The following is a 72,089-nucleotide window of genomic DNA, read 5'->3' as shown; positions in this document are numbered from 1 at the left end:
CATGTGTGCTTTACATGTAAATTTTAAAAATGCATTCTAAATGCATTTTTAAAATTTGCACATAGTTACCACCAAGTTCAACTTGGTGGTAATAGCGATTCCTTAATGCCCAATTCGCATTAAGGAATTTCTTCTTACATGTGCTTTAAAAATCGCAAATAAGAAATCCTTATTTGCGGTTTCTTATATAGAGAGTCGCAATTTGCGAGTCTCTAAACAGGGTTGCAATTTTAAGGAATCGCTATTTTATTTCATTAAAATCGCATTCAGAATGCCTTTGATACATTCTAAAATGGCTTTTTGCATTCGCAAACGGGCATTCGCACCGTTTGCGAATGCAAAAAGCTTTGATACATCTGGCCCTTAGATTTCTTCGCACCGTTTTTTCAGTCCCCCTAATGAGGGAATGCCCCCTTTGCACAAATTATGCCTGGTGCAGGCCTAATGTAATGCTAAGGGTTACAAAGTGGCACAATGCGTGCTTTAGGCCACTTTGTAAATCTGGTGTGGCGATTTTGGCCCGTTGGGCCACAGTAACGTAAAAAAAATGATGCTAATGTGGTGGAAGGAGTTCCTAGGGGCTCTTAAAGCTGCCCCTGAATGCCATTACACTGGATGCTAGTAGCATCTGTTACATAATTTATAGATGGCAGAAGCATGTACTTAGGGATTATATAAAAGCATACTATTAATATTTTTCAATAAATAGCCATACCACTAAAATTTACAGTTGTAAGAAATTGTGCACTAGTTGCACACTGTCAAGTTTGATGAATTTAAATCATACTATAGTATGTATTATTCACTGAAATGAAGTTATTACATGGTGTGCTTCAGTTATGTTAATATTGCGACAAAAATGATTCTTCATAACTTATGAATTGTTAGGTGAAGAAGGTTTAACTGCAGAAATATAAAATATTGTGTTAGCTGGTAATCCGCCATATTAAGAAAAATCATGGGTGCGTACTTCACATCAGGGCCAGTACTTTATATTCCCAGACATCTAATTTGCAAAAAAAAAATGCTTTGAATTTTAGCAGGGGTCAAGCAGATGCAAATGTTCTTAATTTAGTTGTGCAAAAACATCATGAAATATTGGATGAAAAATGTTCAATCAAAGCCCTCTCATTTGAATAAGCAGATCTGCCTTGAGCGCTTCTAATTAACACATATGGAGCAAAACTGCTCTTACGCACATCAAATTTGATCAAGCACATCTTGAAAATGCCCCTGTGCAACTTTTAACATCTGTCTCGAAATCAGTTCCAGTCTACAGAATTTTCCAGTACGAAGTGCAGTGAAACCTAACAGGCCTTCACCTGATAGTCATGAATGTACTTGTAGCCTCCAAAATTATGCTTGCGTAATTCATTCCAATGTTCATTTTCCATACCTTTCCTACGACATCAATGATACAAGTATTTACCATTTAATAGTCAAATTCATATATACTTCTGTAGTAATCTTCATACACAGAAGTGTTTCTGCTGGCCCTCAGAATTCTCCCCTCTCCCACATTCTCTATATAACATCATGAGAAAGAACATTCCTACACATCTTCCACATATAGAGATATTGGTAAAATAACAGAAAATTCAGAGTAATTTCCTTCTTACTATAGTTAAGATTGGCAATAAAAAAAAATCGAAAATACCTTATGCATTACACATTGTATCTATGAACCACATCTAAAAGTTCAAGTATATTTCTTTATCATGCATGTTACATCATTCATCTGGTCCATTGACTCTACTACGGCAGCCAAAACTCCACTCCCTTCCATCATCCAATACAGCTACATTTACTTTTACTCTAATTACTTTCCAGGGTTGAGTATATTTGCTTTCTCTTTTTCTTGCAAATCCAGTTTCCTTACCACTACCAAATGTGCACACTGCAGTAGTATTTGTTTTGCAACTTTCTTGTTATAAGCTTGTTCACTCGCTCTCTACATTTTACTCACTCTTCATTGCCCCCTGGTCCAGCCACACTTGACTCTTATTCTGTAACCACATAGGCAATTCTTTTGTGGCCAGTTCCCTTCCCTTGAGAGCAATGAAGGGTGGTATCCTTGTCACAGAATGAGGTGTAATCTGTTAAGCTCAAATCACTTTATTCAACTCCTCCTTCCATGGTAATCCATTAGCAATCAAAAAATTAATGTTTTCAATTTTGATTCTGTTTACCCTCTCCACTAACCCATTTGCCTGTGGTCTAAGCACATTCTTTCATGCTTAATACCTAGATATTTCAAGAAATTCACCATTGCTGACAAAGTAAACTGTACCCCACTATCCTTTGTTATCACATGGGGAATACCTTTCTCCATGAACACTTCTTTGATGAATTTCATGACACACTCAGCGTTTATTTGTTCCATACTTTTCACTGCAAACCATTTCCTGTGAAAGTCCTCATTAGCAGTCAAAAATAGATTCTTCCTACCAAGCTTATCAGCTGGAAAAATAATACACATTGCCAGTGGTTTCTTGGTAATTCTCTATAAGTCAAAGCTGGTTCCATACGAGCCCGAATCTTATTACTATGTCCACATACCCTACAATCTCTCATTTCTTCCTCCACTTCTCTGTTCATGCCTGGCCACCAGAAAAAGTGCTTCATTCGCCTTTTAGTCATGCTCCCACTAAGATGTGCCTTATGTCCAATAATAATCAACCTTCCCTCAAATTACCTGATGGAATGACTCAATCACATGTCAAAATTTTAAATCCATGAATACTCAACTCATCTTTCACCATGCTATACGGCCCCATCATTTCTCCATCTCCACTAGTCTGACTCCAACCTTTTCCTTTAAGTTTCAATTCCTTGTATGCCTCATCATTTTCAGCAGCATCTCCCCATTCTTCCTCTTTCTATGCAAACTCCTTCACAGCACAAATATCCACCACATCCTCTTATTTTACTTCTCCCACACATGAAATGTCATCCAGTGGCAATGCCAACAAACAATTCACCACGTTTTTCTTTCCTTTCCTGCACTCCACCAAAAAATTTAATTCCATCACAGTAAATAACCATCAAGTTATTTTTGGTGTTACACTGCCCTCTAGTTCCCTACCACACTTAAATATGTGGAGTAATGGCTTGTGGTCAGTACAGACAATGAAAGGTAAACCCCACAAATAATACTTGAAATTATTTATCTCCCAATAGCATGCAAGTGCTCTCTTCTCTATAACGGAATAGGTTTGACCTGCATCTTGCAATCTTCAGGAAGCAAACCATATTATCATCTCCTGTCCATCAACTTTCTGAGATAGCACAGCTATTAGACTAGTGTTACTGGTATTAGATGTAACCACTGTTTTCTTGTTTACATCAAAGTGACCTAGCAATAGTGAATTAATAAATTCGTTTTTGACTTAAATGCACTCTCACACTCAACCCCCCCAGTCAAATACACACTTTGGGGCTGATTATGAATTGGGCGGACGGTTCACACCGTCCGCCAAATTTTCGACGGGGGGGTTGCCGTCACAGTGACTGCCTCCCCACCAGCCCCATTAAGCGTTTCCCTCTAGGTCAGTGGGCAGAAACCTGAGTTTCCACCCACTGGCCTAGAGGGAAAACAGCCTACAACATTATCTCTGGCTCGTTATTGAGCAGTCAGCAATGCTGTAAAGCAAAGCAGACAGTGAACATTGCACTGGTGATGGCCAGGGGAGTCCTGCACAGCCCATGCCAAGTGCATGGGCAGTGCAGGGGTCCCCCCTGGAACCCTCTCACCCTTTCTCTGCCAGCATTTTCAACCACTGATAGAGAAGAGAGCCAACACTGTCAGACAACAGGGTTCTCCGATCCCGGCGGAGATGGCAGTTCCCTGGTGGCCCGACCACCAGGGTTGTAATGTGGCGGTCTGACCACCGCATTGGTAGCGGTCCAACGCCATCCGTGAGTCCAGACCACCAGACTCGTAATGAGGTCCATATTCTTTAGCAAAGCACATATTGGTTTAACTTTTTCTGCAAAATTGAATAGAAACATGGAGCAGTATTCTGAGGGAAGATTTTAACTGTTGCATTACTTTGTGGCCTAGGAGCATATACCACAGCTTGTATCATGTCTTTCTTTTGTTTCATTCCAGTTGCCGAAACCTCATGACCTGAATAATACACTTTTTCCTTTTTTCAGCTGACATTTTTTCCTTTTTTATGGTCAATCCATTTTTCTTGCCTCTCAATAAAACTTCCATCAACACTCCATTATGCTACTTTTCAGATTCCCCTACCACCAAAATATTGTCTTGGCTGTATACCCACCAAAAGTTTTTGCCTTATTTTCTGAATAACCTCTCATGCAGATGTGAGTCCAAATTGCATTCTCTGGTATCATAAAGCACCCAAAGGTTTATCAAATGATGCTAACAGTCTTGAATCTTCATGCAGATTTACCTGGTGGTGTGCTGCCGACATATCTAGCAAACGAAAACATTTTGCTTCACCCATCATACTGAACATTTTAGTTATATTTGGCTGCATGTCCACCCATATGTCCTTCTTAAACTCTCTCAAATCAATGCATGAGCATATTTTTCCACCACCTTTTGGAGCCACTGCTTCTGGGGATAGCCACTTTGAGGAATAGCTAGGTTCTACGATTCCTTCTGCCATCAATTTATCAAACTCTTTTTTCAGCAACTCCCTCATCAAGTATGGCACAGATCTTAATTTATGGACCACTAATACAGCCTTTTCCTTCAGAAATAGTTATGGGTGAAACCCTTCAACAATCCTAGTTTGGAAAACATTTGGATCATGTTCTCACATGCCTCTACATTTTCCATTCTATCCTTTTCCTGTACCTTGACTGCTTCTATTATTATGATATGCTCCTCAGCAGTTGGGTCTAAAATCTAAAACAATATTCAGATCTTTTTGATTATGCCACCCCAAAAGATCTGACCCTTAGTTATCTGTACTCTCCCTTGGACTTAATTATCCTTGAGTGCAATATCCATACACTTAATGCCTATAATCTCTATTCTTTTCCCACCATAACTTATAGCTTTCATATCTGATAGTTGCAAAGGTGTTTTGCCTGACGGCAGTGAAAAACTCTCTAAATCTACTAAAACTCAGACAATCATCCCAACCATAGCCACAACAGAATGTGGCTTTTCCAATTTGACTGTGCTTTTCATTTTTACTTTTTCAGTATTCTTAGTATTTCCAATAGAATAGGTTGTTACCTGAACCTCCTCCACAGTTTGCTCCACTTTTAATACCATCTCTTCAATATCTTTGCATACATCTCCCTCAAGCTTTACAATCTGTAACATGCCCTTCATTCTACACTCTCCAGCTAAATGACTCTACTTGCTACAACTTCTGTAAATCACGTATCTAGCCCCACACATTGTACTTGAGTAATTATACCCAGGTATTCCACATCTATAGAAAAAGATGGCCCTTCATTCAGCCACTAAACCTGTACTTACCCCCATTAGTTACTCCACAGTTTGCCCCTCCAATAGTTTATTTTTTTTAATGATATCTTGTATTGCTTTTATAATAGTACAATAACATACACTCAGTAATGTGATGCTGTTTAGAAGGAAAACACCAACATTGTATAGATTTCCTCCTCCCCCCATCTTGCACAAGATTCATTTGTATTGGATCATAGATCTGCAATTCTCGAAATCAAAGCATACTTCACAAATGTGCAGTGTTCTAGGTTAAAGGTGTAGAGGACTGTTCGGTTTCAGATTCCGAAGTGGTGTTCTCTTCTTCTGATAAGGGGGCATCAGCAGTTCTCAGATTATCAAGGATCGCATTGCATTGTGTAACATTATCACTGGGTCTTTGTCCTTGTATAGTTTCTTTCCTCAGCACCGTTCCCTCGGCCTATGCCCATTTTTCCACTGCATTTTGCCACCTAGTCACTTGTGGGCCCATTGCGTTCTTCCAGTGTGAAGTTATCTCTCTTCTAGCTAGAATCAAGGCAAGGTCAATGAACCTGTAGGCTATTTTGTGAGCTGAGGGACGGGTAAAGCCTCCCAATACTACCACTATTGGGGAGGGGGGTAATGTTCTCCCAGTACAAGAGGAAATTTTCCTAAAGATCACTACCGAGTAGTCTTCAAGCAGAAGGCAGCTCCACAACATGTGTAGTAGACCTGCTGCTGGCTCAGTGCAACGAGGACAGCATGAGTTAGTAGCACCATCAAATTTAGCTATCATTAGAGGAGTTAGGTAGGCTCTATGGTATATATACAAATATATTAATTTAAATCTTGCATTTCTCGACACTGTGTATATGTGGGAGGTTATCCTGGACCATTGTTCGTCGTCTATGGCAGTCTCCAGCTCTGTCTGCCACTTGGTTTTAAGCTTGTTTAGGGGTAAACATGTGCTGTTCAGCAGGGATTTATATATACCTGAAATCACTCCTTTTTGTTTCCCATTTGAGCATACAAGGTTGCAACCCTCATGAGTAGATGTTTCTAGTGTGCCCGCTCTCCATTTCTTATTAATAGCTCCAGTTATTGCGCTATGTATGAGGAATATTCCTGGTGGATGGGCAAACTGTTCTTGTAATTCTGCGTAGGTACATAGTCTCCCATCACTAAACAGGTCACCCAATTTTGTAATATTATATGCCTTTAGTTTAGCAATGCCTATTATTATATGGTTTCCCATGGAGTGTGCTAGGTATGTTATGGGGGCCTCAGGTGCGTATGGTGTCGTAGTGCGGGTGCGCTTTAGGTACTGCTCCCAGCAATGTCTGGTTGGTTCCCACTCCATAGGAAGGGGTTGTTTCTGCCTTTTGGGGTTCAGTAAGATGCCCAGGATTTGTGCTAGTGGGCTGTTCAGTGGAATCTGCAAGTTCTTGGGCGCTGGGGGTTCTGTAATTAATTTTGTCAACCATTGCAATTGGCCTGCCAAGTAGTAGATCTCGAGGTCTGGGACTGCCATGGCCCCCCTCAGTGGTAGGTCTCTGGAAAGTGTGCAACGCTATTCTATGTCTACTCGTTCCCCAAAAAAAGCTTGTGACCATGGAATCTGTTTTTTAATACCATTTTTGGAATTAAAATTAGAATAGTAGAAAAATAGTAGAGCAATCTGGGCAAAACTATAATTCTAAGCAGGGCGACTCTTCCAGAGACTGTCAGGGGGAGTGTCCTCCAGAACTGCATACTTGCCTGGAATCCTCTAAGTGTTCTATGTATGTTCCCTTCCAACAGGTCTTCTGTGGTGTGGTATATATTAACTCCTAAATATTTAAATGTATTCGGGGTCCAGGGCAGGCCTCTGGTGTCTGCGGGTTCTTTGGTGTTTTTGAATGCTGGGAAGATAGAGGATTTTTTCCAATTAATGTGGAGACCGGATGCTACCCCGTATGTTTCTAACATATCCATTGCTCTCGGTAGCCCCACTTCCAGGTTTTCAAGAAAAAGTAGCATGTCATCTGCGTAAAGAGCAATATGATGTTTCCAGCGATTAATCAAAATACCCTCATAGTATCCTCGGATTCTGGCCATTTGAGCAAGTGGTTCTACTGCTACAGCAAAAAGAATAGGTGATAAAGGACAGCCCTGCCTGGTGCCTCTACCTAATGGAAAAGAGTCAGACACATTGCGACCCGTTCGGACTTGTGCTATGGGATTTGTGTATAGAAGTCTCGTCCAACGGACGAAGTCTTCTCTGAGTCCCATCTGTAGCATTACCTGCTCCAGATAGTCCCACCTCAAGCTAGCAAAGGCTTTTTCAATGTCCACCGATATGATCGCCATGTGTGGTGTAGTTAGTGGTATGTTGTGAAGGATTGAGAGCAGGCGTCTGATATTTTGTGCAGTGCTGCGTGAAGGAATAAAACTGGATTGATCTCGATGGATCAGTGAGGTCATATGGGGTAGAAGCCTATCCGCTAACACTCTGCTAAGTATTTTGTAATCAAGGTTGAGCATGAATAATGGGCAATACGATTGGACATCATTGGGGGGCTTATTGGGTTTCAATAATGGAATAATTATGGCCTCAGAGGTCGACCGAGGTAGATTATTATTATTCCATGCTTCTGCGTAAAGTATACAGAGTTGTGGAGCTAGTAAGTCCTGGAAACTAAGATAAAACTCTACTGGGAGTCTGTCTGCTCCAGGCACCTTGCCCCACGCCATGCCTTGTATTGCTGATTTGAATCCTGCAATTGAAATAGGTGTCGCCAGAGTCGCGCAGTCCTCAGCTCCCAATTTATGAGGGCGAGGGCTTCCAACTCTCGTATCTGAGTCTCGGTTATTATATCAACAGGGTGTGCATATAATGCTGAATAATAGTTAAGGAAGCTCATGTTTATCTCCCTTTGCCCATAAACATTATGACCTGGGGTGTCTTCAATCTCCACCACGACCTTTTGTTGCGTATGGGGCCTGGCGAGCCAGGCTAATAGGGCACCCGACTTATCCCCCTCCCCATGCTGCCTGCTCAAATAGTGCTTATAATCAAAGCGAGACAGTCTAATATTCACCTCAGTTATCTTATTTCTAGTTTTGAGTAGTAAAGGGGACAGATCAGGTTGCATAGGGTGATTATACACGAGATCTCTAAGGGCGTCTTCGAGCCACTTGAGTTCTATTTCTAACACTTTCCGGACTCCCATATTTTCACTAATGCATTGACCCCTAGTGACTACTTTGAACGTTTCCCACTCAGTGGATCTGGAGGAGGCAGTTCCTGCATTTTGTTTGTCCTCAATGTTTTTATGCAGGATTTATTTAAATGCTTCGTCTTCCAGAGCATCCGCCCTTAGACACCAGGTTGGTATTGAGGGTCTTTCCCCACTCCAGGCTAATGAGAGCATCAGGGAATTGTGATCTGATATGGTGCGACTGAGATATTCAGCTGTCATCACCGTATTATGCACTTCTGGCGACACCAAAAGGGTGTTCAGCCTAAGATGTAAGGCATGTACAGCTGAATAATATGAGTAATCTCTGATGTGTGGGTTAAGTTGTCTCCAGCAGTCTTTAAGGTGCCAGTGTAGTTGCCAATTTTTGAATAGTAAGGCAGTTTTGCAAATCGGTGATTGTGAGAGAGGTGGGTGCGACCTATCCAATTCAATGTTAGCTATGCAATTAAAGTCACCCCCAATTATTTTTGGGCCCGTCATGAGTGGGCCAATGTCCCGTGATACTTTGTCGAGGAATTTCCCTTGATCTTGGTTTGGAGCGTATATTCCACTAATGGATATCTCCCTTCCTTCTAATTTCCCTGCGACTATTACATATCTCCCATCCTTGTCTATGATCTTGTGCAGCACCTGGAAGGGCACCCCAGGATGGATCCATAACAACACTCCCCTTGCAAACACTGAGTAAGTAGTGGCAAAGATTTGTCCTCTCCATCTTTTTTTCAGGGCATTAACTTCTTGCTCTAATAGGTGCATTTCTTGTAAGATAGCTATGTGAATACCCTTTGTTTAAGGTAATTGTGCACTTTGTACCTTTTAGACATATTATTTAGGCCTCTAACATTCCATGTTATACATTTACAGTATATTGTGTAGTCATGGTCTATATTGTTGGAATGACATGGCCCGTGCCTGTATTCCTGTTGCAACATTTGGAACCCTAATGATAAATTAGTTTTTTTTAATAGAAATCAAGAATTGCTTGGGTCATTGCCTATTTGTGCATTTAGTACTCCAAAAACGAATTTAACTAACTCAGTTCCCAACTCCCCTTCCCCAGGACCGGTATCTAGAACTCTCCCCATCCAAACCATATTAACAGTCTTAGTTAATGTCCTATAAGTGGGTGGCGTTTCAAAGGCCAAGAGCTGTTGCCCTGGGCCGTTCCCCGGGCCCATCTGTGCTACTTCTGCTGCCCAGTAAAGTGCATTTTAGAGGTTTCGTTAAGTTCAGCTTCGTAGTTTTTTTCGTCTAAGTTATGTAATAGTTTCGTAAGAACTCAGATCAATGTTCTTGAAGTTTTTCGTTCGTCCAGGGAGATTTCAGATAATCTCATCTGCTGTTCTCGGAGTCACTGGGGGTAAGCTGACAAGAGTGTCTTGCGAGGACCACGAGGACACCTCACCACACGATTCGATATCTGAGACAACGCCAGAGGCTGGGGATAGTGGAGGGGTTCCTCCGCTCAGAGTCGCTGCTGTGTTTATGGCCTCTCTCATCTCCTGTAACGACTGATGTCTTGGGGGTGCTGCCTCAGTAATCTGTTTCCTAGATCTACTGCGTTATCTTCCGGGCGTGCAGAGGGATCGAGGGTTGGGGGCCTGTTTGGTCAAGTCCAGGTTTTCCAGCCAGTCTTCCACTGCTTGTGGAGATAGAAAGAAGTGCGTTGTATTGTTATATTCTACTCTGAGCTTGGCCGGGAAGATCCTCGCGTATTTTATATTATTCTCACGCAGGACCCGCTTAGGTTCATTGAAGGAGGCCCTTTGTGCTTGCGTTCCTCTGGTGAAATCAGGAAATTTCATGATTCTCCGATTCTCATATAGGATCTCACCTCTCAGTCGAGATTGAGTTAGTATGTGGTCTCTGTCTTTATAATGTAATAGTTTTGCCACTATTATTCTCGGTCTGGTTCCAGGTGGTGGTGTTCTGCTGGGTACTCTGTGGGCCCTCTCCACTGCAAAAAACGCAGAGAGGTCTTCAGGCGCCACTGCGCTTCTAAGCCACTGCTCTAAGAAAGCCTCCATGTTGATTGCTGATGATTCCGCTCCTTCTGGTATACCAACTAGTCTGATGTTACTCCGCTGAGCCCGGTTTTCAGCATCTTCCGCCCTTGTTTCTAGTATTTTGACCCTCAATGTAAGTTCCTGAAGCTCTGAAGATGTGGATTTCTGCGTTGTGGTCACCAGTGTAATATTTTTTTCGTTTGTTCCTACTCTTTCAGCTAATCTCCGGTGGTCGTCCCGCAGTAATGAGAAGTCAATTGTTAGGTTGTCTATTTTACTTTCAAGTGCCTCGCGTGACTCCTTAATGGCAAGGAGAATGGTATCTAAGGTTGTCACCTGTAGTTCCTGGTCTTCTTGTGGGCCTGCGGATTGTGATTGTTGAAGCGGTCTGGAGGTAGCGGCGCCATCTTGATGGTGTTCCTCTTCCCCATCCTTGGATCAGGAGATCAGGCCGGGGAAGAGACAGTTTTGTTCATGCAATTTAGTGTGTTCCACCTCTAGATAGCATCATCTGATTGTTCCCCTGGCTGGTTCCGGTGCTCTCCATCCCCCACGTAAGTCGCGGATTTCAAGTCATTTGCAAAAGCTGGTCACTACCCGCTATTTCCTCCAGCTTGTTACGGTTCTGTGGGTTGCGGTATAGCAAGAAAGAGAAAACAGACTATGGGTCCAGGCAGATGTGGGGGGGGGGGCAGCAGGGTATTGTTTTGACTTCGCCAGTGAGCCCCCTGGTATTGATTGTGCAGTCAGTGTTACCCTCTTTTCCAGAGGTGTGAAGCATTTTCTGAATGGAGCGTCTCAGTGAGGGCAATCTTGTGTAGGCTCTCGGGTGTACTCTGCCAGTGCTCCTTTCACTGGGTGGGGCGCTTCTATCACCCGTGTCCCACCTCTGCCTTCGTGCCTTCTGCTGGGAGGTGTGTTGCCCTTTGCTGCCCCCTCAGTTATTAGGTCCCCTTTGTTCTTCGGTCACGGTCTTATGTCTCTGGGTCGCACTCTCACCGTGCCTTGTTGCCACCGTTCGCTACAAGTGAGAGGTCCGCCATTAGCAGGGGGGCTTTTCCCAGGATCGGCGCTGTTTCACTGTCCTAGCGGTGGCCCTGGTCTCCGCTCTTCGCCCCGCCTTCCCCGGCCGTGGCGTCATTTGGGTGTAGCCGCCATCTTGGATCTATTCGGTCGCAGAGAGAGCTGGCCAAGACATGGCAAATTGTCCCGATTTTCTCCACTGTTTCAGGTTCGCGTTGGCATCTCCGTACACTGCCGGTGTTCCGATATCTGGGCCATTAGTTTTGTTTCCAATAGGGCATTATTTGTAGGTTTTATACTGATCGGGCCCAGTTTGCGGCCCCGGGGCTCCAAACTAAGCGTGCTGCTGCATCGGCTGCAGGCCACGCCCCCCTTCCAATAGTTCCATGAGTCTTATTCTGTTTCTTTTGTTTGACTTCTTTCACTTCAGCCACCTCTTCTTTCACACTTAATCTACTTTTATCCATTCCTTTCACCCGCGTTGCAGCATCTTCATTGCTTCCTGCAATTTGAATAATCTCTTCCAAATCTGAGTTTTTTACAAGTAATTTCTCTTTGACCCTTTCATTATTCATACAACATACTATTTGATCATGCATGAAACAATCTGCTAAATCTTGAAATTTGAATGTAATCACCAAGCCATATAAGTTATTATATCTTCATCTTCTTTTTGCATGCAAGAAAAAAACATGTGGCACTCAAAAACTATATTCACCTTCGGTATGAAACATTTATCATTCGTAATGATATTTTGTAGAAATTTGCAACTTGACCATCCCCAACACCCAGTGACACCTCAGGAAGATCATGATACACTCTCTTTCCTTCTGCCCCCAAGTGGTGTAAAATAATAGCTTGCTTTCTCATTGGTCCATTTTTGTCCCCTCCTATTGCCAACAAATAGGAGAAATATATATTTGTCCTTCTCTTCCATGGAATTGCTGGTTGACCTTGCGTTGGAAACAAAGTAGGCAGCTCCATCATACTTTTTTCAGCCATCCTGTAAAAGTAAATGCTTAACACAATAAACTAAAATAATTTGCTAATATAAGTAACTAATATAACAAATTAATATAACTAATATAACAGTTTAAAATAACATTCTCAAAGATGGTGCTTGAAGTTTTTCTTTGATTTTTTCTAGCAGTTGAAGAGGTCCTATGTTTGTCAGTAGCCTGAGTTAGTCCTTCCATTATTGTTGTTCCCCCTCAAGAAGCAGAAGGCAGAGTCAGATGGCAGAACAAAGCCTCCGTTCCTGCTCATTTGATGATTCCTGCAGGAGAGGGCAGGAAAGCTAGCTTCTTTCAGCTCTCTGCAAAATAACCACTCCTGAAGTGAAAATCTAGTGTGTTACATGTGCAGAACATGTTCTGATTGAGGCTCACGCTACAGTCTGAGACCAGATGCTGTCACACTGAGGCCCAGCCGATGCGTCTCCAAGTGGCAGTGCAATACAGATGTCCAAGGCTCGTGCTGCAGCTCATGTGCTGAGGCTTCAAGTGGCAAGGCTGTTTGAGCGATCAGTTTATTATGTGCCTGCAATCAGAAACCTTGCAATATTAGAAATTTACCATTCAAATCACACCCATAAACTTGTAATGTAAAGTCTTACCAAAAAAAAAATCTAATCAATTAGCTATTAGTAATGGAGGGTGGCAACTTTAGTTTCAGAATAAGAGAATGAGTAGATCCTTTAGAGCTCAGCCCAGCTCGCTCACTGAATATGTTAAAAGGTGGAATATATGTGGTCTCTTTCCACGTAGCAGTGGCTGTGGTTGGTAAGAGCTCTCCTTCAATCCTTTCACTGTTCTCCTGTATTCCCTCCACTGTATTCACTCCCTCTCCATTCCTCAGGCACAGAAACAAGGAGAATCCATATCCTTTCTAGTATTGACAAGAAAAGCAAGGACATACATTCAGCTTTTATTTAGCAAGACATCACCTGTTGCATCAAAGGACCTCCAAGTTGAGGGAGCAGGTTATACACCGAAGTCAATGCCAGAGAGATCATGACTCATGGAATTCTTCGAATGGGCAACCACTGTGTCATGGAAAGGGTGAATGCATTATAAAAAGATTAAGCAACTATTGACGACCATCTTGGGAGGGCATAACCAAGCCCAGCAGGAAGATGGCCATTCTTTAGTGAGCTCTAAATGCCTCAGGCACATGCTGCATAGTACTGACACAGAAGTGGCCCATCGGATGCGCTGAGCCCTGCACTGAGAGCCCTCATAAGGAGGAGTATTGTAGTGTGAAGTAGTTTCGGCAACTGAATCTCCTGGCTTGGGAGCTTGCAGAGAGCCAGACAGAGTATTGTGGTTCAACCAAGCTGCAGTTACTCCGAGAGGGCAGCCAAGGCCTGAAGCTAAAAATGTGAAACACCTATAATGGGAAGGGTGGGTGCTCACAAGGTGGTCTGGAAGAGCTAGCTGACTGCTGGTGACTTCAGGCAACTGCTTGTGTCTGCCCTAGACAGTGGAAACACCAGACCACGGCCCACCCATCCAAGAGAGGAGATTGAGGCCTAAAGTGAGGATGCCGGCGAGGCAGAATGTGGTCCCCAAGTTGAAGGGTGGAGGACTGCAAGGTGGTGACTGTTTAAATTGGGACCTGGACATTCCTACCTCATACAAGGACGCTTCTGGTCTCTGAGGGCCCTCTTGCACTGCATTAGTAAATACTGAGTGATGACCAGAGGTGGCCTGAGGGAACCAGATGATAGCAGTGGCCCAAGCTTTGACAATACCTGGTGGGCACAGAAAGGAGTGGAAGCCCCAAGGCTAGGACCCAAGAGAGAAGAGCCACTAGGCCACCTGTGATCCTTAGCACCTGGAGCAAAGACAGAGAGGGGGGCCGAGTGACAAGTAAAGGGGAGCTGCACTCGCACACATCAGGGACTTGCAGCATGCAGATTGGATAGATACTGAGAGGACCCCTAACGCTCAAGATTTCCCTTGTTGAGGTGGGCTTCATCAGTGTAGACAACAGTGGACCTGCTTGCAGTGAAATATGCAGCAGTAACAGAAGCAACACAGATACAGTGGAAGGATAGGCATAACAAACCTACACATGAATTGTTATAGATGCTTTTCACTTTTCACATTTGGCGTAGGGCATGAGTTAATTTCCTGGTTGTATACCTTGGCTCCTTTATAACCAAAACTGACCAGATATATCTCAAAAGGAAATGAGAACCAAAACTAGGTCACAAATTTTGGGACAAGAAATGGGACAAAGTTCTAGAAAATAGCAACACTATATTCTGATAGATGCAGTTTAATTATCACCATATGAGTTATTTCACACTGCATACCTGGAATAGGATTCAATGGATGGTTGATAAAACCTGCCTGAGATGTAAAGAGACAGATGCTGATTATCTTCTTAAGACCAGCTCCTGCCAAGGTTTTATAAGGCTGTGATAGTAAAGCATGAATATTATCTCGTACAAATAGACTTTCTGCGAAGGGAGGTGTGTTTATTAGACCCTTACCCCAAATCGAGAAATCAGAGAGTGACTACCTGGAGGGTAATTGCAGGTGGAAGAGGGAGTTATTGTGGTGGGTGATCGCAGTGTAGGCTACTTTGAGAGAGGAAAACCAAAAGGGGGCAAATGCAAATGTCCAAAGGTGGACAATTGGGTGGTTGTATTGGGCTGTTTTGTGAGAGTGAATGGCATTTGAAAATGTATTCTTACAAAAGGAGGGAGAGAGTGAAACTGAAAAAAGATTGAATCAATAAATGGGATGCTGGTGTATCTATCATCCAACCGTACCTGCTGTGCACCTGCTAGTTAGCAGCCATTTTAGTGTGACAACAGCTGGTGAACTCCGAATAGATGCCCAGTGGTAGTTCAATGTTTATATGCTGACAGTTGAATTAGACCGGCTTTTATTGCTTACTTGCCCAGAGATACAGTATTGTGCCTCAGCTTAACTGTCATGGACTAATGTATAATTAATGTACTGTGCATGACTGGAGTCATTGTATGTGTATCTCTTCAGCTTGAGTAGTGGCATGGATGTATAATGTATTAAATTGAAAAAATGATTGTATCTCAAAAAGTACAAATAGGAAACATTTAAAAATAATTTTGGCCATTTAGAAATGATAGAAAACACAGGTTTTATGAACCTAAAAACAATGAGAAGCATGACTCCTTCTCATGTGGGAAGGGTGATCCACATTGCTGTTTCCTCATCTTGTTAAGCCAGATTTACTGTCTTTCACCCTGGTTTAGTCACATTCCAAAAGAATCAAATGCTTGACAAATGTCACCCTTTATCCTTCACTCGGAAGACTGGCAAAGAAAATGTAGTGTTTGGTGATTAAAAACTGTATTATTGGCTTATGCTGTGTGTGTGTATATGTGTTTGTAATGAGGGGTCATGTATAACTCACACCATGGATGGCCAAGTCCTTCATGAAAAGTCAGTTCATTTTGCTTTTGTGTCCACAAACAATTCTTCTTTCTCACTCACAAAGACAGAGATGTCTCAGAGCATCCTCAACAAGAATGGATATAAGAACATAAGGAGGGTGTGATGGTATGCATACACAATAGGCACATTTTGAATTGTCAAGCAGACAAACAGAAGGGCTATAGCTTCCTTTTTAAAAAATAAAGTTGTTTAGGATCAAGGCTTGTGTCACTTAAAGGCACACCTAGGTAGCAGCTAAGGTATTGTTCAAGGAATTGGACACAAGGCTGTTCCCTGAAGAATTATATATATATATAGATATAAAGACAACTGTGCCAGTGGAGGAGCAAGTGGAAAGCAATGTTTCAGACAGTAATCTTTCTGATGTACCTGACACAATATTGTCTAAAGGTTTAATACCAGATAAGGGAATTGAAAGATAAAATTTTTTAAAACAGTTCCAACTTCTAAATCAGGGACGGACAGAGCAGTACAAGGAATCTCATCCGCAGAAGAGCAGAGGAAGTGGGCCCAGAGGAAGAAGAAGAGGAACAGACAGGCAAAGTAGAGGAGATGTAGAAGAAGATACAAGATCTTTGGGAGTGGTAGCCCGCGCCCGAAAATAAACGTTATGAATGTCATTAATCTCTCCAGTAGAGTACTGGCTGATGTAAAAGAGAGCCTCTTATCTTTGGGTCTTTCCTTTTGCCCGACAGGGTGCTTTAACTATGCTCAAACTAGGATAGATACCATTAAGTTTATAAGGAAACTGAAATTAAGAAAATGATATCAGACTAAGGTAAAGAATAAGGAGACAACCGTAGAAAGACGAGAGCATAGTAATTTATGTATTTCTGATATTGAGGTCCTACATACACTTACAGATCTGTGTGATGGTATAAACGCCCATGAGGATTCGATTTTAAATTTGAAAGGATTGGGCATTTCTTTAGATGGTATATGTTTGAGTAATTCCAAACCTAAATCCACATTTTTACCATCAATTCAGTGTGATGCTTTAGATGTATTTGAACAAGAGATTACGAAACAACTGAAAAAGAGGAGATATAATGTGAGAGATGAGTAAAAAATGAATTTAACAGGATCGCAATGGAAAGCCCTTCAGGATTTGAAAAGAGATTACACCATTGTCATCAGACAATCTGATAAGGTTGGCAATGTAGTGCTACAAGATGTAGTAAATATGTGGCTGAAGGGGTAAGACAACTGAATTCCAATGAATGTTATAGAAAGGTTGGTTATGAAGATGTCAAAATGATGAATGAGAAGTATTATGGTTTGTTGGTTGATTGGAGGGAGAACGGCCTAATAGAATGGGAATAATTGCTATTTCTTAAATGTGATTATCCTAAAATCCCAATACTATATCTTCTACCCAAGATTCATAATGGTAGGATAAGTCCTCCAGGTAGACCTATAGTCTCAGCTATTGGCTCCCTTTTAGAAAATACATCAAAATATATTGCCTACTTTTTGCGTCCCTTTGTTGAGACAATACCTTCAGACTTAAGGATACGATACATTTCTCAAAGATCATTGAGGATATCCAATGGGAGGATGATTATTTGTTACTAACTTTGGATGTCACCAGTTTGTATACATGCATAGATCATGATTTGGGGGTGAAAGCTATTAGACATTTTCTAAGAGCAAGATCGCTATCATTGTTCTTTTACTCTGAAATATTAAGTGATATGATTAAGTTTTGTCTTAGGAACAACTTGTTTATCTTCGATGATCAGCTGAATAGACAGGTGCAGGGGACAGCTATAGGTACTTGTTTCACCCCCAGCTATGCAAATCTATTCATGGGCTGGTGGGAAGAGCAAGTATCGGAAACCATGATTGAATTTGATAGGAATGTGATTCTATGGTGCCGGTTTATTGACGGCATCTTTTTGATTTGCAAAGGGGATGAGATATCAGCAATGCAATTTGTACAAAATTTAAATGACAATGAATACAATCTAAGATTTACGGAACATATGCACCTCAGAAGTGTTTAGTTCTTAGACGATGAGGTCACGGCAACCAATGAAGGTTTAACTCCCAAACTACATAGGAAGAAAACAGCTGGTAATAGTCTTCTCGATGCTCAGAGTGCACATCCAATTAGTCTGATTCGTAGCATTCCCTATGGTGAGCTATTAAGAGCAGGCAGGAATTGTGGAAGTATGTCAGACTTTTATCAAGAGTGTGAAGTAATGTGTGAGAGATTTAAAGAGAGAGGCTATGGGGTTAAGATTATTGACCAAGCTAAACAGAAGGTGGAGAAATTGAACAGAGAAGATCTTCTTTATGAGATTGATAATAATCAGAGAAAGAAGGAAGATAAAGTTAGATTCATAATGACATTCAGCAATCAATCACAAATAAATACAGACTATTTTAAATAAGAGCGGGCACATTCTGCAAACGGATCCAATCCTGAATGATTGTATTAATGAGAGACCTCAAATAACATTCAAGAAAAGTAGATCTCTTAGGGATGATTTGTGTCTTAATGACATACTATGTGAGGGCAATATTAAGAGCAATACAGTAAGGGGATTTTTTTGTTGCATGAAATGCAAAGCCTGCAAGGCAAGTAGTAGTTGTAAGAAGTTGAGGATACCAGGGAGAGATGAAGAGTTTGTCATCAAAGGAAGTTATGATTGTGGTACGACATACTGTGTGTATTGCCTAATATGCCCCTGTGATAAATTATATGTTATGAGCAAAATTCACAGTGCTAAAAAACAAGTTTTGGTACACAGGCCAGTGATTAAAAATCATGACAACAGTTACCCAGTGGCGAGACACTTCTTTAGTCATCATTCTGGTAACAAAATTTTGTTCAAGTTTGTGGTTATTGACCAGGTTGAATCTAATGAACGGGGAGCAACAGAGAACGATTATTGAGACTCATGGAATCAAGATATATTATAGATTTCGGGACATTGGACTCCGTGGGATTGAACTCGAGTGAAGAGTTGAGCATCCATTTGTGTTAGTTGATTGATTGTATGTTGGTTTGCAAATTAAGGTGTTGGTTTGGGTTAATCACAGTTTTTAGATTAATGGGATGAGGACCAAACAATGGGGTGAATGAAGATTATTCTTCGTGATTGTGAGAAGAGATAATAATGAGATAAAGGTCACTTAGAAATGGAGCATGTTCACCATGAAATTAACTCTGCCCACTTGGGCTAGAATAGGCTCAATTAGTGCTGAATATAAATATAGTGAAATTATAGGAATATTTATTGAGTAATTGTTTATATTTTAATTTATGAATTAAGTAGATGAATGTACAGCATATTTTTGAGCATGTTTTCAGTAATTTACAAATAGAGTATAATGTATTTAATGATGGTAATTTTGATTTGAGAGTATTTAATTATAATGGTGCATCTACTCTGTATATATATAAAATTTGACATTTAAAGATGGCCGCCGCTGTTACGAGTTAAATAATGTGTGAGCTAAAGTTAGTCCGTTTTTTATGTCACTTATCTGGGTTATTTGAATGAGTTACTGTGACAACACTCTATCGGTGACAAAGGCTTTGTGCCGAAACGTGCTTGAGTTTGTGTTTGCTTAATTAAACATTGATTTTACAGAGGTGTACAGGTTCTCTTCGTATTGGAAGAGTGTCCACGCTATAATTGATTTCGGGCGTCTCGGAGCCCAGCCAGGACCGCTGTAGAGTAGCGTCCGCACCCCGAGGGAATTCTGTGCGTTTGTGCGATATATATATATATATATATATGTATATATATATAAGGTCAAGAGGAGTCTATGCTCTACATAAATGGGGTGGTGGCTAGGGCTTCAACCTAGGCAGATATGCTGGGTTTTTAATTTATTTTTCTAGTTTCACTTTATATCATTCAAAAATTATTTTTCTTTTTCACTGTGAGATAGCAAATTAAGCATCAGCTTGACTTTTCACACACCTTAACTTTAATCTATTTTGAGTCCAAGGGAGTAATGAACACAGTGCTGAATTTGAGTTGGTGATTTTCGCTGCTCACCACGGCACTTAATTGACAACAACTGCACTTATGATGACAGCCATATGGTGGCTCTGTATGTATAATTTATTGATGAGCACAACAACAGTTGTTAAATAATTATATCTACATTAAAAGTGACTAATACCTGCTGCCGTATCTAGTCTTATAGTTTTGGGCCAAGGAATAGTCAGCATTTTCACACTTTTGGGAGTATGATGGTCAGTAGTTGTGTTAGTATAACATTAGAAAAACCTGCAGGGACCTCCTAGTGTGAGCCCCAGCACTTATTCTTTTACAAATTAGGCACTGCTTGAACGTATACTTATTATAAATGGAATGGAAGCAAATTACAAGGATATACTGTATACATAGAGATTATTGAACAGTTCTCCATTTCACAGTTTCATTGTACATTTAGACTAAATACGGTACAAGATTAACATTAACATTTAACAGTCAGAATGTCGGATTTGCCCCTGCCCAAGTACTTAGAGGTATATTGATCAATCAGTCTCTGTCTATGCTCCTTTCAATGGACATTCTCCTATGCTCTTTACATTGTTCTGTATTTCATTGTCCTGTATGTTTAACTCTATATTTCATGCCTGGTTATAGTGAGTGGTGAGTGGCTCCAATTGCACATGACTGCAGTGATTAATCTTCATAGAAGATTTGAGGGACAGCTCATGTAGTTTGTCCTTTTTCACTACCCTGAAGCTCTTCAAGAACCTGACTCCAAGCTAGATGCTGTCCATGTTGGGCTAATAATAGCAATGGAATGAAAGGACTAGGGCTTTGGGATGAAACACTTTCAGACTACTTTCAAACATACACAAGCTAATGGTCCCAATCTTCATTGCATCTAGACCGAGGCACTTTATTCGCTCTCCTCAGCGCACCTGCATTCAGCAATCACATTGAAATAAGAATATTTTCTCTATTATTATTGGGTATTCGGATGTGAAAGATCTTCTTCTGCGTTAGAAAAATAAAGACTCCCAATAAGATAGTCTGGGGCCAACTTAGAAGACCATTATAAGCGACATGCAACATCCCAGATAAGACTGGTGTTAGACCTGACATCCTTGGTGTGGTATTTTCCCCAAACTTTTGCCTTCACTCCTCCTGTTTGCTGAATTCAATTTTTTGGGCTTTAGTACTCACTTTACTACTGCTAACTAGTGCTAATGTGCTTGTGCTCTCTCCTTCAAACATGGTGAAGAGGCCTATGCTCAATTGGCACATTTCTTTTAAGTTACTTAAATGTCCCTAGTAAATGGTACCACCTGTACACAAGGACTGTTTATTAAACGCTACAAGTGGGCCTGCAGTACTCATTGCTCCACCCACTAAAGTGACAATGTAAACCCTGTCTCAGGCCTGCCACTGCAGTCTGGAGTGTGGTTTTAAACTGCCATTTCAGCTTGAGAAAAAGAAACCTTTTGCAAAGACTAAACATTTCTTTTTAATATTTATAATTCACCCCTATGATAAGCCTGAAAGACTCATAGGCCAGGGTGAGCTGTATTTGAAGGGTAGGACATGTATATTTATTTTTTACCTGTCCTGGCAGTGAAAAAGTCCTGAAGTCATTTTCCACAGTTGTAAGGCCTATCTCTGCCACACAGTAACACTGGGTTAACATATTAAATCCAATAAGTGCTTACTTTAGATTGGGAGCAGATAGGGATATGTTCTTTACTCTCTAAGTAATTGAAATTTAAAATCCCCTTTAACGGTGAAGTTTAATTTAAATTTATAATTCTGAAAATTACAGTTTTAGAACGTTGCATTTTTGGTTGTCCAAACTTTGTAGTGCCTTCTGCCAGTGTTCTGAGTCACATGACTGTGTTGGAGTGTAGCTTTTATAATCAAAATTAACATGAAATATTTGCGAATTAATGCATAATGATGCCGCATAGAAAATGTATTAATATGCTTTTACTAAACGTGTGTGTGAAATGTGCCCACGGGGAGTGGCCACCAATATATACGGTGCTAAATGAAATTGACTAATAATGAATTATTAATGTATTAATGTATGATTCTGTATTAGCATTAAGAGTTATATGTTAAGATTTTGCTAATTAATCACTAGGCCTTAGTTAGCATGAGTCGGGGCCTAGCTGCCCGGTTTCATATTAAATGCGTTTTCTAATGTGCAATGTGCTGACTTGCTGAAGGACATGTAGCCGTACTTTTCCAGAAGTTAGAAGATGTGTGTAACCGTAGTAAATTCTTTCTCATGAGACTCGACTTGCTCAAGGAGACATTCTTGCCAAATGCAACAGTGTAAACTTGCAACAGATACAAGGTCGCCTGAACTGGTAAAGACAATGGAACTACTGACTGGGACAGAGAGAGGACCGCGAGAACAAGAAGTTGTACCTGACATTCTACCCGTTGGAGATGTCAATTACAGGAGTCAATAAACTACGTGAGACCTGTCCTAAAGTAGCAATCTTAATGAGACGACAAATAAATCATTGGATGGAGATAATGATGCACCAAAACTTGCCCAATTGGAAATTAGGGGACTGTACAACAAGATTGATATAATCCTTTGACACAAGGAGAAATCAGCCATTACGTGCCTTTTGCTATCACCTAGCCACTTGTCACTCTGACTTTGCTGTTTGATTCTTCGAACTATCCTTATCTTTGTCCTGCCCTATTAATATTTTTCCTCCTTCTGAGGGAAGTGTCCCGTATTACCTGCCTTACTGATCTTTGCTGTGTTTCCTGGCTGATGGCAAATCAACTGATGTCCTGTGGACGAAGACTGACTCTGTATGCTGACTCATTACGGAGGGTAACTATATGATGATGAAATTGTAATTGTCTGTTTCCCTTTTCTTTCTATGTACCAACTGCTACTTTTGATAGAGGTCATAGCTAGATGTTTTCTAAATTTGTGTTGCTAAATTGTTTTGCATGAAGCCCAACATGCTAATGCTAATTCAAGGTTATTTAAGAGGTTCACTAAACGGACACAAATAGACAAATGACTAAATCTGTGCTTTGTTGAATAATGCGCTATTGATACTCTGCTAAGATTAATCCATGTTGATGTCGTGCTTCGTTCTAATGTTTATGATTTTTGCTTTTATGAAATCTTATTTGAGTTGCCATATTGTGACATCGTTGATGTGTTTCCTGGTATTGAGACTAATAAACTTACTAGTAGAAGTGTAATCAATAGGGAATAAATATCATAAATCTTGCTGATTCTGTGTGGTTATTCGTGACCGAAAGGTCATTGTGTGTTTAAATTCTTATTGATGTTATTGATTAATCCAATTGATTTGCTATTGTGCATATTGATGAGGTTCTTGATCCATTGATTGACATGCTGACTAGTTATCTCATCCTAAGGTGTCTTCAATCAGGGTCAAAAGACTCATCGGCCGAAACCGAGTCCCAGAGTGATTAAATTATCTAGATTGGGATGCGTTATCAACTGTGAATGGCTCTGCTGTTAGGATTTGTGTATTGCTTCAAGACAGTAACACAAACGTGTAGACAGGATTGGACATATTAGCAGAATGGCTGAATAGGGGCTGTACCCAGCCCCACTTACACTTCAAAGGACATTACCTCTTGCACACACAAAAGAACCTGCCTCCCACCCTGCCCTGCCTTTTGTAATTCCCAGATAGTTAGGAGCCTTTACAGGGGGAACAGAAGAACTTTCCAGAGCCAGATGTAGGGGGTAGTACAAGAGGTCCCCCCCTTTCAAAGTATGGCACCATTTGTAATATTGGATCTCTAGATCCACTCACCAGACACTTCTGGACCTGTAGAAGTTACAAAAGAAGGGCTGCCCAAATGCCGAGAACTGTCCTGCTGTTTGAAGGACTGCCTTGCTGTTTGAGAAGGAAGATTGGGCCTTGTGTGCCTTCATCCCAGTCTTTCCACCATGACTCCAAGAGAAAAATGGTTGACCTCCTGTGTGAGCAACAGGGACAAAATAGGCTTCAGAGAGATCTGTGCAACTGTCCAGCTGACCTGCTGCAACTGGAGCTGCCTGAACACTGCTGAGGTAATCTGCTGGAATGAGTTCTGATCCCTAAGAGGTGCCACCCTTGGCTGGCATCAGTGAGAGCTCCTCTATAAAAGAAAAAAATGACAATTCTAAAGTTTATGCTCCTCACAGCTGCGAAGGAGTCAGTTTGTGCGAAGACAACTGCCAACGTGAAGTCCAGTGACCACTGACAATGACTGACAATACAAGACCTGCACTTCTCAATATAATGACATCCTGTGATGGCCACCAATGCAAAGCTAAGTCAACAATTGTTTGGGAAGCTCGACCAGCTCTTCACACTATAATGATGACCATCCACGAAGTCCGACCTTTTCTTCACTCTAATGCAAAAATCATCTGTGATACACAGCCTCCTGTTCGTCACCTCCTCCACCATGAACACAAATCTTTTTGCTGGACTTGGAAGGCAACTTTTTAGCAGGCTAAATTGGTCCCTGTATCTGGCCCAGGCTTCTTCGTGGTTAATCTGAACTTGTGACTTTCCCCCAGTCTGGCATGGTAGGATGATTGTGAGTGGTGCCTTAAGCTTTTTGCTGCCATTTTCACACAAAAAAACTAAAAACTGAATATTTCTGTTCCTACTGATAGGGCTTTCGTTGTTTGTGTAAACACAGCACAGCACTTCTCATCTGGTAACTTCATCTCTTCCCTGTGAACTTACTAGTTAACCATGAGTAACGTGACAGTAGCCATAAATTATAAAGGTGCAAGCCTATTTTCTGTGCAGAACTCACCCAGCCCTACAATGCAAACATTCTCAGTTTTCCAGTGTATTGATTTAATTAGTAAACAGTTGAATTCTTATCACCATACTCTGTGTCATTAACTCGCTACTTAAGACCTAAAGCTGCAAAGTCTGCTTAGTAGAGACTCCACGCTATACATTTCTTTTCTGTGATGTTCTTTTAATAACCCTTTCTTCATAGCAATTCTGCTTTTTTAATCAATTCTAATCAACTGCAATATGTCCTTTCCAATTGCTTTAACGTAGAAGGCATGTCCATTGACATACATTTTATGACTCTATACAGCCATTCTGACCAAATCTATCTTCTGTCACTCGTATGTCACAAAAGCACAAACAAAAAAACATATAAATATCTCATCTAAAATATATCTCCATGCAACCTTTTTTCAGACCAGACACACGCATTCTCTAAAATGCTTGAATCTTAATGTGAAGTAGACAACTGGGCCCGATCCTGCAATTGCCAACCCCATTAGCACATTTAGGTCATAGTGAAAAATAACAAGCACAGTAGCTGCATTGCCATCATCAAAAAGACAGCCTTAAATAAAGATTTGTCCCAAACTCAATCGTCAACACACATGAATGTCTTAATTTACCGTCATATTAGGAACTCCTTACACTACCTAGTTACACATCATGGATCATCCTCTCAAGCTGAAATATAATTTTGCAGGGAAGATCAGTGGCTGCATCCCCTCCTGCCAAATGCTGTCAAACTAAAATATTTATATCCATAATTTTACTTGATTGGGGACATGATAACTGCAAATCCTACACCACCATAACAAATCTGCTTCTCCTTCAAATCACATCATGTTCAATCCCGTGCAAGGCAAAATGTGCAACTACATCATAAATGATAATGGCACTAAACTATATGGCACACCAATCAAAATTGGTTGATTGGGCCACTTCCCATTCCCTTCCATAGACATACATCTATCCCTGCCATTACATATCCTCAACAAGGCAAACTTCCCTAGAGCAGATGCATCAAGACACTGTGAATCCTCTTTTCCCCTGAAGTGGAAAAGCATGACATTTTGGCAGAAGCCAGTGGCAATATTATTATTAACTCAGCAGCCCCTCCTCATCTCAAGAGAGTATGGAAAGCCTGAGCTATCACGTTTTTTTTTCTTTTTCAAAACACTTTGTAATAACAGAAAACGAATAGAAATGCTGACAAAGCAATTGAGAAAAGCCAAATCTCTTATACCTCATACAATACTAATAAAGCCAAGAATCAAGTATAAACTTGCCATTCAATCTGCAAAATCAACCCTCACCTAAGAGCAAATCCTCTCATTTTCAATCGTTGTTCATTTATTCTTCTGGTACATTTGCTCCAACATAACACTCTGTTATTACTTTTCTCTCCTCCCTTCAAATATTAAATGTTCTTTTCAGATTATAGAGCCCAGATAAAATCAATGATAACAAAATAGTTTAAAGAGTGGCTCTATTATTAGGAAGCCGCTGAAAGCTATTAACACTTGGGGTGCCTTCTCTCCTGTCAGCAATGTTGAATTATCCTTAAATAATAAATAGCTCTAACTAGCAAATTGTTATTTGGACTCTGCATGTACAATTGTCATAAAACACAACTTACGTATTCTTGAGTAAATCTATTGTACCTTAATCACGGTATCCATTGACCCAAAAAATGTTCCCAAGCTCTTTAAAACTGTACACATTACTCCTATTTCTCAAAAAGTAAATGTAAACTAGAAGCTACTTTCTAACTTCTGCTTGATATGTAATCCTCCATTGCTGGGTACAGCCATTGAGAGATGTGTGGCTTATCATCTAAACAATTTCATCAGTCAAGATCCATCTACTTACAGGATATAGCACTGCAGCTACCACAATAAAGGCTTCAGACGATGTGCACCACGTCAGATGAGGAATATTCCTAGAGGCTCCTAAATCTAACAGTGGCTTTTAATAAACGGTATCATAGTAGGTTCACTCTAACTGTGGAGCACGCATGGACTTTCAAAATCATGTCCTATGCTGTATCTGTGTACTTTGTTAATAATAGACAATGAGGGGTGAAGCTGTGGAGATTTAAGTGTGGTAGATGTGAGGTGTCCCCACGGATTGATCCTAACTCAATCTGTATAGGGAATCACTGTGCCAAGTCGTGAAGGATATTGCAGCCTCCATTTATGAAGACATGACTGATAGACAGATCTGCTTGAAAACATCAAAGAGCCTTTTTTGAGAACATAAATACGTGGATGTCAGAAAATGTTCCAATATTAAATACAAATAACAGAATTTCTACTCATGTCTCCAAAGCATAAAATGTGACACTTTTCTGGACACGTTGAAAACGTACAGCTTCATGCAATTTTAAAGATAAAATATCTACCCTTCCCTAACCATCTGAAAAATTAAGCCAAATCCTTATTTTGACAGCTTGAGTTGAAGAATAAAGGGCCATATTTATACTTTTTGACGCAAAACTGCAGTAACGCAGTTTTGCGCCAAAAAAATTAGCGCCGGCTAACGCCATTCTGAAGCGCCATGCGGGCGCCGTATTTATTGAATGCCGTTAGCCGACCGGCGCTGCCAGGTGTGCGTGAAAAAAAACGACGTACACCAGGCAGCGCCGGCGTAGGGAAAAATGGCGTTTGGGCGTCCCAAAATGGGGCAAGTCAGGCTGAGGCAAAAAAATCGTCTTAACCCGATTTGCGCCATTTTTTTTGGGCGCCCTAACGCCATTAACATGACTCCTGTCTTAGCAAAGACAGGAGTCATACCCCCTTGCCCAATGGCCATGCCCAGGTGACTTATGTCCCCTGGGCATGGTCATTGGGCATAGTGGCATGTAGGGGTGCACAAATCAGGCCCCCCTATGCCACAATTTTTTAAAAAAAAATACTTACCACAACTTACCTTTTCTTCCCTGGGATGGGTCCCTCCATCCTTGGGTGTCCTCCTGGGGTGGGCTAGGGTGGCAGGGGGTGTCCCTGGGGGCAGGGGAGGGCACCTCTAGGCTCATTCTGAGCCCACAGGTCCCTTAACGCCTGCCCTGACCCAGGTGTTAAAAAGAGGCGCAAATGCGGGGTTTTTTGCCCCGCCCACTCCCGGGTGTCATTTTTGCCCGGGAGTATAAATACCACGCACATGCCTGGGAGTCATTTTTTAAGACGGGAACGCCTACCTTGCATCTCATTAACGCAAGGAAGGTGTTCAAGCCAAAAAATGACGCTAACTCCATGAACTTTGGCGCTAGACGCGTCTAACGCCAACGTATAAATATGGAGTTAGTTTTGCGTCAAATTTGCGTCGAAAAAAACGACGCAAATTCGGCGCAAACGGAGTATAAATATGCCCAAAAATTTTATCTGGTGTCCTACAGTTCATACTCACTAATCAGGACAATTATTCCCCATTCTGCTGTAAGGCACGTCTACAACACACAAAATGACCTTATCACACAGATGTTCTGTTACTGTGGGAATTCATTTCCAATTCTTTCCTCACCCGTGAAGTCATATATAAATATCAACCATTTTGCCTATTCAAATTTGATATAATGTGTGGGAGTCTGTAGAAAAATGCCTCTTTTTGTACAGTCACCCTCATTGCATGTGCTCTGACACCCTAAAATATGATGAGATTGGTTACATTCATGATTGACATATTTAATTTGACTTGTTTAACCTACATGTTAGTCTCTAGTTCATATGATACAAAAGTGAACTACGAGCCTGTAAATTAAATGTCACTGATGGACTGCAGCACATAATGTACCACCACTAAAGTAGCATTGCAAAGCATGTCTTCAGGTTGCCTCTGCAGCGTGGGTAGGCAGTTATAAAACTGCCAATTTGATCTGTCAAAATAAAGCTTTTGCTGGGAGAAATCCTTCCTTTTAATACATCTAATTCACCCCTAAAATAAACCCAAAGGGCAGAGTGCATGGCATTTAAAGAAATGGGACATCTGCATTTTATGTTTTACATGCCCTGGACGTGAAACACCCCCAAAGATGTTTTTTCAGTGTGGCAAGCCAGGTCCTCCCATCGGAAAATACTGGGTTATATTATTACAACTTATACTGCCTAACTTCAGTTTGGGAATAACTAGAATGATGACTTAAGGGCTCATTTAACTTAATGGTCAAGTCAGATTTTGTATTACACTTTTGAAAAGTTGGCATTCTCATGTATGTGTCAAATGCCCCATTCTGCCACTGTTCAATGCCCCATGACTGTTGATGGCTCTCCTGTGGTGAAATGTTTAAGGCTTCTAGATAATGGAAGAAAGGTCTTGGGTGTGGGCAGATGTTTTTCTCCCTGACAGGATGGCCATCGGGGCTGTGTCCAGGAATGAAATTAACGTAAAATGCTGCCTCCACTGTTATAGATGAATGTACCACACATATAGGCCTATGCCCTGTATTGTCCTATTATCTGCCAGGCACCAATCGGTGTAGCAGAGGGGCTGCCTTCAGAATCACCTTTGAGTGGCCATAAGGGAGAGTTTGCTCATTACTGTAACCACACCTCTGGATCGGCACAGGGAGCGCTGCACCAGGGAAGAAAGGTTCTGCCATTTTGGTGTTAGGTAGGGTGGGGTACTGTGGAACAGTTCACATTAAATCACAGAGAAACATACACATGAAAACACAGGAAGCACAGCACACAGGAAGTGCTGAAAAATCGGGTAGGGTCACCCCTTCAAACTTTTACACAATTGATTAGGGAGTGGACCGGAGTTTCCCTAACCACAGGTAAACATTGGGCATAAATGTAGCACTCACAGTATCCTCTGTAGAAGATACTGCTGTTTGAGTTGATTTTGCTGCCTCTTAAGTAGATTTTCTACGCAGCAGTTTTCTCACAGCAAATGATCGCTGTTAGAAATGGGGTTTTTAGTCGGCAGTCAGGTTGCCCTCTGTCCAAGCAAGAACCCTCACTCTAGTCAGGGTAAGTCACACACAATCCAAATTATCCTGTGCCCACCCTCTGGTAGCTTGGCACAAGCAGTCAGGCTTAACTTAGAAGGCAATGTGTAAAGTATTTGTGCAATAAATCATACAATAACACCATATAGCACCACAAAAATACATCACACTGTGTTCAGAAAAATATAGAATATTTATCTGGATATTTGTAGATCAACAAAGAATTTGTAGGAATATCACAGAAAAGTGATATAAAGTGTCTTAAGTCTTTAAAAAGCAAACAAAGTGTCTTTCAAGCACAAAGTACCTGGTTTGGAGTGGAAAATCTCCGCAGAGGGCCACAGAGGAGGAGATGCATGGAAAAATGGTGTGTGCATCGGTTTCGCCCCTTTACACATGGACTTGCGTCATTATTTTTCACGTGGAGAGACGTGCGTCATTCTGCGGGAAGGAAAATGGTGTGTGCGTCGGTTTCGCCCCTTCACACATGGAATTGTGTCGTTATTTTTCACTCGGGGAAGACTTGCATCGTTTCCTGGCACGCAGGCCGACTCCTTCTATGGTTCGCGGGATTAAAAGATGTCCCAGGGTCTGTGTGTGGATTTCCAGGCTTGTTATCCGGCTGCGCGTCAACCGGGAGGCTGTGCGTGGAATTTTGTTTCTCACGGCAGACGGCGCGTCGATTTCCTCTCTGGAAGCTGGCCGGCGTTGTCCATGCGAGGCCGTACGTCGAAGTTCCGATCGCCCCGTAGGCGTCGCGTCGGGCAGCGTCGGCGTGCAGCGATTTTCTTACCACGGAGTAAGCTGTGTGTCGAATTTTTCGGAGCACAAGGAGTCCAAATGAAAAAGAAAAGTCTTTTTGGTCCAGAGACTTCAGGGAACAGGAGGCAAGATCTATCCAAGCCGTTGGAGAACACTTTGGCAGCCAGACAAGAGTTCAGCAAGGTAGCAGACCAACAGCAAGGCAGAAGTCCTTTGTAGAAAGCAGACAGGTGAGTCCTTTGAGCAGCCAGGCAGTTCTTTTCGGCAGGATGCAGGTTCTGGTTCAGGTTTCTTCTCCAGCAAGTGTCTGAGTTGGTAGGACAGAGGCCCTGTTTTATACCCAAATGTGCCTTTGAAGTGGGGGAAACTTCAAAGAGTGGCTTAGAAGTGCACCAGGTCCCCTTTCAGTTCAATCATGTCTGCCAGGGTCCCAGTAGGGGGTGTGGCAGTCCTTTGTGTCAGAGCAGGGCCTCCACCCTCCCAGCCCAGGAAGACCCATTCAAAATGCAGATGTATGCAAGTGAGGCTGAGTACCCTGTGTTTGGGGTGTGTCTGAGTGAATGCACAAGGAGCTGTCAACTAAACCTAGCCAGACGTGGATTGCAAGGCACAGAGATTTAAGTGCAGAGAAATGCTCACTTTCTAAAAGTGGTATTTCTAAAATAGTAATATTAAATCCAACTTCACCATTCAGCAGGATTTTGTATTACCATTCTGGCCATACTAAATATGACCTTCCTACTCCCTTCAGATCAGCAGCTGCCACTTCAACAATGTGTGAGGGCAGCCCCAATGTTAGCCTATGAAGGGAGCAGGCCTCACAGTAGTATAAAAAGGAATTTAGGAGTTTTACACTACCAGGACATGTAACTACACAGGTACATGTCCTGCCTTTTACCCACACAGCACCCTGCTCTAGGGGTTACCTAGGGCACACATTAGAAGTGACTTATGTGTAGAAAAAGGGGAGCTTGAGGCTTGGCAAGTACTTTTAAATGCCAAGTCGAGGTGGCAGTGAAACTGCACACACAGTCCTTGCAATGGCAGGCTTGGGACAAGGTAAAGGGGCTACTTGAGTGGGTGGCACAACCAGTGCTGCAGGCCCACTAGTAGCATTTAATCTACAGGCCCTAGGCACATACAGTGCACATTACTAGGGACTTATAAGTATATTAAATAGTCCAATTGGGTATGATTCAAAGTTACCATGTTTAAAGGGAGAGAACATATGCACTTTAGCAATGGTTAGCAGTGGTAAAGTGTGCAGAGTCTAAGAGCCAGCAAAAACAGGTCCAAAAAGTGGAGGGAGGCAGGCAAAAAGTTAGGGGTGACCACCCCAAAGCATGTCAGGTCTAACATGTGTCCCCCCCAGCTGAATGTGGGGAGAGCTACCCGACCTCCTGGGAGCTCTCATCGCTAAGGCGGAAGAATCTGGAGAGACCATCAGCGTTGGCGTGGTCAACCCCTGGGCGATGCTCCACCGTAAAGTCCATCCCCTGTAGGAAAATGGACCACCTCAAGAGTTTTGGATTCTCACCCCTCATCTGCATGAGCCACCTGAGGGGCATGTGGTCTGTCTGAACCCGGAAGTGAGTCCCAAACAGGTAGGGTCTTAGCTTCTTCAGTGCCCAGACCACAGCAAATGCTTCTCTCTCAATAGCACTCCACCTTTGTTCCTGTGGTAATAGTCTTCTGCTAATAAAGACTACTGGTTGGTCTGAGCCCTCCTCATTAAGCTGTGCTAGAACAGCCCCTATGCCATGCTCTGAAGCGTCTGTCTGCACAATAAATTCCTGGGAGTAGTCAGGGGCCTTGAGCACGGGGGCCGTGCACATGGCTTCCTTCAGAGAATCAAAGGCTTTCTGACAAGCCTCTGTCCAATTCACCAACCTAGGTTGTTTCTTGGAAGTGAGTTCTGTCAAGGGGGATACAATGGTACCATAACCCTTGACGAATCTGCAGTAGTATCCAGTGAGGACCAAAAAGGCTCTCACCTCAGTCTGTGTTCGAGGTGGTTGCCAGGCCTTGATAGTCTCAATCTTGGCCTGGAGTGGCTGCACCTTGCCACCACCTACTAGGTGTCCCAAGTACACCACGGAACCCTGCCCAATCTGGCACTTACTAGCCTTGATAGTCAGGCCTGCCTGTTGCAGAGCCTGAAGCACCTCCTTGAGGTGGGGCAGGTGTTCCTCCCATCTGGAACTGTAGACAGCTATGTCGTCTAGGTAAGCTGCACAGAAGGCATCTTTACCAGCTAGGACCCCGTTAACCAACCGTTGGAAGGTAGCGGGGCATTTTTCAGCCCAAATGGCATCACCTGGAATTGGTAATGGCCATCAGGGGTGGAAAATGCTGATCTTTCTTTAGCCCGCTCAGTCAGGCCGATCTGCCAGTACCCTGAAGTAAGATTGAACGTACTCAGGAACTTGGCAGCGCCTGGCCTGTCAACGAGGTCATCAGCTCGGGGGATGGGGTGAACATCAGTCCGGGTGACTGAGTTGAGACCCCGGTAGTCCACACAGAGCAGGGCTGGCTTCGCACCTGGGGCAGTAGCCTTAGGAACCAATACCACAGGGCTGGCCCAGGGACTACTGGATTTCTCAATAACCCCTAAAGTCAACATCTTGGAGACCTCCTCCTTGATGCTGGCCTTCACCTTATCCAACAACTGGTAAATGTTGTTCTTCACAGGGGGATTGTCACCTGTGTCAATGTCATGAACACAGAGGTGGGTTAGTCCAGGAGTAAGGGAGAACAGGGGGGAGAACTGCTCCAACAGCTCATAGCAGTCCCCTCTCTGGGTTAGAGTCAGGGAGTCAGAGAGAATGACACCCCCCACTGACCCATCCCCTTCTTTGACAGCAAGGAGGTCGGGGAGAGGTTCACTCTCCTCTTCCATGCCCTCATCTGTGACCAGGAGCATGCTGACCTCCGACCTCTCAAAGTGAGGTTTCAGCCGGTTGTGATGGAGGACCCTTAGGGGATGCCTAGGGGTCTTGAGGCCCACTAGGTAAGTGGCCTCCCCTTTACACTCCTTGATCTCAAAGGGGCCAGTCCAGCGGTCCTGGAGAGCCCTGGGCTCCACTGGCTCCATCACCTAAACTTTGTCTCCAGGTGAGAACTCAACTAGAGTGGCCTTCTGGTCATACCACTCCTTCATCACCTCTTGACTGGCCTCGAGGTTACTCTGGGCCTGCTTCCAGAAGCGTTGGGTTTTGTTGCGGAGGGCCAGCAAGTAGCTGACCACATCCTGGGGAGGTTACTTGAGAGCTTTCTCCCAGCCCTGCAAACAATGCTTAGGGGTCCCCTGACAGGGTGACCATAGAGAAGCTCAAAGGGGCTGAACCCCACCCCTTTCTGGGGCACCTCTCTGTAAGCAAACAACAGGCAGGGTAAGAGGACATCCCACTTACGCCTCATGGCATCAGTCAGGCCACCAATCATGCCTTTCAGGGTCTGGTTGAATCTCTCAACAAGCCCATTGGATTGAGGATGATAAGGGGTGGTAAACCGGTAGGTCACCCCTCACTCATCCCACATGGACTTAATGTATGCAGACATGAAGTTTGTGCCCCTGTCGGACACGACCTCCTTAGGGAATCCCACACCGGTAAATATTCCCAACAGAGCTCTGGTCACCACCGGTGCAGTCACTGTTCTCAGAGGGATTGCCTCTGGATAGCGGGTGGCATGGTCTACCAAAACCAGGATAAACCTGTTGCCCAAGGCAGTTTTGGGGTCCAAGGGACCAACAGTGTCGATGCCCACCCTTTCAAAGGGGGTGCCAACGACTGAGAGTGGGAGCAGGGGAGCTTTAAGCCGTTTCCCTGTCTTCCCACTAGCCTGGCAGGAGGGGCAAGCTCTGCAGAAGTTATCTTAGGCTGTCCTCATTCTGGGCCAATAGAAGTGGGTGTCAAGCCTGTTAAAGGTCTTGTCTTGGCCCAGATGTCCTGCCAGGGGGATGTCGTGAGCCAGGCCCAGTAGGAAGTTCTGGTAACACTGGGAGACCACCAGCACACCGGGTGCCCCAGGACCAGGAACCTTACGCTCACTGTAAAGGAGATCATTCTCCCAGTAAATATGGTGAGCGCCAGAGGCGTCACCTGCTGCTTGGGCTGTGGCCTGTTGCCTCAGACCCTCAAGGGAGTGGCATTCCTTCTGCACCTTGCAGAATGCTGCCCTGGTTGCCCCCCCCCTCTACTTGCCAGCCAGCAAGTTCAGGTAGGTTACCCTGTCACGACTCACGTGCTGCTTACACCTGGAATCCGCAGATTGAGTGGCGTGGGTCTTGAATGTTTGGCCTTGGCCCAGGTAGGAGTGACTCTTTCTGGTAGCCACGGCGCTGTAGGCGATGGAAACGCCATGAACAGACCGTGCCCTTCAGAAATAGCGCCAGAGGGAAAAAAAACCTGAAAAGGGGAAAAAACATCCAAACAGATAGATTCCTGAAACAGGAACAAAAGAACAGGAATCAACAGAGGAAAAAACACAGGAAATGCACTGAACCAATGAGAATCTGCACAGGAAGGCAAAGAAACAGGAGCGAAGACACCATCCAAACAGAAAGTGTTGCAGTGCAGGGAGAGAAAGAATCACAGCCCTTAGATACCTACAAACAGGAAGCGGCCGACAGGAAGTACAAGGACACCATCTTAGATAGGGAAAAGATACATAGAATAGAATGAACTAGGAGCCATGGAGAGCAGGGAACAAGGAATGTTGGGAAAAGAAGGGAGATATGGGAAGGAAGAAAAAACATAAAGGAAGGCACAACCAGATAGCCAGAAAAAGCAGAAAAGAAAAGAACAGGTGAGTGGGGGGGTCAGACCTGCCTGCAAGCGCGGTGAAGGAAAGGAAAATGAGGCCCCATGACAAATTTGGGGACTCGGAGAATGCAGAATAGTCTAGGGTCGCGGTGCATCTTGTGGTGGCGTGCCGCATCCACGCACGGCGGCGCAACAGTAGGTCCTCCCCCCCGAAGGTCCAGGTTTGTGAGGAAACAAGTGGTGAAAATGGCGAATCAGAAGAGATCCGTGAACAGAAGATGCATCTTCCCAAGAGCATTCACTGAGAGGATAACCCTTCCAATTAATCAGATACTGAAGACGTTTGTGAAAGATACGAGAGTCACAAATTTCTTGTACCTCATATTCAGGTACATCGTCCACTAACACAGGAGGAGGACAAGGAAACTGACGATAGTAAGGATCAGGTACGTAAGGTTTGAGCTGGGAAACATGAAAGACCGGATGAATTTTCCAGTTACGAGGCAAGTGTAGACTGACAATGAAAGGATTAATCAGCTGAAGGATACGGAAAGGACTGTAGTAACGAGGTGTGAACTTATCATGAGAGAGGCGTAAATGCAAGAATTTTGTGGAAAGCCAGACTTTATCATGAAGGTGATATTCTGGAACGTCCCTACGTTTCCTGTCTGCTATTTTCTTCATATATCTCTTGGTGTTCAACAAGTTAGATCAAATCAATCTATGGATCTGTAGACGTCGGCTGGAAAAATAAATAACAGTAGGCAGAGGAGAGGTAGACTGAGGAGTAGTAGGAAAAGAGGTAGGATGATAGCCATAAGAACAGAAAAAAGGAGTGACCTTGGAGGCACTATGGACAGTATTATTGTAGGAGAATTCAACGATAGGGAGGTAAGTGTTCCAGTTGCTCTGGGTAGAATTACAAAAACATGAAGGTACTGCTCTAATCCTTGGTTAAGACGCTCAGTCTGTCCATTGGCTTGAAGATGGAAACCCGATGATAGTGCTATATTGATATTCAGTGTCCTGTAAAAATGTTTCCAAAACCGGGAGATGTTCTGAGGTCCTCTGTCAGATACAATGTTATGTGGAAGTCCATAGAGACGGAAAATATGATGGATAAATATCTGACTTAGTTCTTGGGACGTAGGTTACTTTTTCAGGGCAGTGATGTGAGCCATTTTAGTGAAGGAATCTATTGTGACCATGATGACCCAGTTTCCTGCTGATGGAGGGAGTGAACACATGAAATCAGTAGAAATGGTGTGCCAGGGAGCTGGTGGAACAGGTAATGGTTGTAGTAATTCTGCAGGTCTGGTACGGGGAATCTTAACTTGAGCACATATGGGACAAGCCTGAACATATCTTTCGACATCCGACTTCCAGGTAGTCCACCAGAAAGATCGCGAGAGAAGTTCTTGTGTGGCCTTGATGCCTCTATGACCAGCAACCGGCGAATCATGGCACATTTGTAGTGCTTTTTCTCTTACTCCTTTAATAGGGAGGACCAACAGGTTCTGATAATAATAATATCCTTGCCTTTTACTTATAAGGGGGTTTAATTTCTCTAATTCTTGATCAGACAGGTTGGAATATTCCAGTTGTACCTCATCATTACTAGGCTCAAGTAGATACTGTGATGGGGTAGGAGTACAATCTGGATAACGGCGAGACAGAGCATCAGCCAGAATGTTTTGGGATCCAGGAATATAGGTGACGTAAAAATCATACTGACTGAAGAAAAAGGCCCAACGAGCCTGACGACTATTCTGGCATAAAAAATTACGTAAACATTGTAGATTACGATGGTCTGTTCTCACCTCGAAAGGCTCCTTGGAACCCATAAGAAACTGCTTCCTCTCTAGGCAGGCTGTTTTCAGAGCTAATAACTCCCTTTCAAGCACTGAGTAATGTTGTTCCGACGCAGAGAGTACATTGGACAAATAGAAAACAGGATGTTCAAGACCGTCATCTTCTTGTTGTTGGAGTAAGACAGCTCTGATGGCTCTTTCGGAAGCATCGGTAACAACAATAAATTGTTTGTTGGTATCTGGGTGTCTCAATATAAGAGCTTGAGTGAAAGCCTTCTTTAGACCTTGAAAAGCTGTTTCAGCGGCCCTAGTCCAAACAAAGCCTTTTTTAAATATTTCCTTCTTTAATGTTTGAGTTATGTGGCTGGTTTGTTTTGCAAAGTCCAAGATAAACTGCCAATAAAAATTTGCCAATCCTAGAAAACATTGTGTTTCCTTAATAGAAGAAGGAGAAGGCCAATCTAGGATGGCTTGTACCTTTTCTTGGTCCATAGCTATGCCAGTGGGACTTAAATGATAACCCAGATATTTGACTTCAATCTTGTCAAACTCACACTTTTCTGGTTTACAAGATAGTTGATGTTCCCGAAGTCTTTGGAGGACTTGTTTCACGTGAGAGGAATGCAGTTCAGGATGTCTCGAATAAATAAGGATATCTTCTAAGTAGATGACAACCGTTTGGTTCAAAAGATCAGAAAACACAGATTTCATAAATCTTTGGAAAATGGAGGGGGCATTAGTAAGACCAAAAGGCATAACTCTGTACTAATAGTGACCAAATGGGGTCCTGAAAGCTGTCTTCCACTCGTCTCCTTTTTTAATACGTAAAAGGTGGTAGTCTCCCCGTAGATCCAGTTTGGTAAATCGTTGAGCTCCTCTGACTGCCTCTAATATATCCTTGATGAGGGGCAAAGGACAACAGTCTTTTATAGTTATCTTATTTAGGCCTCGAAAATCCAGGCAAGGATGAAGATCCTTCGTCTTCTTGGGTACAAAAAAGAGGGGAGCCCCTGCCGGAGAGGACGATGGTACAATAAGACCGCTCTGTAACTTTTCTTCCAGATACTCCTTTAGAACTTTCCTTTCGGGTTCTGTGAGTGAATACATCCTCCCAAAGAGCACGACAGTTCCAGGTTGCAAGGGAATAGTACAATCGTAATCTCGATGTGGGGGTAACACAGGTGTGGATGGTTTTTGGGACACATCTTGAAATTCTAAATAGTGTTCAGGGACTCCTTGGACTGTATTGATGGAACACCTGGTAGTAATGTCAGTAGGCATCAATCTCTTAGGTGACCAATATGTGCCTGAAGCAAAGCAGTTCTCACGACAAAACTGTGAGGACAAGGAAATAGTCCAGGTTTCCCAATTCACATAAAGGTTATGTCTTATGAACCACGGAATTCCTAAAATGATAGTATGGTTGGGGGATGATATGAGATCAAAGGAGATGTGTTCTTGGTGGTTACCGAATTGTAAACTTGGTGTCAGGGTGGTAGTATCAACTGGACCAGAGGATATTAAGGATCCATCCACTGTGTGCACTTGTTCTGGAATTTCTTTGGGTCATGTTGGTATTTGTTGATTAGTGGCCCAAGACTTATCCATGTATATGCCACTAGCACCACAATCAAGTAAAGCCATTGTTCTTTCTTGACGGCTGTCAGGTAGCTGTAACATCACAGGTAACATAAACAAGGTGGTGGCATTGTCCTTGAATGAACTGATGGAAGGTATAGCCGATGATCCCGTCCCCTCCCTTCTTACAGAGGACGGGAAGTGGCGTTTCCCGATGGCCTTTGAGGACGAACGGGGCAGGTACGAAGCATGTGGCCACAGCACCACAATACAGGCACAATCCTTTCTTACGTCTGTCTTCCCGCTCGCTAACTGAAAGTGGGCCTCGAGTGGTATCCACTTGCATAGGTTCACCCTCTATGTCTCTGGCAGGAGGACGAGGTTCCTCGGAACGATGCAGAAAATCCCATGAAGCGCTTGGCTGGGAAGATCCTCTACTCTTTCTCTTCTCCAATCGTCATTCTTGGAGACGGTATTCAATGGAAAGTGCTTGATCCGTCAGACCACGAAGATCTTCAACTCGGGTGGAGTGTACTAACTCATCTTTTATTTCTTCTTTAAGTCCTCTACGGAATAAAGTCACTAGAGTTCGTTCTACCCAGGTGGTCTCCGCCGCTAGCTGTCGAAAGCGAGTGATATATTGAAGGATATCTTGTGAGCCTTGTTGGATGTCACATAAGGCTTCTTCCACAGAGGCCTCCAATCCTGGATGACTAAACATTTGTTTAAACCGATTCACGAAGTCAGAATAGTCCGACAATACTGGGTCATTGGATGGTACCATCGGGGTTGCCCAGGCCAAGCCAGGACCGGAGAACGCACTGGTAAGATAGCCCACCTTTGTCCTGTCGTGGGAGAATTGGGTAGGTCGGAAGGTGAAATACAAAAACAACAAGTGATGGACGGAATGCTGAACATTGTCAAACATTCACCCCCAGTCACAGATGTGGGTTTAATCTATCGTTTTTTTGCTGCCAATGCCATTCCAGTTTGGACCCAGCCATATGCAAATCAGTCTTGACCCTGTTCCTCATGGGAACAGTCCAGCCCGAACTGCTAGGCCAGGTCTTCCCTGGACTGGAAACAAGCATCCTGGGACCAGTTTCGGGGTTTCACCCCTCATCAGCCAGGCTAGCTTGAATCCAGTGGCATGGGAAGCACGGGACCCACGTCTGGGCATACCCTTCCCACTTAAGGCGACAAACGCAAAAACAACAAGTGATGGACGGAATGCTGAACATTGTCAAACATTCACCCCCAGTCACAGATCTGGGTTTAATCCATCGTTTTTTTGCTGCCCATGCCATTCCAGTTTGGACCCAGCCATATGCAAATCAGTCTTGACCCTGTTCCTCATGGGAACAGTCCAGCCCGAACTGCTAGGCCAGGTCTTCCCTGGGCTGGAAACAAGCATCCTGGGACCGGTTTCGGGGTTTCACCCCTCATCAGCCAAGCTAGCTTGAATCCAGTGGTATGGGGAAGCACGGGACCCACGTCTGGGCATACCCTTCCCACTTAGGGCGACAAATGCAAAAACAACAAGTGATGGACGGAATGCTGAACATTGTCAAACATTAACCCCCAGTCACAGATCTGGGTTTAATCCATTGTTTTTTTGCTGCCCATGCCATTCCAGTTTGGACCCAGCCATATGCAAATCAGTCTTGACCCTGTTCCTCATGGGAACAGTCCAGCCCGAACTGCTATGCCAGGTCTTCCCTGGACTGGAAACAAGCATCCTGGGACCGGTTTCGGGGTTTCACCCCTCATCAGACAGGCTAGCTTGAATCCAGTGGCATGGGAAGCACGGGCCCCACGTCTGGGCATACCCTTCCCACTTAGGGCGACAAATGCAAAAACAACAAGTGATGGACGGAATGCTGAACATTGTCAAACATTCACCCCCAGTCACAGATCTGGGTTTAATCCATCGAATGATGGATTAAACCCAGATCTGTGACTGGGGGTGAGTGTTTGCATTGTCAGCACTCCGTCCATCATCCTTTTGTGTTGCTAAAGTTGCCCTAAGTGGGAAGGGTGTGCCCAGACGTGGGTCCCTTGCTCACTGTGCCACTGGAATCAAGCTAGCCTGGCTGAAGAAGGTTGATACCCTGAAACCGGTCCCAGGATGCTTGTTTCCGGTCCAGGGAGGACCTGGCCTGGCAGTTCAGGCTGGACTGTTCCCATGTGGAACGGGGTCAAGACTGATTTGCATATGGCTGGGTCCAAACTGGGGTGGCATGGTGAGCAAAAGAACGATGGATTAAACCGGGATCTGTGACTGGGGGTGAGTGTTTGCATTGTCAGCACTCCGTCCATCATCCTTTTGTGTTGCGGAAGGTGAAATACACAGTTAATGCATCTAGGAATTCACGCAGTTTCATTGGTTCACTGGAGAAACGAGGAGTAGATTTGGAGACAGTCGGAACATCGCCACTGCGGAAAGCCAAAGCCTGCCGTAAAGCAGCATTCTCATTGCGTAATTGTTGCAGTTCCTGAGCCTGTTGCTGAATAGTTGCCAGAAGAGATTGATCAGGATCTGCAGCAGCCGCCACTGTATCATCCATAGTGTTAGATGACGTCGGGAGAATTTGGCGCTGCAATCTGTCACGACTCACGTGCTGCTTACACCTGGAATCCGCGGATCGAGTGGCGTGGGTCATGAATGTTTGGCCTTGGCCCAGGTAGTGGTGACTCTTTCTGGTAGCCACGGTGCTGTAGGCAATGGAAACGCCAAGAACAGACCATGCCCTTCAGAAATAGCGTCAGAAGGAAAAAAAAAACTGAAAAGGGGGAAAACCTCCAAACAGATAGATTCCTGAAACAGGAACAAAAGAACAGGAATCAACAGAGGCAAAAATACAGGAAATGCACTGAACCGACGAGAATCTGCACAGGAAGGCAAAGAAACAGGAGCGAAGACACCATCTGAACAAAAAGTGTTGCAGCGCAAGGAGAGAAAGAATCACAGCCCTTAAATACCTACAAACAGGAAGCGACCGACAGGAAGTACAAGGACACCATCTTAGACAGGAAAAAGATACATAGAATAGAATGAACTAGGAGCCATGGAGAGCGGGGAACAAGGAATGTTGGGAAAAGAAGGGAAATATGGGAAGGAAGAAAAAACATAAAGGAAGGCACAACCAGATAGCCAGAAAAAGCAGAAAAGAAAAGAAAAGAACAGGTGAGTGGGGGGGTCAGACCTGCCTGCAAGCGCGGTGAAGGAAAGGAAAACGAGGCCCCATGCCAAATTTGGGGCCTCGGAGAATGCAGAGTAGTGTAGGGGCGCAGCGCGTCTTGAGCCTCCACCTTTTGCCCATCAATGGTGACCCACTGCCTGTACTTGGAAGTATTTCGGGGCATGTGGGCTTTGGGCACCATTTCTCTTTCTCCCAGGGACACTAGGGAAATCTCTACCTGCTCCCCAAAGCTATCTGGGTCCATCTCCCCCCGAGCGCTACACTAGTCAACCCAGGTGTCTGTCCGGTACTGGAGGGTGCCCTCTTTGAGCACTGGGGGTCGCCTTTATAGTCACCATATTGATAGCACTCCATGCATTTGGAGTTGGATTTCCCTGATTTATCATACGTCCCTGGCTTTTTCCCAAATCTGGAAAAGGAATGGTTGCCACCCCCTCCCTGGGAATTCTTTTGGGGGCCTTTGAGAGTTCCTTATCTGTAAGTTTATCTTCCCCCTCTTTCTTCTGTTAGGAACCCTGACCACCTTTGTGGGTGTCCCCCCAGGTACCTCTTTGGACACTCTGGTGCTAACCCAGAGGTCCGCCTCCTCAGCAAGCTTCCTGGGATTAGTCAGCTTACTATCTACCAAGTGCTGGCGCAACTCTGTAAAAGTAGTATTGAGCATATGCTCTTTCAGAATCAAGCCATATAACCCTTTATAATCATCTACTTTGTTGCCCCGCACCCTTCCCTTCAGTGCCTTACTGGAAAAGTCAAAGAAATCTACCCATGTTTGTGTGGATTGTTTGGTGCTGTCCCTGAACCTCTGACGGTATCCCTCAGGGGTCAGCCCAAACTTGACAAGTAAAGTGGCTTTCTGAAGTGGGTATGTGTTTTGATCAGGTTGATCCAATGTGAGAAGTGTGTCCCTCCCCAATGGCGGCACATAACCCCACATAGCTGTACCCCATTGCCCTTCAGGAACCTCATGAGCCCTTAGTGCAACTTCATAAGCAGCTAAACATTTATCTATGTCATCTCCCACCACAAAACTGGACACAACATTTTTGGGTATACGAACCTTCTTTTCTCCAGCAGGTCCTGTCTGTATGCTGCCACCTTTATTGCTGGATTCAGACTGTCTTGCCTTGATCTCCAGCTCCTTGAGACTCAGTTCATGAGCCAACAATAGTTTATTTTCAGCCAAAGCTCTCTCAGCTGCAGCTTCAGCTCTTTCAGCTTCCACCTGTTTGGCTGCTCTTTCAGCCTTCCTTTCCTCCTGTTGGGCCTCAATTTTCAGTTTTGCCATTTGCAATTGGAACTCCCTTTCCTCTCTCCTTTCCTCTGCGGTCAGGCTTTGCTCAGAGACACTGCTCCCTGGTCTGGAAGGGGGCATAATTGCACTGGTAACATTACCCACTGATGGCAATACATCCTCTGAGAGGCCATTTTCTGGCTCCTCTTCCTCCTCATCCTCCTCTAAATGGGCTTCTGCCCAGGCCCTCAGCGCCACTTGAAAGTCCTCCTTTTTGGATGCCCCTTGGATGGGTACTCTCAGCACCCTGCAGAACCCTTTTAGCTGTTTGACAGTATATGTCTCCAACAGGGCTAGGTCCAAATCTCCAACTTGAGACCCAGCCGGAGACATGTTGAGTGAGGATTTAGTTTTCGAAAATTGTCAGGAAAAACAAATTTGCAAAAAAGAGATAAAAATCAAGTTGACCTTCAACTGTGGGTAAGTAGTGAAATACTTAGCTAATGTATGTCACTGCACAAATACAAGTCCTATCCTCACCGCTGATTCACCAATGTTAGAAATTGGGTTTTTAGTTGGCAGTCAGGTTGCCCTCTGTCCAAGCAAGAACCCTCACTCTAGTCAGGGTAAGTCACACACAATCCAAATTATCCTGTGCCCACCCTCTGGTAGCTTGGCACAAGCAGTCAGGCTTAACTTAGAAGGCAATGTGTAAAGTATTTGTGCAATAAATCATACAATAATACCATATAGCACCACAAAAATACACCTCCCAGTGTTTAGAAAAATATAGAATATTTATCTGGATATTTGTAGATCAACACAAAAAAAGATGCAAAAAGAATTGCCGCCCGCCAAGCGGGAACCGCCAGAAGACCGTACCGCGGTCAAAAGACCGCGGCTGTCATTCTGGGTTTCCCACTGGGCTGGCGGGCGACCGCCAAAAGGCCGCCCACCAGCCCAGTGGGAAACACCCTTCTACGAGGAAGCCGGCTCCGAATGGAGCCGGCGGAGTGGAAGGTGTGCGACGGGTGCAGTAGCACCCGTCGCGAATTTCAGTGTCTGCTAAGCAGACACTGAAATTCAAAGTGGGGCCCCCAGGGGCCCCACGACACCCCTCACCGCCATCCTGTTCCTGGCGGTCGAAACCGCCAGGAACAGGATGGCGGTGAGGGGGTCGGAATCCCCCATGGCGGCGCAGCAAGCTGCGCCGCCATGGGGGATTCCTCAGGGCAGCGGAAAACCGGCGGGACGCCGCCGGTTTTCCGTTTCTGACCGCGGCCATACCACCGCGGTCAGAATGCCCTTAGGAGCACCGCCAGCCTGTTGGCGGTGCTCCCGCCGATCCCGGCCCTGGCGGTCAAGGACCGCCGGGGTCGGAATCACCCCCAAAGTGTCTTAAGTCTTCAAAAAGCAAACAAAGTGTATTTCAAGCACAAAGTACCTGGTTTGGAGTGGAAAATCTCTGCAGAGGGCCACAGAGGAAGAGATGCGTGGAAAAATGGTGTGTGCGTCAGTTTCGCCCCTTCACACACGGACTTGCGTCGTTATTTTTCACTCGGGGAAACGTGCATCGTTCTGCGGGAAGAAAAATGGTGTGTGCATCGGTTTTGCCCCTTCCCACACGGACTTGCGTTGTTATTTTTCACTCGGGGAAGACGTGCGTTGTTTTCCGGCACGCGGGCAGACTCCTTCTATGGTTCGCGGGATTACCAGATGTCCCGGGGTCTGTGCGTGGATTCCTCGGCTTGTTATCTGGCTGTGCACATTTTGGGAGGCTGTGCGTGGAATTGTCTTTCTCACGGCAGTCGTCGCGTGTGGTGATTTTCTCACCGCAGAGTAAGCTGTGCATCAAATTTTTCGCCGCACGAGGAGTCCAAATGAAAAAGATAAGTCTTTTTGGTCCGGAGACTTCAGGGAACAGGAGGCAAGCTCTATCCAAGCCCTTGGAGAGCACTTTGGCAGCCAGACAATAGTTCAGCAAGGCAGCAGGCCAACAGCAAGGCAGCAGTCCTTTGTAGAAAGCAGACAGGTGAGTCCATTGAGCAGCCAGGCAGTTCTTCTTGGCAGGATGCAGGTTCTGGTTCAGGTTTCTTCTCCAGCAAGTGTCTGAGGTGGTAGGGCAGAGGCCCTGTTTTATACCCAAATGTGCCTTTGAAGTGGGGGGAGACTTCAAAGAGTGGCTTAGAAGTGCACCAGGTCCCCTTTCAGTTCAATCATGTCTGCCAGGGTCCCAGTAGGGGGTGTGGCAGTCCTTTGTGTCAGAGCAGGGCCTCCACCCTCGCAGCCCAGGAAGACCCATTCAAAATGCAGATGTATGCAAGTGAGGCTGAGTACCCTGTGTTTGGGGTGTGTCTGAGTGAATGCACAAGGAGCCTGTCAACTAAACCTAGCCAGACGTGGATTGTAAGGCACAGAAAGATTTAAGTGCAGAGAAATGCTCACTTCCTAAAAGTGGCATTTCTAGTAATAGTAATATTAAATCGAACTTCACCAGTCAGCAGGATTTTGTATTACCATTCTGGCCATACTAAATATGACCTTCCTACTCCTTTCAGATCAGCAGCTGCCACTTCAACAATGTGTGAGGGCAGCCCCAATGATAGCCTATGAAGGGAGCAGGCCTCACAGTAGTATAAAAAGGAATTTAGGAGTTTTACACTACCAGGACATGTAACTACACAGGTACATGTCCTGCCTTTTACCCACACAGTACTCTGCTCTAGGGGTTACCTAGGGCACACATTAGAGGTGACTTATGTGTAGAAAAAGGGGAGCTTGAGGCTTGGCAAGTACTTTTAAATGCCAAGTCGAAGTGGCAGTGAAACTGCACACACAGGCCTTGCAATGGCAGGCCTTGGACAAGGTAAAGGGGCTACTTGAGTGTGTGGCACAACCATGCTGCAGGCCCACTAGTAGCATTTAATCTGCAGACCCTAGGCACATACAGTGCACATTACTAGGGACTTATAAGTATATTAAGTAGTCCAATTGGGTATGATCCAAAGTTACCATGTTTAAAGGGAGAGAGCATATGCACTTTAGCACTGGTTAGCAGTGGTAAAGTGTGCAGAGTCTAAGAGCCAGCAAAAACAGGTCCAAAAAGTGGAGGGAGGCAGGCAAAAAGTTAGGGGTGACCACCCCAAAGCATGTCAGGTCTAACAATCGCAACCACCTGTATTGAAAAATTCATCAGGTGCACTCCTACCACCCCAAAATTCTGTTAGGGAACTCCAATTCTTGCTTGTGCTTTTCAACTCAACGTACGTCAGTTGCGTGCAAGAACAAACTCCGTCATGCCATGATAGGTGGAACTAGGCCAGAATTCTGCATTACAAGTGTAACATGGAGTGGTAGAAATTCCACCAATTCTGCCAGCAGAACATAATCTATTGCCCAAACCTAGTATTAAAGTGAAAACATAACATAGTTAAAATCCCAAACCAATAAAAAAAAATAGAATACATTTAAATACATAAAATGATACCAGAATGACAAGAATCCAAGTAGTATAACTGGAAATATTCAATTTAATTTTTGAAAATAGTGCCTGAAAGCACACAACATCACTCATGGGTATGTGGTCAAACGTGGCTGTAGGAAAGCCACACGTCCAGGCACTTCAGGTCTGATACTGGTGCTAAGAGCCCTATTTGCAAGGGAAGGGGCTATGAGCAGGACGCTGAGCATCATCTACTGACATCTCTGTAGTACAAAAAGCAGGTTAGGTGTCATGGACAGTCATCTTTTTTGCTGAGCAGGTGAGAAAGTGGTGCAGATGGTCATTGTAGCTTTTCACTGGCAGTCATCAGAGGCTGTCTTTATTGTAGAGCAAAGAGCAGATCTCCAGGCTCTGGCCACCTTGGTCAGTCGTTTAATCGGGCTTTGTGTTGGCGGTTGTTGCAGGCAGCAGAGTCTTGGCATGATGGGACCATTCACAGTTACAAGAAGGTTTTAAATCCAGGGCTTTCATCTTTTGTTTTAGGAGAAGGTCTTACTGATGGCAGTCAAGAGTTGAATACCTCGGGTGCACCCCTTTTGTAGCAGAACTCCCTCCAGCAGAGTCCAGAAACAGTGAGGCTCAGACAGGTCCAGTTACTATTCCAGTATGGCCCAGTTGCAGTAGGTCAGCTCGGCAGTTGCAGGGAGGCCTCTGAAGTTTGTTGTGTCCCTTTAGTTTACACAGGAGATAAAAACAAATGACTCTTGAAGTCAATCTTGGTAGCCTGGGATGAAGACAAGCCGGTCCAATCTTCCTTCTCAAAAAACAAGCCAGTCATTCAAGCAACAGGACAGTCCTCTGACAGCAGGACAGTCCTTTTTCTTAATCTTCCACAGGTCCAGGAGCATTGTTGTGAGAGTCTCTGGAGGTCAAGGCCCGTATTTATACTCCGTTTGCGCCGAATTAGCGTCGTTTTTTTCTACGCAAATTCGGCGCAAAACTAACGCCATATTTATACTTTGGCGTTAGACGCGTCTAGCGCCAAAGTATGGGCAAATAGCGTCATTTTTTTACGTGAACGCCTTCCTTGCGTTAATGAGATGCAAGGAAGGCGTTCCCGTCTAAAAAAATGACGTCGACGCAAATGCGTCGTATTTATACTCCCGGGCAAAAATCACGCCCGGGAGTTGGCGGGTCAAAAAACCCCGCATTTGCGCCACTATTTAACGCCTGGGTCAGGGTAGGCGTTAAGGGGCCTGTGGGCTCAAAATGATCCCACAGGTGCCCTCCCCTGCCCCCAGGGACCCCCCCTGCCACCCCTGCCCACCCCAGGAGGACACCCAAGGATGGAGGGACCCACCCCAGGGACATTCAGGTAAGTTCAGGTAAGTATAATTTTTTATATTTTTTTATTTTTTTTGGTGGCATAGGGGGGCCTTATTTGTGCCCCCCTACATGCCACTATGCCCAATGACCATGCCCAGGGGACATAAGTCCCCTGGCCATGGCCATTGGGCAAGGGGGCATGACTCCTGTCTTTACTAAGACAGGAGTCATTTAAATGGCGTCTGGGCGTCGAAATAAATGGCGCAAATCGGGTTGAGGCGATTTTTTTGCCTCAACCTGACTTGCCCCATTTTAAGACGCCCTAACGCTATTTTCCCCCTACGCCGGCGCTGCCTGGTCTACGTGGTTTATTTCCACGCACACCAGGCAGCGCCGGTCTGCTAGCGCCGGCTAACGCCATTCCATAAATACGGCGCCCGCATGGCGCTTCAGAATGGCGTTAGACGGCGCTAATTTTTTTGACGCTAAACTGCGTTAGCGCAGTTTAGCGTCAAAAAGTATAAATATGGGCCCAAATATTTTGAGCTGGTGCCAGCATTTGTGTGGGAGATTCACAGACCTACCCTAATACTGGTAATGGAAATTTCATCCCCTTTTCCTGGTCAACACTCCAAGTTGTATGGAGGGACAAAAGGGTGGGAATGTGTGGCTCCATGCCCTTTGTGTGTGCTGTAGACAAAGCCCTTCGAAGTGTAAGTGATGTTCGGAATAACTCATCCTCTAGCCATCATCTCGGGGGCTAAGGTGTGGTCCCATCTTGTCCACACCTTAGCCCCTTTTGAGTTGTTGTCTGGAAGCAATAGACAAAACCCCAACAGCACAGCCATTTATTGCCTTGTGACCCAGGACACTGGCAGATTGCACAAATGGCTGGGACAAGAAAATGACAGCTGTCTAAAAGTGGCATTTTCAGAATTCTAATCTAAAATCCGACTTTAATATTTATTAAGATTTGACAATCCAATTCAATTCATTACAATTCACTTAATATCATTATCTGCTCCCAATCTAAAGTTATGCAAGTAAATTAATGGTCAATGCAAAGGGGAAGTAACCTAGACTTCCGCGGTAATTTAGTGATTAAATAATTCTAAGTATACAAAAAATCTTTTTTGTAATATCAATAGTGATTTATTGCTGTATGCATCTTTTTTTATTATTTTTTTATCATGTTATTGGAGGCACAAGGTTATACTTGTCTAAATAGGTGCTCCTAATTAAAAGCAGTGAAAGTGAAAATTATGCAGAGAAGTGAAGGTGATATATACAATATGTACAGCTGGTGGTTTAAGAATATTATGGACTTCTAACGGCTCCGTCAATCCAGGAAGCCCTGAAGTCAGTCACATAAGATTTCTTTACAGTTTTATATTCCACACTCAAAGACATGTCGACTTTTCGACCCAATGGCATAAACAAATCAAAGGTGGGTCATCATCAGGACTGGGACAATTCAGTTCGGTAGCACCTATGGGTAGTGTAAATATCTGAGTTACTAAAAGTCTGTTTAATCAATTTCAATGATTAGTTCTGGGGGGAGGGAGTAGGCACTCACCTAAGATCTAGTGTAGAAATACAGGGGCATATTTATACTCTGTTTGCGCCGAATGTGCGCCAAAAATTTTGACGCACTTTCAGCGCAAACGTTGCCCCATATTTAAACCCTGACGCCCGAGCCGGCGCACAAGGAAAATGGCGCTATGTGCACCAGTTTTTGGAAGCGGCACCCCGCCCTGCGTTAATGACATGAGGGTAGGCGTTCCCGTCCAAAAACCGACGCACACAGCGTTGCGTCATATTTATGCTTCAGGGCAAAAATCACTCCCGCGCGGCAGGCGGCGCAAAAAAATGGCGCAAAGCACGAATATCGTGAAATTTTAACGCCTGGGTCAGGGCAGGCGTTAAAATGGGGCAAACACACCTGTACTTAATCAGAACACACAGAACAAATAACAGAGCAGCAGAGCAGCAGAGCAGCAACAGGGAGACATGGAGGTGCTTTTTCTTCAGCGTGCACGTAGACGCAGAGCCCTGCAGCAACAACAGCAGCTACAACAACAACAGCAGGGACCCCAAAGACAGCGCAGAAGGCAGGAGAGGATATTCCGCCCAAGAACAACCCTGCATGGCCTCAGGGAACAGGACATGATCCAGAGGTACCGGTTGAACTGGCAGGCCATTCAGCAGCTGCTGACAACTATTGAACAGCAATTGGCCCCCACTTTAGTGACTCCACGCACTATCCCAACAGAAACAAAGCTGCTTGCCGTACTTCACCTGCTGGCAAGTGGCTCCTTTCAGACAACTGGTGCCCTGGTTGGTGGAATATCACAACCCTCATTCTCCGCCTTTTTACCCAAAGTACTGGATGCCATCATTCGCCTGACCCCCCGCCACATCTGCTTAACTAACACAGTGCAGAAGCAGCAGGAAACTAAACAGGGGTTCTACGCCATCAGTGGCTTTCCGCACGTCCTTGGTGCAATCGACTGCACACACGTATGCCTTGTGCCACCTGCTGCGAGTGAACACCTCTACCGCAACAGGAAGCACACACATTCAATCAACGTGCAGGCCATAGTCGATCACCAAGGACTGATCAGCAACATTGTGGCTAAATATTCTGGGAGTGTACATGACGCATTAATCTTCCGTCACTCCACCATCAACCAACACTTCCAGGATGGACGGTATGGCAATGGACTACTTGTTGGTAAGGACAAAAAACAAACTCATATACACACAGCCCAGAAACCCTCTAGGATAAACAACACATACACCACAATAGCAACACCTAGACAGGAACACACTGAGGTACTCACATCACTAGCCATGTTTCACAAGTCACCATTGAACCTCTCACACATTGGAATTTACTCTACAGCTTAGTGTGAAGACATTAATGACTGTGGTTGCCTAAATGTCACCTTGCAAATTTGAAGGCTCACAATAACCTGTACACTAATGCAATGCATAAGTTTAAAGGGATGGGATGGCCTGGGTATGTTCACATGAACGTTTCTAATACACTTTCATGTTTCAACTCTGCATGGAACTATCATCACACCCCCAGTGAGGACAAACGGACACCTGTATCACAAGTCACAATGCAAGGGAGGGCACACTGTACTGGAGAAACCAATACATCCTGCTGACAAACAGTTAGCCAACAAACACTTGCTCAGCCAAGGAAAAAAAACAATGGCAAAGTTTTCACCAACAACCATAGGTTGTCACATTAGTACACAAAATAGTCACAGACAACACAACACAACTACTGCCATCAAAGATACGTACAACAGTGCCTCCTACATCTAATTGATACCATTTTGTGTTTCTCTTTCAGCTGATCAGGGGTATGGCATCCAGCCTTGGATAATGACACCATATGGGAACCCAAATACTGCTGCTGAGCGGGCATACAATGACACCCACAAGAGGACACACAGCATTGTGGAGCGGACCTTTGGGATCCTAAAGTCAAGGTTCCGCTGCCTTGACATCACTGGCGGTAGCCTACTCTATTCCCCAGAGATGGTCTGTAAGATCATACTGACTTGTGCCATATTACACAATATTTGTGTAAAAAGGAACATTCCCCTCCTTGAACCGGACCCAGACATGCCTGAGGATGACGAAGAGGAGGATGCTGGCCTGCAACAGGAGGGGGAACAACCTAACACGGCAGCAGGAGTGCGTAGGCACCAACAGATTGTCAATAATTCCACACTTGTAAATAAACACAGATAAGAGACACCACATCATGCTTTGGCCTATTCATTTCTGACCACCTTTATTTTGAAATTGCTGAAGATGAATGTCGTCTCATTGAGCAAGAATGCTATAACATTCATCACACCAAAAAAAACATCACAAATGTATGCACAGAGGGTAGGATGTGACATGATACATTACCATACACAGAGCACAACAGGAGTACAAATGTGGCAATTACACATGCCGGATCCAAACAACTGAAACAGTCTCTCATCCAGCCCAAAATTGGAGATCATTTGAAAGTCACATCACACGTGTTCAGAGACAGGGTGGGACCATCCATGTGTACGTGACCATGTCATCAATGGCTTCTCTCAAGTGTGTGATATGAGCAATACCCAATTGGTACAACATCAGCTGCCACTAACTCAGGAGGAGACCTTGAAGTCACAGTGACAACATACACCCAGACAGGTGATAGTGGATCCACATTCCCACACACATGTACACATATGTCATACAATCAACCTAATATTTGAAAGTAGACCATCACAGTTGTGTCCCAGTTTGAACCTAGCAGGAAGATTGTAACATGACACTAAACCAGTTTATGCAGAAAGGGACACAGACAACAACAAAATTATTCTCATTATCACATCTGGAACACTGAGAGTCTTGCAAACATAGTCATTTGAAAATGGTATGCAAGTTTGCTCCAATTCATCATTACTGCAAACGTCAAATGGGCTAATGAGATGAATGAATGGTCAACAGTCATTCATACCATATGTCCTTACATTAGCCTGCTGGTGCAGGTTTGCCATGATATAATAAATATACTCCATGGATACAGTAGCTATTCTGGTGGTCAAATCCTAGGGTGCTGGGGGCCTAAGTCCACCTCTACCGCCCCCAAAACATACAAGAATCATGTACTTGTGAACTAAACACATGCATAAGGCACATGTGTGGCCTACATGTCATAAGTCCAACACAAATCTGAAACACAAAATCATAATGGGACATGGTTAGCCCCATAAAAACTGTAAGTGACTCTTCCACTCCCTGTTAGGACTACAGATAAAAGCATCACCATCCTAATTGTGGACACATTTTGGAGAAGGAATCCATCATGGTATCCCATCCATCATTTCAAAATAGCCATCAGCAATTAACCCAAATATGTTGACAAATATGGTCAATACATTAGTTAACGTATCCAAAACATTACAGTGTGAATGCCTTCTATACATAAAACAACGGACATGTGTCATATCCAAACACAAATGTGTATCACATCGCACCGTTTGACCATGACAAATCACCTTTCCAAAGGTAAAAACATGAAGACATAAGGAAAAGTTTGCTCCATATTCTACGCATACAGCATGGGCGTCATAATTTGGTCACGTACATGAGTGCACACAATGCAGAGTCAAATACGAATGTATCCAAAAGTGTCTTAATATTTCGCCTTCAAAGTATAATTTACATCATCAATTTTTTGGACTCTGCATCATGTGCACTGCTGTACGTTGAAAAAAAATGACGGCCATGATGTATGCGTGGTAAAATTGACGCTACATGGACAATATGTTGGTCATCTCATGTACAATAAAAAATATTAATATTCATATCATATTTTTTGACTCCGCATCATGTGCACTACTGTACGTGGAAAAAAAATGACGGCCATGATGTATGCGTGGTAAAATTGACGCTACATGGACAATATGTTGGTCATCTCATGTAAAATAAAAAATATTAATATTCATATCATATTTTTTGACTCGGCATCATGTGCAATGTAATGCGTAAAAAAAAAATGACGCACAATTGTGTATGCGTGAAAATATGACGCATAACGGGAAAATAAAAACGGCGGCCATTTTATGCAGGAAGTGATGTGATAGGATATCCTGTTTACCAAATCTGTACTGGGAGTTAACTTTCACTTTCACTTTGCAGTCTCAGATTTATCTAGACTGTGTGGTTGTGTGAAAGGTGTTGTCCTGTGTTTTACTGCTTTTGTGTCCTGTGTCCCTTGTATTTTGTCTTTTTGTCAATCTATTCTTGTTGTATAACATTGTCTCTGTCTGTTTAGTCTTGTTTTGTCTATTCCTGTGATAGTTTGTATTGTCTGTGGGAGTCTGTTGTGGGTAGCATAGCTTGGGGGGTTAGTTGGGCTATTTTTCTACTTTTTCTTTTTCTTTCACACCTCTACCTTTCCCCATTTCCCACTTTTACTTTCATATTTCATTTGTCCATTTTTAGAGCTCTAAATATGTCAGGTAGGCCTCGCCTGTCCAGGATGGGTGAAGATGAATTGGGGGGATTCATATGGCTAGTTAGCCATTTCCTCCCACTGATGCTGGAGGCTGGGGCCGTGTGATACAGGGGTATCACACGGAGGCTAGGAAAATCCGGTGGGAGAAGGTGCGCCATCACCTGGTCCGGGTCTACGGGAGCATGCGAAATGTCCATCAACTCAAGCACCGCTGGGCAGATCTGATCACCAGGGAACAGGACCTGCTGGACCACCTGGGACTCCGGATTGGTGGCCATGTTGGTGAGTACAAATCAATTACATGGGAAAATTAGAAATCTGTGTGGGAACATGTGATGATTGTTACCCAATCTGCTAAATAAGTAGCAGACTGTGTGTAATGCTAGGTAAACCTAGGCCCATGGTTATACACATATATCCCCATTTTTGCAAAACATTTTCACGCAAGAACAGCAGAAAATTGCAACTTCTAACTGTATTTTGCTAAGTAGCCCCCTCTCTGCGTAACTAAATGATGCAAATGATGCGCTACAAAGGTATACATATGTGCCCTAATGTGTATTTGTTGCAGAATGTGTATGAAGACCAATGCTACCAGTCCGATGGCTCATTTTTGCAACACATACCAGATGCATGTAGCTGTATGTAATGTAGTGTTGCATTTGTGTCAGAAAAGCAACACGTGAACGGCTCTATTTGTACTCTACTGGTCATAATGGCCAGTGAGTAAGTCATGTTGAAACAACTTACCTACATATGTAGACGCCATAGCTAGACAGAAAATTAGATACCCATGATGATGCTATACATGTGTGTTGGCTTCACGTCACATGAAGTTAGTTATGTTGTCCACACATATGTCACATGTGTGTGTGGTTGCTGTGTGTTGAACATGTCCACCTAGCCTGTTTGATTGTGAGGGGTCATGCATTCCTCATGGAACCAGTTTTGGAATGTCTCTCTGGGATGCACATGCTGAGATGTATGGATAACATTATTGGTGGGGCATACTAATGGAGGATTAACTTGGCCAACACATGACTGTCCTGGCCACTGCATGTGTGTAGTAGGGTGTGTCACTGTAGCAGGAGACTCATCCAATGATAATGTTGAATACAAAGTCATCCATGCAGTATGAGCATGTCTGAAAGTCTATCATTACCATGTCATATTCACACAGTGTCATTGTAACTTAAATTATTTGTCAGTTCACCCAGTCTGAGTATATTCTTCCTTTCATGCTTTAAAGGTGGACCAGCCCCGTACACCGTGGGAGAGGTGGCACATTTTGACGAACCCGATACCTACAGTGAGTGTCGCCTGAGTTCCATTTTCATTGTTTGGTAAAGAAGCATGATGGATTACTGTGTGTTCAAGAGAATTCATGATTTGATGCGCTCGCCGTTCATTGGCATTGTTGTTTTAGTGTGATATCAAATAGGACTTCTGTTTCTGTAAAGCAATACCTAGCCATCTCTCAGTTTGAGGGGCTGTAGGTCATTCCAGTTGTGCGGCAATGGGGAATGGTATGACTCATTTGGAATACACTGGTCAATGTTAGACTTGGTCAGGGACTTGCCATGAACTGAGTCTGCATATCAGACTGACAGTCTCCCAGATAGCTTAGGCACATGGCTTTGATGACAAGTGCTTCTTCCTAGTTGAGGATGGACTGTGTACACTGTAGGTCGGATCTTCCGGGGGCATGTACTTCCACAAGGTGAACTAGAAGTGTGTGTGACTTGAGTGCAATGGCCTAGGTGTTCTGTGGAATCATCAGAATGGGTGTTCAACCTCCTCTGTGTGTGTTGTAAAACATGCCTCACTGATAGTATGTCATGTTGGACTAAGTCATATCATTTTGACATGTGTGGACCTGGGATGTGACAATGTTTGGCTGACTACAACGTGTTGCTAGCCCTTCATAGGTGTTGTGTGTGAAGGCACATACTTGTGGAACTTTCTAAACACTCCTGGGTGTGCATTGAACATGGGATTGTTGGTTGTTCTTCCCACACCACCCACAAAGACTGGGATGTTACTGTGAAACAGGGTACCTAGGACTGTAGCAACCAGTATGTTACACGTACTTGACACCTTTTGTGACTTGAGTGAGTACCTAGGGCCACATGTAGCAAAATGTCTACACATTGCAAATGGCATAAATTTCTGTTTGTGAGTACAAACGTCTGTTTCCGATTCCAAATTGTTATTGGTGGTCATGAACATATTAGCAAAATGCTTTTCAAATTGCTAAATATTAAGGGGTTTACCAGACCTACTTGCAACTCACAGTGGTAGGCAATCCCATTTGCAACCGAGTACGTGGTTGCAAAGTGAGTCGCTGTTATCATCCACTTGAAGTGGATGGTAACCCACTTGCTAACTGGAAGGGGTCCCCATTGTAACCCTTCACCTTTGTGAGTGGACCAAAATAATCCTGCACAAAACAGCCAGTGGTCTAAGGGACCACTAATTACCGTGAAATGATCCAAGATTGAATTTGTTGTGATTTTTAACTAATTGCAGCTCATTTTCCTTTCAGGTAAACGGTCTACACTTGGGGAAAAATAACCTGCTTTATTTAAAAGCAGTCACGTCCATGGAGGTCTGCTGTTCCCAGCAGGCCTCCATCCCCGTGAGTGCCCATAGTCGCTAAGGTGGCACAACTTGGAACGCACATCATTGATGTTCATGAGGTGGGTCTTAGGGACCCCATAGCGACTCGCAGACGGTGTCAGAGACACCGTTCTGCATTGCAAATTGCTAGTTGCATTTTCCAAATTCCTACATCTGGCCCCTAGTGTGGACATATGATTCTGGGCCAGGGGTTCAATCTTAGCACACAACTAATTCCAAATGCCATTGAGTGAGGAGTGTGATTGTTATCACATAGAATGACATATGTAGTGAAGTCAGTATGCGGAAGAGGTGGTGCCATAATGTCAAATGCCTTAGGTATGATTTGGATGAGTAGTTTAGGGTGATGTCATACATCATGTAGAGACATGGATATGCTAGGTGTGATATGCCCTTATGTATGCATGCTTCACATGTACTTCCTCTGAGCCTTTCCGTGAACTATGTTGTAACAATTGCTGCAACCAATACATTTCTAGTAATGGACAAATGACCCATTGTGGTATTCCACCCACTGGAAATCCAAAGCTAAATATTTGCCTTTTCTCTTCACAGCTGCAAACCTGAGTGCCGCTGATCGCAACCATTTTGAGTGCCATGCGATGAGATACAGGCACATCCTGCAGGTGCAGTGTGGGTATCGGAGGATGGCCCGCAAGTACCATTCAGATCGGGCCTCCGGGGCGTGGTGGGCCACACCACAGGCTCCCCCAACGGTGCCACCAACAACCACCGACACCAAATCCACCAGGTCTGCCCAAGTGGACCCAGCAACGGACCAAGCATCTTCCTCCAGACCTGGACCCAGCCGTGTGGTGGGAGCAGGACTGTCCCGTGGCCACACAACTCCTGCCACAACATCCACCTCCACCAGCACGCAAACCAGCACTGGCCCTCCTATCGACCCAGCGGCCTTCCAGGCATTGTCCCGGAAATTGGACAAGTTGATTAGAAAGGTGGACAACCTGACGGAGGACATGAATGAGGTCAAAAAGAAGGTGCGCTCCATCAGGCGCACACTACAGAGGGCAAATCTGTAGTACGTTTGCCCTCCTGAACTTTTACCCCTCCCCTCTCACCTCTTTCCTATTATATACTGTTAGTTGGGTTTGGGGGGTTAGTTATAGGATAAGTGTAGGTAATTAGCTTAGTTAGTGTTAGGTAAGATGGTGGGGGGTCCTTATTCTTTCTATCTTCTATTTTTGTGTGGGTGGGTGGGTGGTGGGCAATGTTGGGATTCCTGTTTAAATAAAAACAAAAAAACAAAACAAAAAAAAACAACAAAAAAAACCAGAAAATATATGTTTGTATAGGATAGTATAGTATGTGTGTAGGTTAGTAAGTGTTGTCCTGCATGTGTCTTGTCTCATAATGGTGGGTGGGGGGTTGATGTTTAGATCGTTTAGTTACATGTGTAGAGTAAGTTTAGCTTAGGTTAGTTAGGAACAGTTGTGGGTTAGTAGTAGTCAGGTTAGATTAGTGTAGGTTTACCTTTCCCTTAGTTGCCTCTTTTTTTACTTCTTTGAAATAAAAATTTAGTTAACCCTTTACATGATGCGTTAGGTGCTACATTATCCTGGCCTTGACATCAGTGTAGCAGAATGTTTTAGTATGACATTTGTGTCCTATGCTCGCTATCCCCAGGTTATTGAGGTTTAACATGCCAGCTACCCGTGTGCTAACTTGGTAAGTATCCACCATGTGGGAGACCCACCATTGGTAGTCTGCATTGATCATCAAGGTTTTGGGTTGGCATGTATCCTACTTCACAAAGAGTGCTTCCAGACTTGTTATTGTAGGTAAATAGATAGGTCGGACAGCAGTGTGAAGTTCAGGGAGATCTTTGTAGATGAGGATTTGTTCACACTCTTGTCTTGTTGCTGTCATTGCTGACCTACATCATGTGTGTACTGATTCAGCATGAATTTCCTTCATGGAAGTATACGCCGTAAGGGTGATTGATGCAGTGTAATTTGTTTATGATTCCTTACATTTGACAGCATTAATTCTAATTTTAGTATTGCATGGTGCCTACATTTCTCAGCCACCATTAGTTGTCTAGAATAGCTATAGATGGTGCATCATTCTGTCCAACACAGCATGATTGTGTTTGCTTAGTCCCTTCATCAGTTATTTTCCTCAGTATAGTAAGGCTATGATGCAATCCTGGCCGATGCACAGATGTTTCAGTATACATGAAATCAGGACAGTAGTATAGAGAATCTACATGGTTGCCACACAGCCACTTTGGAGTTATGTACTGCACATTTGAAGTGTGAAATAACACAGAGACACAATAGGTGTGCAAGTGATATTTATTAATAGGTGGTGTAGTGCAAAATGTCCATTCACAATGTTAGCTGAGTCCGTTCTGGTGCATTCTTACATGGTGATCCTACAGACGGGGTGTGGATGATGCTCCTGACATGCTGGGGTGATGTCACAGACAGTGCAGAGGAACAGGAATTGCCAAATAGTAGGAGAGAGACATTCACTGGCAATAGGGACAAGTCATACAGTGGATTGCCGAACAGTCATTGAGTGTAGTTGTAGTGAGACTGGCATGTGTCAAAACGTAGGACCTTGGTCAGAGTAGGCCATGGTGCAGGGACTAGGGCTTCCGGGTAATCTTGCGTGTGAATGTAATCTGTTCCATGTCTTCTTCTTCTGATGTGTGTGTTGCCTGGTGTGTCCTTGTGGTTGTTGGTTGTGAAATGGCAACACACACCTCATTGTTAGAAGACATGGAGGCAGACATCCCGGGGGCTGCTCCCTGTCGAGTAATGAAGGGCAGTACTGCAACAAGGAGGGCCTGCTGGTTTTTCAGAATGGCAGCCACATCACGATGGTAGGCAGCCAGGTCGGCCCTGAGGGGTTCTAAGTTGCATTTGTGCACACGTTGACTGGCTTGCAGTTGGAGTTGTTGTGTCAACTGGATGACAGCTGTGCAGATTTTCTTCTGTGTTTTTAAAAGTTCCTCCAAGAGCGATGTTCGGGCTTGCATTGCAGCTGCCTGATCTGCAGTTGACAACATACACGAACGCACCCCCTCAAGGCTGGCTGCCATAGTTTGCATCCCCACCCGCACCTCCTTGGCCAGCTCCCGCTGGACCCCAACGACTGTTCTTTCAAAGCTGGTGCCAGTGTCGTCAGAGTCCTCAGCTGTGTTGGAGCTGGCAGGTCTTACAATTGGGGTGGCGGGTGGTTCTCCTGTGGTGGCTGCTTCTTCTGTGCTCCTCCTTGTGACTGAAGGTGGGGTTTGGAGGCTTTCAAGGACCATTTGAATGGTCTCTGGTGGGAGGTTGATGGTCTCGTCATCCATATCATCAGGGAACTCATGGACAGGCAGATCGGCAGGAGATCCGTGTTCCTCTGCAATGAAACAGGGTACAATTAGTGTGTCTGTGTTGTGACAATTTTGCACTAAGATACAAGCCTTTGGATGCCTTAACTTTGTACTCTGTGTTTGTCTTGGTATCTGCTGTCCGTCATAGGGCATTGTTGTAGGCCTATGGCCCACCTGTGTGTCACATGTATGATATGGAGCTATCAGACATGTCTGCCAGGTCGCCTCTAGGTGTTGCTTTGTAATAATTTAGGAATAGGCTTTTTTTTGTCCTACTCCTCCCTCGGTGTTTAACTATTGTTATGGAGGGACATTTTGTTGGGTGTGCTCTCATTATCCTACATGTGATTCTTGGCTTTCTAAGCAGCAGGATAGCTAATGGTGTGGGGAACTAAGTCTGACCCACTTGTAAATAACTCTGTCACCCAGATATTTCATTTTGCTCAGACTAACTAGCAGTGCCTCTGGTCTCCCACATCAAAGGAATGTTTAGACATCCAAGCGCATGACATCTTTGGAACTTCTCAGGGAAGTCGTGGTCACTCAGATCCTACACAATTATGTATTTTCCGGTATGTTCCCATACACAAAGGACAAAGACAGTATTTGTTTAATATGAAGTTTCATTGTACAACTGAATTGTAGAAATTTAGGTGTGAGCCCCAATAACCCAAACAATACACACTGTTAGAATTGAAATAGTCCGCAGGAGAGTAATACATTAGTACACAGCTATCATGGTGCCTAACAGTTTCTACTCTCCCTCTGCTTGTTCTATGTATAGCACAGCATGTTAAGTTTGGAGCTTGCCTGTCTGAATCACAGGGGAGACATCATCCCTCATATCAGAGGAATGGGCTGTGATCTGGTTGTGCATCAGCAGCAAGGCAGGCAGCATCTAGTTGTGATTTTCTGTTTGGAAACTCCCTCTTGCGTGTCTTGGGACAAGGAAGTGATTTTAAAAGTCATATGTATTGGTGATGACAAAGTTTCCCTACGCAGGAATGCCAAACCTTAACCCCTACCACATCTATCAGCAACATACCAGACTGTATCCTTGACTGGGGCACAGAGTGAATATGTTCTGGCAAACTCCAGTGCAGAAGTAGGCAAAACAGTTTTATGTGACTAATTGACCACACCTTAAGACTGGCTATTTGCTACGTTAACTGATAGGAAGGGCAATGAGAATCATTTAGTGCAAAGTGCTCTGAGGCTCTTAGATGTGAGCAAATGAGTATAAGTACATTCAGGGTAAGATGCACAAAGGCCTAAAGCCTGAAGCTAATGCGCAATGTATACGTTTCACTTGCCAGAATACACTTTGACTGACTGTGGGTGTTGTGACTGCCCTGCCAGCACACTTGCCTCTCAGGCCCTGCCCCATACACTTTTTATTCACATTGCATGAACTGTACATGTTGCGTGGCATTACCTATGCATGTCAATGTTAGGATGTGGTATGGATGTAAACATTGCTGATGTTTGAAGATGATGTTGGGTCATGTGTGTCTTACTGGATTGGCCTGTTTATCGTATGAATGTCCTATTTGTTTGTCAGACTGTGCAGGTGTGTTTCAGTGACCAGTTGCCTGTGTCCCCTCCTCAACGTTGTTGTCTGAGCAGTATGACATTAGTGATGTAGCCTTGTTAGCCAGGCACGTGAGGGACCCTGACGTATGCAGCATGTGTGTGTCGTTAGTGCTGTGTGGCTCCTATTGCTGGTTACTTAGGCTTATGTATGTGTCAGGTATGGACATTCGGCATTTGAGTGTACTGGTACCTTTGTCTTATTTCTAGGAGTAGTTGCGGATGTCATCCTCACCCCCTAATTTAGGTATGTATGTTCCAGGGGGGGGTTCCTGCCATTTGGTACTATAGCTGCACAGAGATGAGAGGTGTTATTGTCAACTGTTGTGGCAGTTACATTGCAGTTGTTGTTTTTGCTACTGCATTACAGATAGGGACCTAGTTGATGTAGATTAGATTTTGCACTACAAGTGCCTGGATGTGGATTTGAGGTAGTGGCCTTCCCACCTGTCACTGCTTTCCCTTGGCTCTCTTGTTGTAATTACAGGATGTCCCCATGGGACTGTTGTTGTTGCTGTATTTTGTCGTGCCCCAGCTTCGGTCAGTACTGGGCATGCCCCCCTGCCGTGCCCCTTTACCCATGCCACTTCATATATGTGCTAACTTACATGCATTGTGTAGTAGGTATCCCCCCCCTGCTTACAGTCCCCATTATTGCATTTTAATTCCCCATGCGACTTACCCTGCATGTGCGTTGTGTCGTGGTAGTCTGCGCTGTCCAGTCCTTGAATCCCTGTGACGATCTCCTCCGGGATGACGGCTGCGACCATCTCCTCCATGTGGTCCAGGGCCTCCTGTTGTGCTGGACTCCCCCCTCCAGTCTGCATTGCTGCCTTCCTGTTCCTGGCCATTTTCTCTTTTGTCCTACGTTTGCAGTCATGCCAGCGTTTCTTACACTCAGTGACTGTGCGGCGTTCTTCAGCCACACTGTTGATCTTGTCCACTATTTGTTTCCAGATGGCCTCTCTCCTACTGAGTGGCAATTTTGAGGAGATGAAAAGTTGGTGCTGGTGTTCCGTCACCTCTTTCACCAGGATTTCCTGCTCCTCTTCACTGAAGCGACACTTTCTTTTTTTTTTTTTAAATGTCCTGGTTCCTGTATGGATCCTCCTGGCTGGTTCCTGGTCTGCTCTCATCCTCCTGGGGTCTGTTGGGGCATCTGGGATCCATTTTGGCTCTCCTCTGCTGAAAGGGCAGTTTTCGCGCAAAAATGTAACGCAATAGCGTGAAAAAACCCAGCGTTTTCACAATTGCGCTGTCGTAAATCGACCCACAGTGATGTGCGTCGCATTTACGTTGGTTTCCTTTACGACAGACCGACGCTGTGTGCGTCACAAAATAATGACTCCCACCTGTTGGTTGCGCCGCCGTACGTCAAAGTATAAATTTGACGCCCGCATGGCGCTTCAAAATGCCGTTAGAGGGCGCAAATTTTTTTGACGCAAAACTGCGTTATCGCAGTTTTGCGTCAAAAAGTATAAATATGGCCCACAATCTGGTGGTCTGGGACATCTTCCTGATAGGAAAATGACATATAGGTGGTCATTACAACCCTGGCGGTCGGTGTTAAAGTGGCGGTAAGACCGCCAACAGGCCGGTGGTAAAATATTTGCAATTACGACCGTGGCAGAAACCGCCAACAAAGACAGCCACTTTAACACTCCGACCACCACAGCGGTACAAACAAACAGCGCGTCGGTCACCACCAACAGACAGGCGGGAGACAATGTACCGCCCCCACTATTATGACAGGCCAATCCGCCACCTTTTCCGGGGCGTATTCACCGCGGATAAAAACACGACGGAAACAGGAATTCCGAAGGAAAAATGCTCACCTCTACACACCCTACGAGGAAAGAGGACGCCATGGATCCGGAACACCAAATTCTACCTGCAATAGTCTTCCTGCTCCTCTACCAGGAGCACAAACACCGGCGGTGAAGACCACGGTGAGTACTGCACCTACGAGGGGAGGGGGGAGGGAAAAATCAGGGACACGCAACACCCTCACCCTCACCCACCACAACACACACACTAATGCATATCAGTACATCACAGTAACACCCCACCAAACCCCCCGGAAGAATGCAAAGACAATAGAAAATGAGTGTAACCATTGTAATATATTAAAAGCAAGTAGGCAGAAACATATATATACACCAAGTACAAAATATATACCAAGCATAGTAGTCCAGGTAGTGCTCTAATAAAGTCCGTGGAACACTGGGACCACACGGTGTGGGCGAGGCCCACACAAGATCCCCGACCATGACGGAGAGAACACTGCAGGGGCATCAGAGTGCAACTAAACAGACACCTCAGGGGGAGGGAAAGGGGGGCACCTCATCCGCTTGAGTGCACGACGCCAAATCCACGAGGGGGCAGCATGCCCACTATTCAATCCTGGGGAGTGCAAAGCAACAGTCTCACAAGTCTCTAAAGTGGGTGGGTTGCCCACTATTCAATCCTGGGGATTGCAAAGCAACAGTCTCACAAGTCTCTACAGTGGGTGGGTTGCCCACTGTTCAATCCTGGGGAGTGCAAAGCCACAGTCTCACAAGTCTCTTCAGTGGGTGGGTTGCCCACTGTTCAATCCTGGGGAGTGCAAAGCCACAGTCTCACAAGTCTCTCCAGTGGATGGTTTGCCCACTGTTCAATCCTAGGGAGTGCAAAGCCACAGTCTCTCATGTGGATGACAGTCTCCACTAATTCTGGAGGGGGCTTTGTGCCCAGAGTGCTTCATCCTGCCAAGGGCAGAGGTAGTGGATGTGAAACTCCACTGGTTCTGGAGGGGGCCTTGTGCCCAGAGTGCTTCATCCTGCCAAGGACAGATGTAGTGGATGTGATACTCCACTGGTTCTGGAGGGGGCTTTGTCCCAGAGTGCTTCATCCTGCCAAGGACAGAGGTAGTGGATGTGATACTCCACTGGTTCTGGAGGGGACTTGGTGCCCAGAGTGCTTCATCCTCACAAGGACTGAGGTAGTGGATGTGATACTCCACTGGTTCTGGAGGGGGCTTTGTGCTCAGAGTGCTTCATCCTGCTAAGGACAGAAGTAGTGGATGACAGTCTCCACTGGTTCTGGAGGGGGCATGGTGCCCAGAGTGCATCATTCACTCCGTGACAGACTCAGTTGCGTCAGTGCCCTTGCCGCTCATGGGCCAGCGGTGCTTGAGACCGCGGTGCCCTGTTCAGAGGTGCTTGAGATGGCGGTTCCCTGTTCAGCGGTGCTTGAGATGGCGGTGCCCTGTTCAGCGGTACTTGAGATGGCGCTGCCCTGTTCAGCGGTGCTTGAGACAGCGGTGCCCTGTTCAGTGGTGCTTGAGATGGTGGTGCCCTGTTCAGCGATGCTTGAGATGGTGGTGCCCTGTGCAGCGGTGCTTGAGGCGGTGGTCTCCATTGCAGGGACTCAGCTGCTGGCGGTCGTTCATGGCTCAGCGGGGCTTTTGCTGGCAGTGGCCTCCTGGGCAGGTGGGCTTGTGCTGGCGGTCCTGTCCTGGGCAGCTGGGCTTGTGCTGGTGGTCCTGTACTGGGCAGCTAGGCTTGTGCTGGCGGTCCTGTCCTGGGCAGCTGGGCTTGTGCTGTCGGTCCTGTCCTGGGCAGCTGGGCTGGTGCTGGAGGTTGCCTCCTGGGCAGCTGGGCTAGTGCTGGAGGTTGCCTCCTGGGCAGCGGGGATGATGGCGGTCTTCTCCGCCGTGCTGCTCTTCCCAGACTTTCCTGGTTTCTTGTGGCCCTTCCCCACCTTGGAGGGTGTCACAGCTGAGTCCACACTCCCACCGGGACCCCTGGGGGCAGCTTTGGTGGCTGGAGTCTTCCCCCTCTCCCGCCGGGCACTGGCAAACTTCTGATGCTTCACAGGTGGGGGACTGTCTGTGCTGTGGCTCGTGCCACACTGGCTGCCCTGGTGGCCAGTGCACTCCATATTCCGGTGACTACAGTCACCACTGGTCCCGGAGATGTTGTGGCTGAGGTGCTAGTTTGGGACCTAGGAGACGGACGGGGTGGGGGAGGTGTGGGAAAGAGGTCAAGGTTGGACAGGAAAAGTTTTTTTGACACACTGGGACGGGTAGCTGGAGGGGGTTTGGGAGTGGAGGAAGAGGTGGTGGTTGTAGGAGGTGTTCGTTTGCTGACTTTGGGTGAAGGTGCATGCGCTGAGGCTGTCGTGAGGTGGATGGCTGTTGGGTGGGTGTGTACCTGCGCTTGTGTATCTTGGGAGGGGGCGTCACAGACACACTGGGAGAGGACACAGGGGACGTGTGAATGGTAGTGGGGGTGGTGACTGCACGTGAGCGGGGTGTGGTGGTGGGTGTGCTGGAGAGGGACATAGTGGCTGTAGAGGTAGTGCATGCAGGTGTGAGTGTAGACGAGACTGGGAGGGAGGAGGGAGACGAGGAGGAGGGGGACACAGTGGATGCAATGGATGTTGGTGTGTCTGCATGTGTGTGATGCTTGCGTGAATGCCTGTGGGATGTGTGGTGCTTATGTTTGCCTGAGCTTCCCTTGTGTGTTGAGGTGTGTGCATGCTGGTCTGTAGGTGTGCTTGGAATGGGCTGAGGTACAGAGGATTGGGTCGGGGTGGAGGAAGTTGGAGGGGGGAGGCTAGAAACAAGGACAATGGCTGCCATCAGTGCTGAGGCCAGAGTCTGAAAAGCTTGCTGAAAGGCCGCCTGACCAGAATGAATGCCCTCTAGGAATGCATTTGTTTGTTGCAACTGCCTTTCTACACCCTGGATGGCATTCAAAATGGTAGACTGCCCAACAGTGAGGGACCTGAGGAGGTCAATGGCCTCCTCACTGAGGGCAGCAGGGGTGACTAGGGCAGGGCCTGAGGTGCCTGGGGCGAAGGTGATACCCACCCTCTCGGGTGAGCGGGCCTGGGGCGAAGGCTGATGGGCTGCTGGGAGGGCGGTGCTGGAAGGAGGGGTGGCGGCTGTACCTGTAGAAGAGTGGGCACAGATATTGCCACCACCACAAGGGAGCTCCCATCAGAGGACGAGTCTGTGTCACTGGTCTGAGCTCCTGGCCCTGCTGTGGAGCTACCCTCGCCCTCCGTCCCACTGGTGAAGTCCGAGTCCCTAGAGTGGCCCTCCATGGCCATGTGGGATGCAGCCCCCTGGTGCTCCGGTGCCACTGCTCCTCCACCTGATGATGCTAATGCACACAAAAACAGGGAGACCACAAAAAGGGAATGACGACAGAAGAAAGACATGTTGAGTGCATGCATTACCGCTACCGTTGGCGGACACGACAGACACAGAAGCCACCTGCACTACGCTGCGCTCTTCGGCTCCACTGTTCAATTTCTGGGAAATGCCCTACAAGGCTATGGACGACATCTGCACACATAGATGACACAGGGGCATGACTAGGTGTACTTGGCACTCTACAGAGGTGGGGTGGGGTGCCACATGGCCTGCCAATTGTATCGGGTAGTGGCTCTATATTAGAACCATTGTGCCAATACTTGGATTTCTTATTGAAACCTTTTGTGCCCCTTACTAAAGCATACATTAGGGATAGTGTGCACGTTATCATGCTGTATGAAGGGTTCGATTTTTCCCTCAACACCGAGATATTGGTCATAATGGATTTACAATCCCTTTATACCAACATTCCCCAAGGACAAGCCCTAAGAACACTAACCAAAATACTTTACTCCCGGACTCAACCGGTGCAAGTCCCTACATGGTTCCTCATTTCCATGATGGAAATATCATGGGCAAGAATTACTTCTTGTACAATAGTAGGTTTTATTACCAGACCAAAGGAGTGGCCATGGGAGCTGCCTTTGCACCAATCTTGGCAAACCTCTAAATGGCAGAATATGAGACCCAATACATCTTCAACCAGACAAACTCTTTCCTATGCCACATACGAAAATGGTCAAGATACATCGACGATGTATTGCTTATTTGGCGTGGTTCCATAATCCAACTTCAAGATTTCCACACATGGCTGAATGGTAAATCCAACGATATCCAGTTCACCTTCGAGTCCAACAGGGAAAACATTCCCTTTCTAGACCTTAAAATAGGGGAAGAAAGAGATAAACTCTTTGTGACACTATGTCGTAAACCCACTGGGAGAAACACATTGGTACACTATTCCAGCCACCACCCGAGAGGTCTTAGAGATAACCTACCTTTTGGTCAGATCCTCCATATTCAGAGAAACTGCACAAAGAAAACAGACTACTTCAAAGAATCCGACAACCTAATCAAGAGCTTAGTCGAAAGAGGCTACCCTAAAAGACTTGTGAAAAGAGCAAGGAAACGTGCGTGGTACAACCACAGAGAAGCTTTTCTGGAACTCAAACAACTGAAACAAGAATGTAATAGGCTAGCATGTGTTACCACATACAGCCCGGCCAGTAACGACATCCAGAAAATAATTTTACACCATTGGGCACTCATTAAGGAACACCTCCACATACAGGAAGCTCCGCTCTTTTCCTTCAAGAAAGGTAGAAACCTTAAGGATACTCTCACTTGTGCACTTCTACCACAGATGCCTAAAACAAAGGCTAATACACTATGGGATTTACCAGCTGTATTGGGCCACTACAAATGTAGTAATTGTGCAGCCTGCAAGATGACTTTTAACACCACTGAATTCTGTCACAAAACCGTAGATTTACCCTACCCTAATTCACCAACTGCAACACACATGATGTTATCTATACCATTTGGTGCCCCTGTGGACTGCTGTACATTGGACAAACTATGTAGAAAGTTAAATGAAGAATCCTACAACATAAAAGTAGTATCAAATGCAAAACACTAGGTGCTCAATTAGAAGAACACTTTGAAACACTACAACACAAGTGCGATGACATAAAATGGCAAATAGTGGAACAAATCTCCTTGGGACCAAGGGGCGGAGACAAAGAATACATCTTATCAAATCATAAGCTATTTTGGATAGAGAAATGTGGCACTATTAAAGATGGATTAAACACGATAGAAGATTGGCGCCACGCCTCCCTTTGAGACCCACATTCCATATATACACATATACCAGGCCCTTGACTGAAGTCCTCCCTTAAATGTCATTATGTCCTACCTGGAGGTCCACCAGGGCAACTTCGTATTAACACATAGTCCCCTACCATGCGGTCTAGTTCCTGACTACAATTCAACGCACTTGATATTAGCCTAGTGTCATCATATACCAGCTTGCTTTATTTGATACAGGGCCATGACAGCCTCATAGAGAATTCTAGATATTGATCAACACCCCTTGTTCACAGGGGTCCCTTCCTAAGACAAGGTTTTAATTATGATTCTGGCCACCCCGCTGGTCTACACCTCGACTAATTAGGGTCCGCACACTATAAATGAACATATGCACCAGATAACGTATCGTACTGGGTGCGTTATGTTCCTGCTTAATCAGGTCTCCCCGCATATTGACATGTTCCCATTAGCTTTGCTAATTCGGACCAGAAAGAAATCCTTTTTGCATGCCATAACACACACACATGCTAATTCGTATGCGCTCAGACAGCGGACCAGAAAGGAAACCTTCCCTTCCGGGTCCGAGCGCCTGCGTTTTTACTTCAATGCCGCTCCACAACAATGTTTCCTATATCCCTATTGGTCCCTCCATGTACCAATCCGATGAGAGATTGCTCGCTCCAAAATGGTTGCAATTCCGCTCTTAAGCCGGCATGTCGCCCATACGTGCGGCTTACACCAAATGGATACAACACTTCACAATTAATCGTACGGAGCCAGGAGACCACTGACGACACGCCCGGGTCACTAGAATTTACCCCTCAGATGTAATCTGAACAGTAAGTGCAGACATACATAATTTTACTCTACTACTTTATTTACACATACTTACACACAGGCTAGCTCATACAATTATTGTCTTTTAGATATCGTGAGCTCCAGACTACATTTGTGAAAGGCTCACAGTACTTGTATGACCCGGCAGATACTATACTGAACACAAGACCAATTTAATTGACCCCCAGACCAGAGTACTCCATGTCCTCGGGGTTCAGTTAACTACTCAACACGTAAGAGTAGTTTGCCTTATGATTACACTCTAAATTCTAAATAATTAATATATAAACAGAGTACCAAACTATGGGGGTCATTCCTACGGTGCTTCCGGGGCTATTCTGACCGCGGCGGTAAAGCCACGGTCAGAAAAGGGAAGCCGGCGGTTTCCCGCCGGCTTCCCGCTGCCCCTGTGAATCCTCCACGGCAGCGCTGCAAGCAGCGCTGCCATGGGGATTCCAACCCCCTTCCCGCCAGCCTGGTTCTGGCGGTTTTCACCACCAGAACCTGGCTGGCTGGAACGGGTGTTGTGGGGCCCCCTAACAGGGCCCCACATTGATTTTCAGTGTCTGCTTGGCAGACACTGAAAATTGCGACGGGTGCAACTGCACCCGTCGCACACCAGCAACTCCGCCGGCTCCATTCGGAGCCGGCTTCCTCGTTGCTGGTGCTTTCACGCTGGGCGGGCGGGCGGCCTTTTGGCGGTCGCCCGCCAGCCCAGCGGGAAAGACAGAATGACCGCCGCGGTCTTTTGACCGCGGTACGGTCTTCTGGCGGTTCCTGCCAGGCGGGCGGCGACCGCCGCCCGCCAAGATAGGAATGACCGCCTATATGTCATTTTCCTATCAGGAAGATGTCCCAGACCACCAGATTGTATTTCTACACTGGATCTTAGTTGAGTGCCTAGTCCCTACCCCCAGAAATAATCATTGAAATTGATTAAACAGACTTTTAGGGCCATATTTATACTTTTTGACGCTAAACTGCGCTAACGCAGTTTAGCGTCAAAAAATTTTGCGCCGTCTAACGCCATTCTGAAGCGCCATGCGGGCGCCGTATTTATGGAATGGCGTTAGCCGGCGCAAGCAGACCGGCGCTGCCTGGTGTGCGTGGAAAAAAACCACGTAGACCAGGCAGCGCCGGCGTTGGGCAAAAATGACGTTAGGGCGTCTTAAAATGGGGCAAGTCAGGTTGAGGCAAAAAAATCGTCTTAACCCGACTTGCGCCATTTTTTAACGACGCCCATCCCCCATCAACATGACTCCTATCATTGTAAAGATAGGAGTCATGCCCCCTTGCCCAATGGCCATGCCCAGGGGACTTCTGTCCCCTGGGCATGGTCATTGGGCATAGTGGCATGTAGGGGGGCACAAATCAGGCCCCCCTATGCCAAAAAAAATTATTAAAAAAAAAAAAAAAAATACTTACCTGAACTTACCTGAATGTCCCTGGTGTGGGTCCCTCCGTCCTTGGGTGTCCTCCTGGGGTGGGCAAGGGTGGCAGGGGGGGTCCCTGGGGGCAGGGGAGGGCACTCTGGGCTCATTTTGAGCCCACTTGTCCCTTAACGCCATGCCTGACCCAGGCGTTAAAAAGCGGCGCAAATGCGCCGTTTTTGGCCACGCCCACTCCCGGGCGTCATTTTTGCCCGGGAGTATAAATACCACGTAAAGGCCTGGGAGTCATTTTTTAAGACGGGAACGCCTCCCTTGCATATCATTAACGCAAGGAAGGGGTTCACGCTAAAAAATGACGCCCACTCCGGGCACTTTGGCGCCCGAAGCGTCTAACGCCATAGTATAAATATGGCGTTAGTTTGCGTTAGTTTAGCGTTGAATTTGCGTCGAAAAAAACGACGCAAATTCGGCGCAACCAGAGTATAAATACGGCCCTTAGTAACTCAGATATTTACACTACCCATAGGTGGTACCGACCTGAATTTTGCCAGTCCTGATGATGATCCACCTTTGATTTGTTTCTGCAATTGGGTCGAAACGTCTACATATCTTTGAGTGTGGAATATAAAACTGTAAAGAAATCTTATGTGACTTCAGGGCTTCCTAGACTGACGGAGCCGTTAGAATTCCATAATATTCTTAAACCACCCGCTTTACATATTGTATATATCACCTTCACTTCTCTGCACAATTTTCACTTTCACTGCTTTTAATTAGGAACACCTATTTAGACAAGTATAACCTTGTACCTACAATAACATGATAAACAAATAATAAAAAAGGATGCATAATGCAATAAATCACTATTGATATTACAAAAAACTATTTTTTGTATACTTAGAATTATTTAATCACTAAATTACCGTGGAAGCTTAGGTTACTTCCCCCTTGCATTGACCATTAATTTACTTGCATTTACTACCCTGGTCAAAAGGGTTAGAGGGTACCTGCCTCATTGTTGTTACCCAATCTAAAGTTAGCACTCATTAAATGTAATAAAGTAATCAAGTGTTAGTTACTGGGAGAAATAGGCCTTACACCAGTGAAAAACAACTTTAGGAGTTTTTCCTTGTCAGGACATGTAAAACCTAAGTACACATATCCTAATTTTTAAATACAGAACACTTTAAACCATGATCCTTTAGGGACTACCTCACAGGCTACTTGTAAGTATTAAAACTGAAGGTTTAGGACAGGCAAAAGTTGTGTTTTGCCAGGTCAAAATGGCACTATAAAACTGCACCATGGGGGTGTGATTGGAGGACATGCAATATGG

The sequence above is a fragment of the Pleurodeles waltl genome, chromosome 4_1 (assembly GCF_031143425.1).
Source record: "Pleurodeles waltl isolate 20211129_DDA chromosome 4_1, aPleWal1.hap1.20221129, whole genome shotgun sequence".
NCBI lineage: Eukaryota > Metazoa > Chordata > Amphibia > Caudata > Salamandridae > Pleurodeles > Pleurodeles waltl.
The sequence above is the reverse complement of the archived record's forward strand: the minus strand, read 5'-3'. Positions refer to the sequence as shown.